General features: G+C 52.7%; 4 protein-coding genes across 5 annotated transcripts; all 4 read right to left on the bottom strand.

Moving 5' to 3' along the window:
• Window positions 1-3,212: 3,212 nt before the first annotated feature.
• KRT84 (keratin 84) lies at window positions 3,213-10,389 on the bottom strand. 2 transcript variants are annotated; one of them, XM_032420467.1, is made up of 10 exons: window positions 10,179-10,389; window positions 9,853-10,058; window positions 8,427-8,635; window positions 7,764-7,824; window positions 7,182-7,277; window positions 6,119-6,283; window positions 5,823-5,948; window positions 5,486-5,706; window positions 4,988-5,019; window positions 3,213-3,556 (listed from the first exon to the last, which is right to left on the bottom strand). In XM_032420467.1, the coding sequence occupies exons 1-10, from the start codon at window positions 10,387-10,389 to the stop codon at window positions 3,213-3,215; spliced, it is 1,671 nt and encodes a 556-aa protein (XP_032276358.1). The 2 variants fall into 2 exon arrangements, with proteins under 2 accessions (XP_032276358.1, XP_032276357.1); XM_032420466.1 differs by having other exon boundaries at window positions 9,853-10,389.
• A 9,952-nt stretch (window positions 10,390-20,341) lies between these two features.
• KRT82 (keratin 82) lies at window positions 20,342-30,482 on the bottom strand. Its single transcript, XM_032420468.1, has 8 exons — window positions 30,078-30,482; window positions 28,132-28,340; window positions 25,696-25,756; window positions 24,924-25,019; window positions 24,390-24,554; window positions 22,334-22,459; window positions 20,623-20,843; window positions 20,342-20,381 (listed from the first exon to the last, which is right to left on the bottom strand). Exons 1-8 carry the CDS (start codon window positions 30,480-30,482, stop codon window positions 20,342-20,344), a joined length of 1,323 nt encoding a protein of 440 aa, XP_032276359.1.
• Window positions 30,483-33,986: 3,504 nt separating this feature from the next.
• On the bottom strand, window positions 33,987-45,775 carry LOC116642303 (keratin, type II cytoskeletal 5-like). Its single transcript, XM_032420601.1, is given in 11 exon segments — window positions 33,987-34,189; window positions 35,441-35,475; window positions 36,077-36,297; window positions 36,760-36,885; window positions 37,646-37,810; window positions 39,819-39,914; window positions 40,713-40,773; window positions 43,272-43,480; window positions 45,296-45,354; window positions 45,357-45,732; window positions 45,734-45,775. Coding segments are annotated over 11 exon segments (1,593 nt in total).
• Window positions 45,776-47,925: 2,150 nt separating this feature from the next.
• LOC116642306 (keratin, type II cytoskeletal 75) lies at window positions 47,926-57,550 on the bottom strand. The gene is made up of 9 exons (XM_032420606.1): window positions 57,053-57,550; window positions 56,300-56,514; window positions 55,275-55,335; window positions 54,820-54,915; window positions 53,816-53,980; window positions 51,829-51,954; window positions 51,466-51,686; window positions 50,056-50,090; window positions 47,926-48,164 (listed from the first exon to the last, which is right to left on the bottom strand). Exons 1-9 carry the CDS (start codon window positions 57,548-57,550, stop codon window positions 47,926-47,928), a joined length of 1,656 nt encoding a protein of 551 aa, XP_032276497.1.
• Between the last annotated feature and the right edge of the window lie 11,276 nt (window positions 57,551-68,826).

The raw sequence follows: 68,826 nt of genomic DNA, 5'->3' as shown, positions 1-68,826 counted from the left end.
AGTGAAGAGTTTGTTTCTGGACATGTTTAGTTTGAGATGTCCATTAGCTACACAAATGGAGATGTCAATGATTTGTGTCTGTATATACCAGCCTGTAGTTAATGGAAGGTCTGGGCTGGAGATACAAACTCAGGAGTCATCGACATATGGATGACTTTTAAAGCCATAACACTGATTGGCTGAGATCACCTATGGGGTAAGACAGAGAGAAGAGAAGAAACTAGTGACTGGAGCCTGAGGAGTCTCAGTATTGGCTTGCTGTCTCACCCTAGAGGTTGGAAGCGATGCTGTCCAAGTGGCATGTGTTGGTTAAGGTCCAGTCAGGGGATAATAGAACACAGCAAGTGAACAGGGGAAGTTTAATATAGATAACACTGGGGATGGAGTCATGAAAGATTGACTAGTAAGAAGTCCAGAGAACTGTAAAGAGTACAGAATGACAGATATAAGGGACAGTCCTTACCTCCAGGGCCCCAAGGAAAAGCCATGACTGAGGTCCCAGTCTCACTGGACAAGGCACAGCACTGCTCACTGGATTCAGAGAAGTCACTGTGGTGCTGCACCAGTGGAACTTGCTGGAAATCTCCCATCCAGAGCTTACCAGAAATCCACCCTCTAGGGTGCTGGGGAAAGCTTTTCATGAAGAGGTGTTTGCTGGAGGCACTTGCTATGAGATTGCCCAAGAGGGGTGCTGGGAAGCTCCTGGCTGCTGGGTGCTACTGTGAGCATTGTGGGGGCCTGATATTATAGAAGCTGTCTGTGTTGCAGGAATCTGACGACCTAGAAACTGCTGAGAGAGCTCAGTGGAAGGAAAGTCCTACTCCTGTGATGTCTCTCCATTGTCCCTGGAAATGCCTACTGATGAGGCTTAATTAGCACCGTGCCAGCTAGCAAAGGAAAATATCCAGAGGATCAGATCTGTTTTCACAGGGGAGGCAATAAGGGTGAATTTGGAACTAAGGCAATAAATTGATAACCAGCACAGGGTAGATGTAAGTCTGGCTGAGGAGAGGCACCAAGGCCGGACGGGGGCTACCTTGATGTTGCCACCACCTGAGAGGTGTGTGTGACTTCACACATGGCAGATGAGGTGGCTAGTGTGGAGCTCCCGGAAGAAGGAGGGCAGGGGGCTGGTGAGTCCAGGGTCAGGCAGGCCTCAGGCTGTGCGCAGAGCAAACTGTAAGTTCTCAGGTTGCTGACTGAGCAAGGCAGAATCCATAAAGATGAAAGGTGTGCTTCTTGCTCTAGGAGGAGGACTCTCGAGGTGAGGCAGAGCAGCAAACAGTCCCTGTGTGAGATGTGTGCCCTGATGGAGCGGTACCCCGGGTGCTGGTCACGAGCACCCCTTGGCTGCCTCCTGCCCCCACCTGAGCTATCACTTTCAGGCTATGTTATATTCAGCCCCAGTGGGATCCCCAAACTGGGCACGCTCTCTGCAACCTCTTGGTTTTGGCACACCTTGTTTCCTCTGATTGGAGTACTTCTTCCTTCTTTGTATGGCTAATTCATCACCCATCACATCTCTGCTGTGACATGACATCCTCCAGGAAGCTTTTGATGATGCTTCAAGTCTAGGTCGGGCCTCTCCTTTGTGCATTGTAACATCAATTCCACTCTTAACACAGCACTGAGCATATCAAGACGTAATTGCTTGTCTACCTGTCCATTTGTCAGCCTGGGATGTAGGCTCTTGGACGGCAAGGACCAAGTCTTGTTCACTGCTGTTTTCCCAGCATCGTGCCTGGCAGGAAGTAAGCATTTCACAAGTGTCTGTTGGGTGAATGAATAAAAGATGAGAGGCCAGAGTAGGGTGCACGGAGGGATGGCATGGGGTGGAAATATATGGGCAGATCACTCAGGGCTTGTATGCCATGTTAGGAAGTTTGGGTTCTTCTGGAAGGCAATGGGGAGCCACTGAGGTCTATAAGTAGGGGAGAGCCATGATTAGTTTTCTATGTAAGGCCTTTCTAACAATATCATGGTGAGTGAGCTGGATGGAAACAAGTATGAGGGCAGAAGGATGAGTATCCTGCAGTGGTCCCAGAGGAAGTGGGGCTGGGGAAGGACCTGGGGAACAGGGGCAAGGGTCTGTGTTGGTCAGGAGGTGTAGGGCAACACCTGGAGAGGAGTGGGCTGCTGGGCACTTGTTCTCAGGGCCTTTGCTGCATTTATCCTCTCCCCCACTGAGCTGCAAGCTCCTGCAGGGAAGGGCCTGAGCCCTCTTTCCCCTCTGCTTCCCCTGTGCCCAGGATAGCAGCCTCTGCCCTTGGCAGGTCCCTGGGCAGGGGGGTGGTTTGGGCTGGTGGGCTGGTGGAGTCTAGGAGGCAATCTCTCCCATCGGCAGTGTGATCCAGAAGGAGAAGCCAGAGTCCTAGTGATGTTAGTTTGACAAGTTTATTGAAAACCCAGCAATGCAAAGAACAGTACCAAGAGGCACCCCACCCTACCCAGACCTCCCTGGAGCTTGCAGACATAAACCCCCTGCAGTGGACAAGGTCGGGTCTCCGTCACACCACCACGGGGGCAGGGTCCATGCAGCAGAGCAGAGCTCATGCTCCATCGGCACCCCCCAACCTCGTGCACCCACATGCACATTAAACCAACAACGCAGGAAGAGAAGCATTGAGGACATTTGCCACTCGGAGAAGAACCATCTCAGGGGACTTAGGGATCCCTTGGGCCACCAAGGACTATGGATCCTTTCAGGTGAGGAAGAGAAGGAAAGAACCTTCTCCTGCCAGGGAAAGGAAGAAGGAAGCAAAGGGCAGTGGGCTAAAGACGCCTGCAGTGTGGACGTCAGCTCTCCATTCTCCAAATTAATCCAAAGCTATGGATGGCAATGGTGCCCAAGCACCTTCTTTTTGGCTTTCGGCTGTTCTTTTTCTCCCTACTGCACTGATTTGTGTAACTGTAAGGAATGTGCCTTTCTTCAGGCTGTTCAACTGAATGGTGAAGAGTGATCCAAAGAGCGGAAATGTGGAGTCAGGGAGAAGCCAGTCTACTGGGGCTGCAGAGAGAGCATCTAGGTGATGAAAAAAAATCCCCCGAGGGCAGGGGCCAGGCAGATCAATCCCTGGGGAGAGCAGAGTTGCCTTCCTGGCAGTTGGGGTAGCTGGAGCCCCCTCTGGCCCAAAGTCCAGACGCCTGTGGGACAGAAGCAGGTGACATCGAGATGGTTCTTCCAGGGATGGTGGCTCACTGGCGCTGGCCTCTCAGTACTTGATCCGATGGGAGGTGGTGGTGGACACGAAGCGGACGCTGGAGCTGCGGCTGCTTCGGCCCCCACTGCAGCTGCTGAAGCCCCCCTCGGTGGGCAGCGAGCAGGGGGTGCTGGGAGCGCAAGCCTCACCCATGAGCACCGAGCTGCCTCGGGAGCCTGCGCTCAGCAGGTCCCTGCTGGCCTTGATGACCCGGGCCCCGCCCAGGCTGGAACCACAGGTGCCGCTGGACCGGATGCCACTGCTGCCCGAGAAGGTGACTCCACTGTGGGAGAGGGTGGAGCTCGCGACCAGGGGCTCAGGCCCGCATACTATACCGCCCCGGGAGCTGCTTACGGCTGCGGGAGGGAGAGGAAACTGTCAGCGACACAGGCTGCCCACGCCTGGGGGCCAACCTCCATGCTGTCTGCTGGTAGCAGGGAAGGAGGGGACAGGATGGTGGCACCGGGGGATGTGGTCCCTATTGCCTACCCAGACAACACCCACTTTTCCCTTCTCTTGCCTGGGTGACTCAAAGGCCGTGACTCCACTAAAGTTAAACATTCAGATTAAAATGGGAGAATTCAGCCAGTTCCCCAGGTCGCATATAGTCATAAGTCGACTGTCATTTATATATGGCTGAAGTCAGGTTGGGTGGTGAGCTGGATTATCCAGACAACTGGAGCAGTAGCTCCCATAAAGCCATGGGGCTTCTCTCTCCTGATTATATCATGCTCCCTGGGGGTTCCCACATTGTCCCTCCAACAGGAGTCCCTTGCCAGTTCTCTCTTGACCCACTGATGTCTCTGCTCTTTAGCCCTCTGGTATCCACTGGGCATACCTCCCTATCCCAGGATGCCAATCCCACTAAAGCTTGCTTAGACCAGCCCTGTCTGTAGAGGGGCCCCCCTCTCCTTCCCTCTCTTTTTACTGGAATCCTTCCCATCATCTGTGACCTCCACTCAAGCTTGACCTCTTGCAGAAAGCCACTCCCTGCTACCTCCCCCTCTCTGAGGGCAGGTCATCTGAGGATGAGTAGCTTTGACTACCTGACCCACCCAATGTAGCACTCAGTTCCACCATACATCTGTGTAGATTTGTACTTTTGGATCAGAAATCTGGGTTTGAGTTCTGGCTGTGCCACTGACTAGCTTTGGGACTTCTGGTAAACCACATATTTTCTCTAAGTGAGCATAAAGGGGAGTGCTAATGCTATTCCTCTCCACAGGGCTTTGAGGGACAGGTTGACAATGGATAGGGCTCATCTCAAGATGATTTTAATTCTAGAGAGCAGGGGCTGGGCTTGCCTTCTTTGTGCCTACCTTCCCCTGCCCTGCAGTGCCCACCATAATCCCCTGCATGCTTTGGGCACAAACAATATTTTGCCTGGCAGTAGCAGCAGGAAGACTTCTGCTCATCCTTGTCCCATCCCCAGCCATGGATGTGGGGGCGACTCCTTGGCACAGGTCTTTTCATTCCTTCTCTGGTCTTTGTCCCTGAAGGACAAGACCACTCAAAGGAAAAAGGCTGACTTTTCTTCTGGAACCCTTTCCCCCCTATTTGGCCCTGCAAACCTTTGTGATTGCTTTCTCTAGGGAATGAAGGCTCTGGGGAGATCTCAGACCTCAGCTAAGGGATGCTCCTAGTCCAGGGGCTAGATGGTCCTCGCTCCCCTGACTTTCATGGCCAGCCCAGCATGGGCTCCTAATCCCAACATGAGCCTGAGTTTGAAGGAAATTTGCAGAGCTGCAGGAGAGGAATATGAAGAGGAAAAAACTTAAGTTTCTTACATATGTTTACTGGTCCAACACCTTCGCAGATCCTGGGGAGAGAAAGAAATAAGTGAGTTCACAAGCAGTGTTGGTCCCTGAAAAGCTGCTTGCTATCAGAAAGGCTTTCTTGGCAGAGTGGACCGGTGGTTCTTACCCTTAGCTTACAAGCATCCCGGGAGCTTTGAAAAAACACATGTTCCTAGACTCTGCTCCAAAACGATTGAATCAAAATATTTGAGGAAATGTGGTTTTATTATTATTTTTAAACAGATAACCAATATGCAAAACATCCTATGATTCTGGTGCAGACTGTCTAGAAACTTGCATTTTGGAGGCAAAAAGCTGGAACCATCTTCTAATTCCCTGGCAAGGGCAACCTGACTAATATTTGCAGAGAAGATACTGCTACCTTTAAAGATCACTCAAACTGGCAATTCTTCACCTGGTCCCCTCTCCCATTTAGTCATTCTAGATGCCTAAGTCTGACCTCCCTCCGGCTGCACTGAGAGCTCTCACCGGATCTCCTCGCCTTCCAGCAGGCGCCTATAGGTGGCGATCTCAATGTCCAGGGCCAGCTTGACGTTCATCAGCTCCTGGTACTCGCATAGCTGCCGGGCCATGTCCTGCTTGGCCTGCTGCAGGGCGCCCTCCAGATCCGCCAGCTTGCACTTGGCATCGTTGAGGGCCGCCTCGCCCTGTTGCTCTGCCTGGGTCACTGCAGCCTCCATCTTAGCTCGCTGCAGGAAGGGGGCATGCAGGTGGCCTTTGGCAGGGACTAGGGGATCCCCGGGTGGGGTTAGAAACACAGCCCCCCTTCCTCCCTCTGGGGCTTTCTCTCCTCTCCTTTGCCCACCTGAGCCTTGACATGCTCAATCTCTGCCTTCAGTCTCTGGATCAGGCGGGTCAGCTCATTGATCTCATCCCGTGTGTTGCGCAGGTTGTCACAGTGTTGGCCAGCTGTCACCCGCATCTCCTCGTACTGTGCAGGGAGAGGGGGATGTTATGAGGGTCCAAAGTTTGAGTGCAGACCACAGCCCCAACTGAGTTGGGAAGCTTTCGACTTCCACTGGGTCCACTCTGTCGTACATGAGTCTTACTCTAGCTAGGGCTGCCTACACCCCTTCCTCAGCCCCCCACTCCCCTTCCCACCTTGGTCTGGTACCAGGCCTCAGCATCAGCCCGACTGCGCCTGGCGACCTCTTCATACTGGGCCTTGATTTCGTCGATGATTCCATCAATGTTCAGGTCCCGGCTGTTGTCCATCTTCACGATGACCGATGTCTCTGAGATGTGTGACTGCAGCAACTGGATTTCCTGTGTTGGAGGATGAGCAAGACAGTTGGGCTCAGAGTCCCATCAGGGGCCAGGGCTCTGCCATAGGGGCCCCAGGAGTGGCTTCAGGAGCAGAGAGCATTGCTCATTTGTTCAGAGCAAAGTGATGGAGCTGACCATCAAACGGAGGACAAAGAAAAAGACATGAACAGAGAACCATTTCAGTTTGAAATGTTATATACTCGAAGACACCTCTTTAACTCCTTATTCACCTAGGTGAATACATGGGGCCTAGGAACTTGGCAGAGGAGAGTGAGAGCCATGCTAGTGTTGAAACTTTTCTTTGGCTTGTCCACAAAGTGACTGTGCTGGTCATGGATCATTGAGAGTTGATAATATTCTAGAACATGGTGGTCTAGGAATTCCTATATCTCAAGTCCTTAATAGAACCAGGGGCTTGGAACAGGCCTGTAAGGGCTCCAGAGGGAGCTTTCTGATGCCTTTCTGCTCAGAGCCCGACATTAGCTCTGGCTGATTCTGTACCAGACCAAACAGACCACTTACCAAGCAAAAGATAACTAGTTCATTTAACCAATTAGGTCAAACACAGTTTTTCTTACATCTACCAGCAAATCAGTTTTTCAGAGTCTTCTGATTGGTAGAGAGGAAGGGATGCTCTTAGACCTCAGTCTTTGGGTTGGCCAACGAGGAGTTGGAGCGTAGATCTAAGGAGTTTATTCATAGACCTGCTGAGAAGCCTGCTTGCTTACCTTCTTTTCTCCACTTGTAGATAAATTGACATATAGAGGATAATAGACTGGAACAGGAGGAATATGTACGATACTAAATGTTAGAAATTATGCCAGTCCAGACAAAGCCCCCCAGGAGTCCAGGCTAAGCACAGATCTCTTTGTTTGGCTCAGAGGGGATGAATGCTTACCGCCATATATAGGGTTTTCAGAAAGTCAATTTCCTGAGTTAGGGTATTTGCATTGGCTTCTAGATCAGACTTATTTAAGAAAGCTGTATCCACATCCTGCATAAAAGAGAGAAGGAGAAAATGGTCATCACTTGTGTACTGTTTAAACTAGGCAGAGTCTGGAGATGGGTGGGAAGATCAGGCCAATCCCCACAGGGCCAGGCCAGGCTTTGGGATAGGTGGGAGAGCCTTTGGAATGCAGTTTAGTGACTTGTTCTTCTCCCTACTACCTGGGGGCTGCTGGACATTTTTGAATGCATATTTATAGGCAAGGAGCATATGGATAATCTAAGACTCTTAAAAGGCCATCTCTTCAGACCTCTGCTCTTGTGAAGACCCAATCCTAAATAATCTGAGGCCAAATCAGAACTCCAAAGGGGACCTGTTATGACCTTAGAGGTTCCACTCTGTGTGAGTGGCCCCAGACTCCACGGGGCTGCCTGGGCCGTTTCAGGTGGGGTACGGGGGGTGGGGCAGGTTTTGTCTTGGGAATATTTTCTTGTCTGGAGGAGAAGCTTGCTTGGACCTGTTGCTCTCCCTTACCTTCTTCAGAGCCACAAACTCATTCTCAGCGTTGGCCCGGAATCCCACCTCTTCTTCATACCTGGATGATAAGGATTGAGAGGGTGAGTTCTCATCTGAACTGACAGGCAATTACTCCCAACTCTCCAGTGAGCCTCTTAAGACACCTCTGCTACATCTAGGAGCACGAGTCCCTGTTGCCACCTACATATTCTCATCTACTTTGTCTCATCTTTAGGACGTTTTATGAGCCTGTGGCCCTCAGATTTTCCAAATCCCTTTTACTTTCTCAAATTAGATTTGGGGTCTGAAAATGTGGACCATTGCTATGCTCCTCGCTAGAAAAGACTTGGAATCATTGTGTTTGAACATAGAGAAAGTAGGACCCAATTCACTGCTGAACGTGAGCACTATTCTCAAAACCAGAGGGCTGTTTCTGGAGTCTACTGCCCATTCCCACAGACAAGACTAGGGACAAACCATGCCCAATCCCAAGACTCCTTTTTATTCAGGACCCACAGAGGGCCTCCTCCTCCTCCCTTACATATCGTTGCCCCTACTAGGCTGAGTATTGAAACCAGCATTCAACCCCGGTTTGTACAGCTGCTGTTATTTGAACATGGCAGCTGCTTTGGGAACCAAACGCTGCCTGTCCTTGGTCTATGCAGTCTAGATGCCACTTACTTCTTCTTGAAACCCTCAAGGACATCCTGCATGTGGTTTCTCTCAGCCTCAAACCGGGCCCGGTCGCTGTTTGCTATGTCCAGGTGCCTCCGCAGGTTGGTGATATAATTCTCGAAGAGGGGCTCCAGGTTGCTCCTGGCACATTTCTGCTCTTGGAGGAAGTTCCACTTGGTCTCTAGGAGCTTATTCTGCTGTTCCAGGAACCGCACCTAAATCCACAGGGGCAAAGAAATGGCACCTGAAGAGCTTGATAGAGTCACCTACATGTCGACAAGTTCTTCAGGTGGCCAGAGATGACTCTCAGCCCCATGTTGACATTGTCCTCTTGTCTGTTGACTTTCATTCCTCTTCTAACCCAGTAGAAACTGGAATAGTACGTCTGTGACCCCCTCCTCATGCTCAGTCAGGCTCAGCTGCAAACAGAAGCTATTGAACCAAAGCACTTCAGTACCATTTCCTCTCTACCCTCCAAGAAAAGTGCAGGCTGGTACACTGGGAAGTTGGAAAATTTGATTCTACTTGAGCTGGGATTTGCCTATATCTAAAAACAGATTGGCCATCCCTCACAGGGAATGAGGAGCAGAGTAAAGTATATTGGGGTGGGAGAAGGCATTAGGAGGTGGGAATTCTCAGGTCATAAGTCATATCCACCATCCCAGATGCTCCATCAGCTGAGAATTGTTGAGCTGGAGGAGAACTTGGATCATTTGCTCCACCCCCTCATTTCAGAGATGAGGAACCTGAAGCTCACAGAGGTGAGTTTCCATTCTCAGATATAGAGGACTCCCGCTCCATGGAGACATGGTTTGTGGGATGTCAGTTCCACATCACTGTTTCTCTCATCAGTCTGAAGATCATGACCTCCCATGGTGGTTTCCTACAATTTCCCTCAATCTAGACAACTCAGCTGAATCTGGGTACCCCACATGAGGAGTATACATTCTTTCTTTTGTGCAAAAATTACTCAGTTCCATTCTCTACTTTCTTGAGCCTGAGCAGATGTGGCTACCCAGCCTCAGAGACTATGACAATCTCAAAAAGAACATGAAGATCTCAAAGGTTAAAACCCTTTAAACAGGTAGCCAACATCTGCCCAAAGTCCTAATGTTTCTAGCCTGTTTGGGAGATATTTCTAAGTGACTAGGTGCTAGGTCTTAGTTTGTCCACATGCCCTCAGATTTGGCTGGGTGTTCCTCTTTCCTCCAGAAGACAAAGCCACTGTCTTAGTATATCCCACCATGCAGCATTTCCTCAGGTTTGTCCTTGTTTTGCAGCAGAATGACCCAGAAATTGTACTGCAGTGCCTGAAAGATGTGGGTCAAGGCTGATGCCTCAGGCCTGGGTTCTTTCTTCTTAAGGGAGAGGACACCCCAGTGCATTTTAGCTCTTACCATCCCAGACCCCGAGATTGAGCTGTCATAGGTACCTTGTCAATGAAGGAGGCAAATTTGTTGTTGAGGGTCTTGATTTGCTCCTTCTCATCCTTCTTCACCCTCTGGGTATTGGGATCAATCTCCAGGTTGAGGGGGGTCAGCAGGCTCTGGTTAACAGTCACTGCTGTGATAGATGGGGCTGCTGGAACTCCAGCTCCTCCAACTCTGTGACCAAAGCCATAGCCAAGGCCACTGCCAGCTCCAAATCCCAGACCAACACAACTTCTGGCCCCAAAGCCCAGACCAGCACCGCTCCCATCACCAAAGCCAAAGGCCATCCCCCTGCCAGCACCAAAGCCAACTCCACAGCGGATGGGACGAGGGCCTACAGCTGCTCTCCGGGGTGAGCACGATCCAAAAGTGATGACGCTCCGACTACCAAAGCTGCCAAGGCCCCCGAAGCTGGGCCCACTCCTGCAGGAGACAGAGCTGGCCCGGAAACGGTTCAGGTTCTGGGGGGTCACTGCAGAGCAAGAGCTGAAGTTGCCCATGTGGCACCCAGAGCTGACTCGGTAGGAACGGCAAGACATGATGGCTTCCTGAGTGAGGACACAGCGGGGATTGCAGAGTGGGGCGAGCTGGAGCTGGGAGTCCCTCTGAGGCTAGTGGATCCCTTTCCCCCTTTTATGTGTCTGGGGATCTGAGGATTGGCCCCATAAAAATGCAAAAAAGTCCATTTGGATGCATTTATGAGCTTGGGTAGTTAGCAGAAACTCTTCATGCCTGTAACCTTGTTAATAATGAGCTAATCTCAGACACACCTATTCTCCTCAGGATCAGGGCTATAACATCAAACCTATAAACATTAAAAACACATAAACACATAAACATTATGGTCCTATTTTTTTCCCACAAGTCCACCACAATTGCCATTATGGGGACATAAATTTGCTTTGGTCATAAATCCAATAGACTTTTTCACTGCACGTGTGTGGCTAACCACCAGAAATTTAGGATGGTAACACCTCCAGCAAGAGGCTCAAAAGAGGTGCATCCATACAGATATAACCCCCTAAATAGGTGGGGGTGTAAGGGGGGGTATGCAGAAGAGACAGGGTCTGCACAGCTCTGAGTAAGAAATAATGTGGTGAGAATATGGTTTATTGCATCTCTGTAGATGGATTAAGTAGTCCAAAACCCTTTTGTACTGTCTTATCAGTCTTCCATGCTCTGGTTTGGCTGCTTACATAAGAGTTGAATCTTCAGTAAAGCTCATTTGGGTTAGTATAGAAGCATGTCTGATTTGAGACACTCAGAAGAGATTAATTCATGAATTCATTACTTCTTTCCACAATTATCAGTTGCCTACTCCGTCTCAGACAGTGTGCTTCGTGCTGATGGTACAAAGATAAAAGACAGTCTCTATGCTGGGGGAAGATTTATCTTATCCACTGGTCAATATTTTTGTGGCGTAATTTGAGGCCAAAGCATGCCAATGGTTTGATCATGTACCTGTGTGGAAAGTTAACCACATGATTTTGAACCCCTAAAACACACATTAGGGGGGCGCCTGGGTGGCTCAGTCGTTAAGCGTCTGCCTTCAGCTCAGGTCATGATCCCGGTGTCCTGGGATCGAGCCCCGCGTCGGGCTCCCCGCTCCGCGGGAAGCCTGCTTCTCCCTCTCCCGCTCCCCCTGCTTGTGTTCCCTCTCTCGCTGTCTCTCTCTGTCAAATAAATAAATAAAATCTTAAAAAAAAAAAATAAAACACACATTAGGGCTGATCTATAGGCTGTGTGCAGGTTTCCTGTGTTACTGATGAATCTTTGGTTAGGATAGAGAGACACAAAGCAATGAGCATCTGGTCTATGGTTATACCACCCTGAATGCATCTATCTTGGAAGCTAAGCAGGGTTGGGCCTGGTTAGTACTTGGATGGGAGACAAAGCAATAAGCATCTGGATAGAGAAGGAAAAGTTCTAAGCAACTGGATATTATCATTGTTATCAATATTGCAGATATTTCAGGACCCAGAGACAAGTGTTTTCTATTCTAGCATGTGACATGGTTCATCCTATTTGTCCCGTGCCTGGTGGAACTTGTACTTGACTGGATGCTTGGGATCCTGTGGGATGCTTGGAAGGGGGTGTGTGCTTTTGACCTGAGCTATCCAGCTCGGGTTTTTACTATTTTCTTCCTTTCCAATCTCTACAGCATTTATTTTCTTTTGTCTTATGCATTAGCTAGGACTTCCAGGATGATGTTAAAAACAGCGGTGAGAGAGGACTTCTTGACCTTATTTTTTAATTTTAGTGGGAAAACTTCAAGTTTCTCACCATTAAGTAGGATGTTAGTTGTAGGTTCTTTGTTGATGTTCGTTATCAAACTGAGAATGTTCCTAGTTTACTACTATTTTCCATAGACCCAGTTATCAAATGTTATGACTAAAGAGAAAAGCAGGAAAGTAATAGAGAATCCTTCTTGGGAAGATCGCTGGTGATCTCCACGTTGCTAACTGCAGTGGTCTGTCCTCAGCCCTCACTTAGCTTCTCAGCAGTATTTGACATAGTCAATCATTCCCCTTTCCTTGAAACGCTTTCTTCTTTTGGTTTCCAGATGCCATGCTCTCCTGATTTTCTTGCCATATTACTGGCAGCTTCTTTCAGTTTTCTTAGCCAGTTTCTCCTCATATCCCCAACTTCTACACACTGCAGCATCCTTGGGCCCAGTCTTTGTACCTGTTCACATCTTTACCTATACTCATTCCCTTGGTGACATCATACAGTCTCATGTCTTTAAATACCATCTATCCACACTGATGACTGTCAAGGCATATCGCTCTGGTGAACATCTCTTCTGTTCTCCACATGTATATTTCATTTTTTTATTTCTTATTTATTTATTTATTTTAAATAAAGATTTTTTTTATTTGACAGAGAGAGACACAGCGAGAGAGGGAACACAAGCAGGAGGAGTGGGAGAAGCAGGCTTCCCACTGAGCAGGAAGCCCGATGTGGGGCTCGATCCCAGGACCCTGTGATCATGACCTGAGCCGAAGGCAGACGCTTAACGACTGAGCCACCCAGGTGCCCCTCCCCTCAGTCTTTTCTTAACAGCGCAAAGTGATCCTTTAACAACATGTTAGATCATGTCATTTCTAGGCTCTTATGGTTTCCCATCCCACTCAGAGTAAATGGCATACAGGACCCTGCACGGTCTGCTCTCTGTGCACTGACCTCATTTCCCTCTATCCATCCTAACAGGCTCCAGCCACCCTGACCTCCCGATTGTCTGTCAAACAGGCAGGAAAAGTCCTGCCTCAGACAATTACCCACCTGCTCTTTTCTCTGCCGGAAACTCCTTTTCCTCAAATAGCTGTATGGTCGGGTCTCTCAACCCTCCTAGTTCTTTACTAATAGGTCGCCCCCTATTTAAACCTCCCTCCCCCATGTCCTCTCTATCCCTCCTCCCCTAGTAGTTGTCACCATCAGAGGTCCTCTCCTGCATGGATTTGCTTGCTTATCTTCTATCTTCCCTGGCTGGGATATAAGCTCCAGGAGGCAGACACTTGGTGCGCTTTGTTCTCTGTGCCGCCAGTGCTTGGTGGAGCGGGGCATGTGGAGGGAATGCTACTTAGTTCCGTAGAATGCATGAATACACCCCAAAGATTCAAAGCAGGAGGAAAAGGGGGGAGAAAGGAGCAGGAAGTGAAAAGAAGAGGAATTCGAGCGTTTGGTTTTGGAGATACGTCAGGAAGAGGAGATTCCAGGATCCAAAACTCAAGTGCTCACCAGGGAGCCAGCGCAGTTTACCCTCCAGCTCTGGCCTCTTGCGCTGTGAGTCTGGCTGCTTGGAGGAAAGGGCCAGGCAAGGGGATCCAGGAGATTGGGAAGGCGGCTGGCGGACCCTTAGGGAGGTGAAAGGGGGAGGAGAGGCATTGAGAACACCAACGAGGGTGCCAGGCGAACAACAGAGACTTGACATTACCCTTGGAGTCAGACAGACCTGGGTTCTGTCCCAGTTTTGCCACCTGCCAGCAGAGTGACCTTGGACGGTGGTGCACCAGGGGCAGAATGGGGACAGGGCTCTGCTCCGGGTGCTTGTCTGTTGAGAACTTAAAAACGATAATATGACCAGCTGAAAGTCAGTCTGCTTTTTATTATCACTATGCACCGGCCATTCTGAACAGTGGGAGACAGCAAGCACGCCCCCTCCGTGAGTTACCGGTCACCTGGGGACGTCCCTTAACCTGTCTAAGCCTCAGTTTCCTTATCTGTAAGATGGACTGACACTGCCTTCTCCTTCATGGTATCATAGGGATAAGTGTGAAAGTGTCTGGGGTGACGCTGTGGCAGGTGGTGTGGCTACGGCCATCCATTCCCCCCTTGCTCTGCTCCCTCCCTCCCTCCTGCCCTCCCTCCTTCCCTCCCTCCCTCTCTCTGCCCCACCCTTCTCTTTTGCACAAGCCTCCCTTCCCTTCTAGGTGGGCACCCCGCTCCTGTTCAGCACCCGCCTCCTCCCACGCCCCAGCCGTGCTTTCATCACCCACTGCCGCTCTGGGACTGTCCTGAGTCCCTGCTTCCCGCGGGCCTGACTGACCAGGTGGGGCAGGTGGGACCAGTCAAGCATAACTCCTGTTCTGGGATGAACTCTCACCATCAGCAGTTTCTAGTTCTGAGGCATCATTTTGCCAGACGATGCATAACACAACCCTCAGCCAGTTTTCCTGGGGGTGGCCCGTAGGGAGCGGGGAGGGGTTGCCCTGGAAACCCTGGGCTGGCTGGAGCTTTTGCTGCCCTGACAGTTTCTTCTTCCTGCAGTGGGTCAGGCTGGATGGAAGCCGGACCTCTGGGGGCTGGGCTTCCTGAGATGCTATCTGTGCGGTGCGAGGAGGCAGAACTGCTGACGGGGAAGGGTGGGGAGAGGCCCCGTCCTGGCTGGCTAAGCAGGGTCTGGGAACCCTGGGCACACCCAGGCTGTGTGTGTGTGTGTGTGCGTGCGTGTGTGTGTGGGAGGGGAGGAGGGAGACAGGGAAATCCCAGGTGCTGAGAGGCTTTGCTAAAAGCCGCCTTCTTCACAATGTTTCCGTTTTGCCTGGAGACAAGTTTGTGCTGGAAAGAGACACTCACTGGGAGGTGTTCGTGCTGAGACCTGCCTCTGTGGGAAGGGAAGCCCAGCAGAAGGAGGGGGACAGTGGGAAGAGGCTGAGCCCACCCCTGCCTAGGCCCTTCACCCCTCTGCCCTCTCGGACTAAGGACTCTTAGATGGAAGCTAAACACCTCCCCAGGAGGGATAAAGCATCCCCCCTTGTTCGGGGATCCCCACTCTTCCAGGCAGGATGAGTGTTTTTCAGGTGTAATCCAGGTTCCTCACCTGGCCCACGCAGCTATCACCTGCCCAGAGTGAAAATGATGCTCCTCGAAGGTGCACAGGTCAGGTTGCTTCCACCCCCCTCCTGCGTCCTGATGTGTGCCTGGCGTTGCGTTAAGATGCTGGCATGGCTGGGGCCCAGCTATCTCCCTTCCATCAGACATGGTGATCCTGTTCCCCTTCCTCTGGTCATAGTTCTGCTTCTGAAGCCAGTGTCCCCAGTCCAAGCCCGGGCTGGAGAGTGGCAGTGGCGGGTGCACCTGGGGCCACCGAGGGGCTGGGATGAGGAAGGGGTCCTGGCAAGACAAGGGCCTCTGAGAGGCAGAGGCAGAGGGCCCCTGAGGGAGGGCGGAGTGGGGCCAGGAAGGGCCTTGTGGGGAGAAGAGAGGCCCCAGGTGAGAAGAGGGGCAAGGAAATGGGAGATATTCTGGGGAGACAGAGAAACGAGGAGCTCCATTCTGGGTGCTTCCATCCTCCCCAGGCCCCTTGGGGCTGTTCCCCTCCTGTCCTCACAGGGGTGCCCTGGAGGGGGCCAGGATTTGGACTCCTGAGGCCCAGTGGAATGCAGTGAAGCTCTGACTTCCCTGCTGGGGGCAGGGGGCCCAGGCCGATCCTCTCTGGATCTTAGCACCCTGCACAGGCCTGGACCCCTCAGCAGCTCAGGAGAGGTTTGCCTAGGTGAATGGAATGTGCCACCGGGCCACCACCAGGAGGCACTTTTGTCCCATCTGCCTTGAATCAGCTCCTAGTCCGGAGGAAGGGAGAATGCGGGCGCTGCTGCACAGCACTGAAGCCCCCCACCCCACAGCCGGACGTTCCAGAGGGGGCTCACCCAGGCCCCCGAGCTCATGTCCAGGACTAAGCTTGGGTAGTGGACTGTTCAGACAGCCTCCTCTCTCCCTGGGCCCGTGCACTCTGAATAGGAAGTCTAAAGGGATGGTCTCCATGCCTGAGCCCACCTCCCGGTGAGGGTGGGCAATCTCTCCTCCCTCTCCTCCTTTGATCCAGTGGCATGTTTCCTGGATCTCGGGTAGCCATCTGTGGGCTAGAGATGGGCGGTCTATTGGAATCTCTGTTTCTGCTGACTCCAGGCCAGAGCATCCTTGTAGTTTTCAGAGCTTTGCATACTGATCAGCAAGGAGCTTAGCTGGCTCTAGGGCCAGGTCCAGAGTGACAGGGCTGCCGGGGGGAACTGAGGCTTGGAGGCCTTGCTCTTCTGCCCTCTCCTTCCCTCTGTGTGGTTGTGCGGTCATGGGCTCCAGACTCTCAGCGGCACAGGCACGGTGTGCTCGGGCTCACGGTTGCTGGTCCCTCAGCCTGGAACCCCCACCAGGCTCCCTTCCCCTGAGTCCTGCTGCCCTTCAGGGTCCAGCTGGCCTGGCCCTCCTCCTGGGGACCTTCCCAAAGCCCGGGACTAGGTGGGACCCTCAGTTATGACCCCCTTCACAGCAATTCTCACGTCTGTAATTTCCCATTGCAGATCTCTGTGCCCTGCTAGGCTGTAAGCCCTGTGAGGCATGGATTAGGGCCAGGGCCCCATTTTAAACAAACAAACAAACAGCTTGGTTGAGATATAATTCACATGCCATATAATTTGCTCATTTATTTTTTATTTTTATTTTTAAAAAGTTTTATTTATTTATTTTAGAAAGAGAGCGAGCGCAAGCAGAAGGAGCAGCAGAGGAGGAAAGCATCTCAAGCAGACTCCCCTCTGAGCATGGAGCCCGACTCGGGGCTCCGTCCACAACCCTGAGATCAGGGCCTGAGCTGAAACCAAAAGTCAGATGCTTAACCGACTGAGCCACTCATGTGTCCCTATAATTTGCTCATTTAAAATGTACAGTTCAGTGGTTTTAGTATATGCTCAGACATATGCAACCATCACCATAGTCAAATTTAGAACGTTTTCACCACTTCAAAAGGAAACTTTTAGCTATAATCCCCCACCCCATCTTCTCTCTCCAGCCCTAAGCAACCACTAATTTGCTTTCTGCCTCTATGGATTACCCTATTCTGGATTTTCATGGGAATGGAATCATAGCATATGTGATCTTTGTGTCTGGCGTCTTTCACTTACCATGGTGTTTTCAAGGATCACCCATGTGGTAATGTGTGAGTACTTCATTCCTTTTCATGACTGAATAATATTCCATTGTGTTGCTATACTACATTTTGATTATCCATTCACCCACTGATGGACGTTTGGATGGTTTCCGCCTTCTAGCTGTTGTGAGTAATGCTGCTATGAGCATTCACATACAGGTTTTTGTGTGGACACATGTTTTCATTTCTCCTGGGTGAATATCTAGGAGTGGAATGTCTGGGTCCTATGGCAGCTCTCTGTTTAACGTTTTGAGGAACCGGCAGAATGTTTTCCAAAGTGCCCACACCATTTTACAGTCCTTACTGTGGGCTCTAAGTCCTGTGTCTGTTCTGTCTGCTGAGTAAGTCAACCTTGATTGGAACTGTCTTGTTCATCACTGTCACCAGCCCCTGGGTGGCCTGACCCAAAGCAGGTGCTTGATAAATATATATTGAATGAATGAAAAAGTGGATGAAAGCCTCCTTTTGAATATACTGTCCTCGACTTCCTCCCAGACTCTATCCTTACAATCTTCTCTGTGAACCTCTCTCTGACCCCCTTTCTAGACATAATCATTAGTTGCCTTTTCCTGTTGCTCCCATATTCTCTGCCTCTCATTATCTATGACTCCTCTGGGAGGCCAAGAGCCCCTCTGGGGTCAAGAGAGGGTATTAGTCACCTCCGTATCACCAGCTTCTAATGCAGGGATTGGTACAGGATAGATGCTCTGCATGGGACCATGGGGGGAGGGGAGCTACACCCTAACACTCAGGAGCCACAAGGGGGAGTTTGTGGTGGGGGGATTGTTACAGGGGATCAGTGAGGCAACAGGAAGGTTTTGGGGGCCCCACAGAGGGTAGAACTGCTACTACCAAGTCTCATCTCCAGGTCTTGGGGCTCCCTAGGAGGGAGAGGGGACTAGAAGTTTCTCCTCCCTGGCTGGACTGGTGCCCATCTGCACAGCTTTCCCCAGGCCTGCACCTGACCTGCCCTGAGACTGGTCCGGGATGGGGAGGCTGCTAAGTATCAACATAATTCGGGCCCCCACAGGCTTTCTCTAGGACACGGGCAGGGGACCATGTGGTGAGGAGGCCTACGTGTATAAGGCCATGGTTTTTAACATGGCAAGTGACTTGCAGTCTATTGGGGTGTGATATGCAGGTTTTAAATGCAATTTGTATGGATCCACATTTATTCCACAGGCTGTTTGCAAATCATGCATATGTAGCTTTTCCATGAGTATGATAACCTTCATTTCCACTCCCAAGCCCTCCCAGCTCCCAGCTCCCAAAGGCTGCTCAATGGTTCCCCTCCAGCCTTCTTGTACCCCACAAAGCCAAGTGAATAATCTGGATTCCTGCAGCCTGGGAACAGTCAGTTTATTGGGAACAGACAAGCCCAGAGGCTTATGACAGAGATGGAGGCTCCCTGGGTGGGTGGGTTCCTGCAGGATGCAGCGCTAGGGGCCTCTGGGGAGATGGGGTCAGCGCAACACATTCTGTGCAGCCCCTGAGCCAAAGCCTCCCAGTTGCTGGGCAGCCCCACATCACTATAGCCAGGAAAACATGTTCATATCAGATGGGAAGCAAGAGGACCTAGAAGGAGAGGGCGCAGGACCAGGGGCAGGGCTGGGTGGGGCAGCGAGGGCTATGTACGGGAGGGTGGGGGAGGGTCTTGTTTCCATCGAGCAAATGGTGTCCGCTCGTGATTGTCTCTCCGTCCAGGAAGCATTCCACGTCCCCTTGCCTTTGTTTTGGCATTTGCCCGCCATCAGCTGCCAATGCAGGTCAGGAAAAAGATGTATTTTCATAGTGCGAGTCCAGCACCCCTGAGCAGGTGAATCTACTGCCCAAAGACCACCTCTCGATTCTACGTGCCAACCGAGAGGACCATGAACAGGTCTCGAGTGATCCTGAAATGGTGGCACTTGGTTTTGGAGTTCAGAATGGGATTTGATCATTGCAATAGTGCATGTGTTAGCTGGGTGTTAAAAGAAGTTCACTTAGGTGCATGAGAGACAGACAAAAGGGAGGTGGGGAACTTCCAGGGGTTGGGAGTGGGAGACTGGCTTTGTGGGCAACCTTTCAGGGGATAATCCATAAAGCAGAACTTTGATGTGTTCACCCCGAGGGCCTAGCTCAGGGTCTGCACATGGCTAAGTGAAAGGTGACTCTTGGAGATGCCTGAGGGGCGCGCCTCTCAGTGAAAACCCAAGGGAAACGTGTGGTCAATACAGGAAGGTGGGGTTTGGGAATATCCTTGTCTTCAGCCCTGGTCGGGGGACAACATCCAGGCGGGGGGCTGGCGCCCTGTCCCTGGGCTTCCAGCCTCGGGGGCCAGGCTAACATTTGTAGGAAGAGCTGCTCCCAGCCCCTAGCTTCATGCTGGAACCCCGCCCGCTCACACAGCCCAGCAGCCCCTGGGGCTCGCAGGGGATGTAGACTTCACCGGTGCCCACGACACTGCAGCCCCCGCTGGTCTTGAGGACCCCGGTGCCCCCTGGGCAGTAGTCGGTCCTCAGCATGGGTGTGCTGACCACACACGGCTCGTAGAGGACTGCGCCTTTGGAGCTGCTCACGGCTGTGGGAACAGGGAGGGATGCTCAGGGTCCTGCAGCGTGTGGCTCGAAGGGCATGGCCCTGAAACCTCTCAACCAGGCCGTGCCCCCACCTGCTGCCACTCACCAACAACGACACTCCCATTCCAGCCACCCGCTTCCCACACCAGCCACAGAAAGTGCTTAGAAGCTCTCCTCTTTCTCCAGGGCCTTGGCTTCTGCTTCATGCTCTCAGTTTCTACTTGTCTGAACCTGCTTCAAAACTGCTTTCTTCAGAGAGGCACCCCCTTGTCATGATGGTTCCCGGCAGCTTCCAGGCCCCAAAGCACTGAGGCCCAGCTGCATCTCTGCTCCTAATATAATTCTGACTCCCAAAGTTAAGTACAGCCCCTCCATCTGACCAGGAGCTCCTGGCAGACAGAGTTCTTCCCTGGGGTGGGGAGGGCATGCTGATGTCTGGGCCCGGGGCGGTGTGGTCTGTCCTTGTTGGCTTGATCAGTCCCTAGGACCCCAGAGCCCCAGGGGAGTGCGCATCTACTCACAGATATTCACGGGCCCAATGCCTTCACACAGCCTGGAGGGAGAGGAAAGAAGACACAGGTAACTGCATGGAGAACAAGGTGGATGAACGTGGGGCACCCCTCCTCCTGCCCATGCCACCGCCACTACTGAGCACTACGTTCAGGGGGAGGGCCTGCGGATTCTGGGCCGTTTGGGACTTTCCCTGACTGCAGGACAGGCAATCCCACCCGCAGCCGCAGCAGCGACCAGAGGGAGGAGGGAGAATGTGCCCTTGGTGCGCAGCCCGGACTCACCTGTGCTCCTCGCCCTCCAGCAGCCGCCTGTAGGTGGCGATCTCGATGTCCAGGCCCAGCCTGGAGTTCATCACCTCCTGGTACTCCTTGAGCAGGCAGGCCATGTCCTGCTTGGCCTTCTGCAGGGCCTCCTCCAGCCCCGCCAGCTTGCACTTGGCATCACTGAGGGCCGCCTCGCCCTGCTGCTCCGACTGGGTCACTGCGGCCTCCAGCTTGCAGCGCTGGGGGAGAGGGCACAGCAAGGCATTACTGGGGGCCCCGGGAGCCCTAGGCTGACTCTCAGAAGAACAGGGAGAACATGGTCATTGGGAGATAATAAAAAATACATATATTGGTCTCTGCCCCCAGTTCCTGGCACAGAACTCCTAAATCCTTGTAATTTCCCAAGTGATAAAGAGCATTAGGAGCACCTTCTGATTTAATATTTGGTCTTTGACCCTGGGTTCTGACACAGAGTTCTCTAATCCTTTGGGATTCCTGGATGCTGGCAACGTCTTTTGTTCTAATGAGGTGACTCTGGGTGAGTCCTCGATGGCTCCTGGATGGGGACTGGTCACCAGAAAAACCAAGCCATGACTAGAAACGGGATTTTCAGCCCCACCCACCCATTACTGGAGAGAGGGGAGGGGCTGGAAATGGAGTTAATAATTGATCATGCCTAGGAGGGGAGACCTCTATAAAATCCCCTAAGTATGGGGTTCACATGGCTTCCAGGTTGGTGAACATGCAGAGGTGCTGGGACATTCATGTGCCCAGAGTGTGGCATAGAAGCTCCGTGTCCTTCCTGCCTACCCTGCCCTATGCGTCTCTTCTATCTGGGTGTTCATCCATGTTCTTTATCATAGCCTTTTATAACAAACTGCTAAAGAGTAAGTAAATTGTTTCCTGAGTTCTTTGAGCCACTCTAGCAAATTAATCGAACCTGAAGAGGGGATCATGGGAACCTCCGATGTACAGCTGATGGGTCAGAAGCGCAGGTGACAACTTGGACTCGTGGTCAGCATCTGAAGTGGGGGCAGCGGGGTGGGACTCTTACCCTGTGGGATCTGACGCTCTCTCCAGCTAGATAGTGTCAGAGTTGAGTTGAACTGTAGGACACCAGCTGGGGTGGCATAATTGGCTGGGTGAATAGCTTTGTGAGTGTGGGTTAGGAGGAGGAAGGAGATTTCCTTCACAGTCATGGGGACATGCCAGATTCAAAGCTGCTGTGCCTCTCAGCCTAGGATTGTGACATCTGGTTCCTTCTGAAATGTCGGACCACTTCTGTCTATAACACCTCAAGGAGATCTGAGCAATTTCTTTGGGGCTAATAGATTTGAAGGGTCTGGCTGGTCTTCACCAGCCTAGGAGGACAAAGTGGGTCTGCATTTATGGACTCCTGGGAGTCATCTGGAATTTCAGGATCACAGGACTGGAGTCTTTGGGTTAGAAGTGGCCATGGCAGCCATCTTTTCTGTGCCCCCGACGAGGGGAGCACCCTTGCTATTTCATCTGGGACTGAAAGTTGCCTAGAGTTTCTCGGGACCTTGCTGTTTCCCTAGGCTGCTGCTGCTGTTGGTCAGCTTTCGTAGAAAGGGCTTGTTCCCTCATAAGCGAGGGGCACAAGTTCGTGCCCACTTCCAGGTGCTCCCAGGGAGAACGGACGTGCCCCCAGGACCAGCAGTGAGCCAGCCTGGGATGGGACCTCACGACCATGGCTTTCTGGCCTCACCTGGGCTTTCACATTCTCAATTTCTTGCTGAAGCCGCTGGATCAGCTTTTTCATTTCCAGGATCTCATTCTTGCGGTTGCGGAGGTTGTCACCATGGCTCCCGGCTGTCAGCCGCAGCTCCTCATACTGCCGGGAGAGGGACAGGCGGGTCAGAGCCCTGGGCACCCACACCCACACGGCGGCGCCTTGCAGCCCCCTGTTCTCACCATCCGGAGTCTCTCCTCCAGGGATTTCCCAGCTCAAGGCTCTCTGGATTCTTATGCTTGTTCTGCTCCCCATCCCCTTTCTATTTCTGGTCAATTTTGGGGTCCTTTTCTGGGCTGCTTCTTATTTCCTTCCCCAGCCCTGAATGTTCAGGCTTATTAAATGCTCCTCTAAGCTCTCCTTTTCTCTGTTTAGCTGTTCTGTGGCTTGTCTTTTTCTCCCTAGCCCAGAGCCCCAGGGTCTTCTGAGGGCTCCTTCCCCTTTAGAGTTCCCTCTGGACCTTAGAAGGGGTTTCTGTGCTCAGCCTGGGATGCCTGACAGATCTGGGAGTGAGGACAGACCACATTTGCCTCACCAGGGTGGGTATCTTCCTATATTCTCCTTCAAAACAATAGAAAACAAAATGCAGTGTTACTTCCTACTTTGACTTAACATTTTCTTAAACTTTTGCTGCTCCAAATTCAATTTCTGAATATGTTTTATAGATTTACATCTATAGATTAAAAACAATTGGCCAACTTTTCTGCATATAATGGATGGGAGCATTTTGCATAGAGAAGGCAAAACAAGTGATAAGCAAATCACTCTCTTTGGCTGTTTTGTCATTTGGCTGTTGTGACAAAGCCTGCAGCTGCCTTAGCAATATGTGCTCTCCTCATCTTCCAACAGAATTCTGCTTTTATTTGGGGTGGCAGTGAGCCCAGATAAGAGAATATTTCTTGGCTTTTTCATTAATGAGATCTATTGGTAACGCTTCCAGGAAAGCTGTTTAAAGTGGGGGATGACCCAGTTGGCGTGTTTCTTTTTCCTTGTGTTCTTCCTGCCTGGAATGAGCATGTGAGATTAGTGATATGGCAGCCTTCTTGGGACGTGAGGCAACCGTGAGGATTACAGCAATGTTAAGGATAGCAGAATAGAAAGCGAGCAGGAGCTTGTGTCCCTGACGGCAACAGAGAACTCCCGTGTCATCTGTGGGCAGTCTATTTCTGTAACCTCTTTGAGGACAGGGATGGTGTGACTCTTAGTATCCTCACAGTGCCACACACCTCAGTAAGGCCATCCTTCCCTGGCCACCCTATTTAAAACCTCATTCCCACAACACTCCCTGCACTTCATGCTGATTGATTTTCTTCAAAGCGCATGCCACCATCTAACGTACACCCACCTACTGATTCACTTTGTGTATTGTCAGCCCCTCCACCCCCCCGCCCCGTCCTCTAGAATGAAAGTGACACATAGGCAGGGTTTGCTGTCTATTCAGTCCCCTGCTGGAATCCAGCATCTAGAACAGTGCCTGGCATATGATGGTTGCTCAATAAACACTTGTTGGATGAAGAAATGACCGAGCGAATGAATGCTTCGTGTCTTTCGCCGACAGGGTAGACGAGACGGAGATGATAATATTTGCGAAATCAAATTGCCCTTGGGAGTATCAATCTCCCTCCCAGCAAGCCCCTAATTCCCTCTGTCTGGGGCCGCTTTAATGACCGCTCCTGCCCTACCATCAGTACCCACTGCACCATTAGCCTCCCTCGCGCCCTGAAGCCCAGGGCCCTCTTTGCAGTCATTGCCAATTAGTGCTTCTCGAGTACTGCCTAGGGGAACACTTCCAGTGTCGGTGCGTGGGTAAAGCTGGGACGCCCCGGCACCCTGATGACAGGCCTGGGCTGCCCATGGGGTCCCCTCCCACATCCTCTGCAGGGACCGGCCCCGGAGCCTGGCAGAAACAACAGGACCCAGGGTTTACGGGATTCCCTGTGGTTGTGGTGTGAAGCGGCCCTCATTATCTTCTCACTCACTCCCTAGGGGAGGGGGGGTCTGGGGTCCCAGCCCGGCCCTGCCTGGGCCTCACCCGGCTCTGGTACCAGGCCTCGGCTTCGGCTTTGCTGCGGCTGGCGATGTCATCATACTGGGCCTTGATCTCGGCAATGATGCCTTCCACGTCCAGGTCCCGGCTGTTGTCCATCTTCACAATGACGGAGGTCTCGGAGATCTGAGACTGGAGCAGGCAGATCTCCTGGGTGGGGGGCAGGTGGGAATGCGTGAGCATTTAGAGGATAAAGGTGGAGCGGGGGAGGGGGAAAGCAGCTCTGACCTTCCCAGAGCAGATTTGCACAGGACTTTGCAGAGCTGTCCTGAGCCTTCCATCACCAACCTGTTCTTCATCCCCCCTCTAGTCACGCAGACCCAAGAGCCAAGGTCTGGGCCCTCTGACTTCTGGGGGTCTCACTGCCTGAGAACCAGCTGCCCGTGCTGATTTCTTCCAGTGCTCACTTTTGAGGCAGCTTGCCCCGGACTGTACCCGCTGGCCGGAGCTCTCCCACTCCATCATGCCCACGGCACTGGCCCCTGACCGAGCCCCTGTGGGCAGTGGGGCTGCAGGTACCTCCTCATACAGGCCTTTTAGAAAGTCGATCTCCTGGACCAGAGCCTCTGCGTTGGTCTCCAGGTCAGCCTTCATCAGGAAGGCCGTGTCCACATCCTGCGGCCAGAGCAGGGACAACGATAACTGGGGCCAGGGGAACGTGTAAGAGCCACCCTCTCCTCCCACTGGGCCACCTCCCAGGCAAGCCAGTGGCTGGTGTGGGAACCCCATGTAGGCGCATGCGGAAGTGAAAAGGCGACAAAGCCAAGGATGGAGGGAGGAGCCCCAGGCCCAGGACCCCATGCCTGGGCCTGGCACCCTGATAGGGAAGGATCTGACAGAGTGGGTTTTGAAGGAGCCTTGAATACACTTCTCAGAGCCCTCTGTGTGGTGCATGGGCCATAGAACACCTCGGTGTCTATCTGAGAAACCATCGCTATTGTTTTCAGCTTTTGTGGTTGGAGTCAGAGGTTTTGTTTGATTTTTGATTGGGCATTACCTCTATCTCCAACTTCTCGGGCAGGTGTAGACACAACCCTAACCGGGTTGGGCCCACATGAGTTGGGAGGTGGAGGCCAGGTTGATCACTGCCCTTCTGCAAGAAGTGGGGAACGGCTGGCTTTCCTCTGTCCCAGGGTCGGTAGGGTCGGCCCTGGGCTCTGAGGAGGGGAGAGGCCCTGCTGGGGGGTGGGTGGGCTGCGGACACGTTTGGATTCGGTCAGGGGCTGAGTGTGGTGAGGCCACCTGGGCCAGCTCAGGGGGCCTTCTCTCTCCCTGTGCCGCCCTCCCTCACCTTCTTCAAGGCGACAAACTCATTCTCAGCACAGGGCCGCAGGGAGAGCTCCTCTTCATACCTGGTGGATGGGCAGGAAAAAATATTTTAGTCTGGCTTGGGGATTCAGAAGTAGCCTTGGTATACAGCCTGAGGGAGGGAGCCTGGGGGGCAAATCTGCCTCTCACTGACTTAATGCCCTAAGGAGTCGCCAGGCCTGGCCCCCGTCGTCACTGGACACCTCCAGCCCCTCCAGCCACCCAGGACAGATGGTTGTCATCCTAGCCTCTCGTTAGCCACTGTGCATGCTGACCTCCCTCCCCACTCCCTAGTAGCCTGTTCCTGTGATTAATCATCTTCTGGGAAGTCCTTCTTAAGGCCACTTTCATTCTATCTTGCTGTGAAGGAAGCCCACATCATCTAGTTGTTTCTTCTGGGAAGGTGGTGAAGAGTTGGCTGCCTTCTCTGAGTTGTTCTCAGATTTGGCTGCAGACACTGAAACCCCAGCCTGCCCTGTGCCCTGCCCGTCAGTGGAGGTCTGAGCCTGGCCTCTACTTGCAGAGGTAGCAATTACCCACTTTACCAGAGCCGTAGAGACAGCCTGGCCACCTCTAGGCTCCGAGGGAGCTCCTCACCCACTCCCTGTCTCCCTGGGCAATGGAATCAGGGCCAGGGCATTCAGTCTGGCTGGGATGACTCAGTCTGATAAGTGATATTGATCCATTAACATCCTCACTGTGCTTCCTGACGCCCATCCTTCCTTATTCCAGCAGACCTCGGCCTCAGCATGGGCCCTGGGAGCTGGAGCCTTCTACCTGGGCGTGAATCCCAGCTCGGGCAGGTGCTAGTCATGTGACTTTGGGGAAGGGACTTGGGTGAGGGACTTCTCTGTGCCTCAGCTTCATCATGTACAGAATGAGAATGACCCTAGTCCAGCCTCACGGAGCTGCAGTGAGCTAATGCATGCACTGGTTAGTGTCTGCCAAGCGCTGGGCTGCCCTGGCACGGGGTGCAGGCTGCATAAGCGTTGGTTGTTACTATCAAACCAGCATTTGGTGTCATCCTTCTTCCCCCCGCTTTCCCCGTCCAAAGTCTCCATCGTGAGCTGCAAACCACGTCTCCTGCCCACCTTGTATGTTACCCGCCAAGAAAGGCATTGCTCCGGCTGAGTGGGCTGGCCTCGCCACATCTCGCCTGTCACGGTCTGCTTCAGTGGTCTTCTCTCACTTGGCACACTCTGGCCCTTCTTGTCACCTGCTCCTGTCCCTTTCCCTTTTCTGGGATCTACTCTGGACTCCCTTTTTGTAAGGCCCAACTAGAATGAAACTTCATGGCCCCGAGCAAATGGCACCTCCTTCAGGAAGCTTTCCTGGGCCCCGTCTGCGCCCTCACTGTCTGAGCATTCTTCTCTGCTTCTGCCTTGTACCCCATCGTGACAGTTTGTGCGCATGGAGGTCTGTGCTGGACCAGGGGATCTTGAGGGCAGGAGCCAGCTCAGCACAGTGTTTGGCACCAGGAAGGCATAGGACTGACACCTGCAGCACGAGTGGCCCCCACGTGGCTGCATTCCACTGACGCACATCCCTTAGGAACTGTGGCTCTGAGCCTGCTTGGACAGCTTCTTGTCATGGAGATGTGTCTCTCTCAACCCTCCCCCACCAACATGTGCTCCCATGGACCCTGGACCCAGAGACACCCACCTAGGACCCATGAGGCCATTTATCCAGGCCTCAAGCCTCTTGCAGGCACGGGACCCAGCAGCCTGCAACCTCCTAGTTAGCATCTGTTTCTCAGCTACCTTCTCCTTGGAGGCAGGCCGGGAGCTGCCCTCAGGGAGGGCAAGTCTAGCAGGACACCTGACCTTAACCACAAGAGCTGGGGACGTAGAGCCCTGGTGGTGAGCGGAGGGGTGATGGCTTCCAGCTGTGGACTCGAGGTCCAGGAGCTGAGTATCAGGGAGTGAGGGAAAACGTGGGCCAGGTTAGCTTGGATGTGGTCTCAGGAGGTGCCGAGAGGGGCTTATCAGGAGGAAGGGGCAGTGGGAGTAAAAGCTTGGAGGGAAGAGGGTTTGGGGGCCTGTTTGCGGAATAAGACGTGGTTCTGGATCTGAACGGGGATCGATAGAAGATACAGCAGACCAAGTGGTAGAGCGGAGCCCTGGAGGGCAGGAAATGGCAGGAGAAAGAACTAGTACTACAGGGAGCTGAGGAGGGCCTTATTGAGGGAGGGTGGCGGAAAGGGAGGTGAAGACAAATACACAAGTTCAGACCTTCTACCGCGTGCTCGACTGAGTGTCAGTTTCCTGGGTGTTCTGCCTGTGTTATCCCTCTGCACTCTTGCTCTACCTAATCCATGAAGTTGGACACTTCCCACTGTAGAGATGGGGAAACCGAAGCCCAGGCTGTTGATGGAGCTTGCCTCAGGTTCCCTGGTGGGGTGAACGTGGGACACACTCACTTTTTCTTGTAGCTTTCCAGCGCGTCCTGGAGGCTGCAGAGCTCAGACTCCAGCCTGGCCCGGTCCCCTGCCACGCAGTCCAGCTGCCGCCGAAGGGCGGAGATGTAGGCCTCGAAGATGGGCTCTATGTTGTTCTGGCAGCACCTCTGCTGCTGCATGAAGTTCCACTTGGTCTCCAGCAGCTTGTTCTTCTGCTCCAGGAAGCGCACCTGCGGCCAAGAACAGGACGTCACAGAGAGCAAGGGAGCCTGGGGACCGTGGCTGGGAGACGGTAAGAGGTGACGGGGTGGGTGGGCAATGGGATCAGCGTGTGCTCTTACTCCCAACACACTGCTGCCAATGGGCTAATATTTTTAGATGAGGCTCTCGGCGTAGCCTGGCACCTGAGGATGTCTCCGTGAATCCCCTGCCCAGGGGAGCTTTTATAAGACCTTCACCTTCCACCCAGGGGTCGCACGTTGTTATGGGAGGAGTACTGTCCCAATAGGCCTGGGACAGGGCCACCTTCCAGCCCTGCCTGCCGAGCCTTGCAACCTCGGCCAACACATCCTGTCCCTTTAAGCCTCGCTCGGCTTCCTAAGGTTCCTGCTTCGTGTTGTGTCTGGGAAGCACTTCAGGAATCTTCATGCTAATGCAAACTGCTCACAGGATGCCTGGGAGTTCAGGCTTTCTTTGGTCACAGCCCAGGGGCACTCAGGGGATGTCAGATCAAAGGCTTGGTCCTAGGACTCTAAGCTCTCTCCCCCGACTCTGAGGCACCCTGCGTGGTTGCGTCCAAAACATGTCCCTGTCACGGGAACATGGAGAGCTACCCGCCAGCTTTTCCCTTTTGGTGGCTTAGAAACCGAGATGAGGAGACCTGAGTGAGCTGATCACGGCAACCCCCTTAGCCATTGGCGGAGGGAACACAGTGTCCAATCCTTGAAAGCAATCTGCAGAGGGAGAAATGTTGCCCTACTTCTGGTCGACGGCCGCATCACTGGGGCGGGGAGGAGGGGGGGAGCTCCCAGCCTCAGGAAGGTGGTGTGATGTTGCTGAAGGTCAGAGCCCAGAACTTAATGAGCTTTAAAGATAAAACTGTAAGTGAAACAGTTCCCATTTACTGAACTAAGTTTCTTTTTGGAGCACTTTTACCTATCTTACCTCCTTTGACTGCCCACCACCAAGTCCCCCTTCCCCACGGGGCAGCAGGGGCCCCGAGGCTGAGAAGTGAGAGGTTTGCACAGGGCCTCAGGACAACAGTCAGGAGTGGAGCCAACACCAGGGCCCAGGCCTCCTGACTTCTGACCCAGGATTCTTTGCCCTACAGCTGGGGGCTCAGCAGAAACACTGGCTCAGCCCCTGATCCCAGGAGCCTCCCTGGGGTGTGGGGACAGGTGCAGAGGCAGCTGCTCGGAGTTCCGATTGGCCAGGTCAGTGCCTTTCAAAGGCCGCACACCACCCCTCCCTGTAGCCTTTGGGAGCTGTGGCTTTGGGGACAGCAACCGTGTGCTCCCAGTTCTGACTGCTCCATCTTCTCCTCACACCAGGCCTACTCTGGTGGCAAATCTGGGGTCACGGGGCCCATCCCTGCCTCCAGGCCCAAGGCTCTCACCCCAGCTCAGGCACTCAGAAGGCGGCTCTATTGTCACAGCCTCCTCTGCCTCGTTGGTTTTTCTTTTCAGTACCTATCATTGCTTTGGAAGTTCCTCTTGTAGTCTGACCTCAGGCAGCCCTGGTGATTTTCTCAGGTAACATTCAGAGAGAGATGACAGGAGAGTAAAAAAGAGAACTAGCAGGCAGAAAGGTCTGGTGCTGAGCCTGATTGAAGCAGCTTTCAACGATTAGGGATCATACAGTACAGGAGAGGCGGTCCATCCACCACGCCTTCTCTGTTGCCTCCCTGCCCCAGAGGCAAAGCGCTCTCTGAGTCCCATAGCCCCCCGAGCAGGGCGCCTCCCTGTTACCTTGTTGATGAAGGATGCAAAGCGGTTATTCAGGCACTTGATCTGCTCCTTCTCGTCCCTCTTCACCCTCTGCACGGCCTGGTCGATCTCCAGCTCGAGCGGGACCAGCAGGCTCTCATTGATGGTGACGGGGGCGATGCAGGCCGAGGGCCCACAGGGGACCCCCGCTCGGTATCCGAAGCCAGGCAGGCCACACCTGGAGGCCACCCGAGGCCTCCCGAAGCCCACATTGCACAGGCTCCGGGAGCCCAGGCAGCCCAGGGCGCGGAGCGCCCCCCCGCCCCCGGACCGGCATGGCCCCTTGCTCACTGCATAGTGGGTGACCATCCGGGGGAGGACAGCTGAGCAGGAGCTGAAGTTCTGACCGCCATATCTGGAGCCTGGCTGGAAGGAGCGGCAGGACATCGTGGGGGAGAGGCAGAGAGGAAGCTGGAGGGGAGAGCGCGAGGCCCGAGTTCTCAAGCCAGCCCAGCTTCCCTGCTTTTATCTCGTCGGGGGTGGTGGGCCAGACAGAGTCAAACCCCAAATCACCACTAACAGGTTTATAAGCTTGGGATATTGGCAGTTGCTAAGTACCGAGGTGGATAATTAGGGTAGCGAAGAGCAAAGGGAAGGAGCAATGGGTAGTGTTGCTGTCCTCTTTCCTAGTTTATGGGGGCGATGAAAGGGGCCAACCAGACAGACGTTTGGCATATTGGGTGGCTCAGCTTCAAGGAAAGGGGGATTTAGGACTTTATGCCATTTTGTGGTGGGGAGAGGCATGAATTATACACCCCTGTTGCCCAAGACTAGAGGCCAAATTAACTATGCTTGGGGATGCTCTATTTCCCCAAGGCTGCTTTTCTGCTTTTCTGCCCATGTGCCAGATCCAAGTGCCCTCCATAGGCTCTTGGGTGTTCCTAGAAGCTCCCTGGGAGGGAGGCTTTTGAGGTGGGAGAAGCCTCCACAAGCAGGTTGGGCCCGGCCCCTCCTCAGGCCAGGAGGGTGTTGGCTCTGGCTCAGAACCACTAAGGCTCCTGACACGGATTCTTGTCTCTGGGGCCCGTTTAGTCCAAAAAAAGCCTGCAGGGGGCTCAAGAGGAGATGCTTTGTGCTGGAGGAAGGGAGAGGAAGAGATGCTTTCCCCAAGACCCTTTGGACCCTCAAAGATGCATTGATGTCAGCCATTAGGTTGACACTATTGTGTCACTAGCCGTTTGCCTTTTGTCCCTACTCCCCGAGTAGACAGAGCCTGCCGTAATCTGAGGACATTTCCGGGGACCGTTGTTGCCCTCAGGAATTGCTCAGATGGATGAGGGATACCGGCTCCCTTCCCAGCACCCAGGTCACAGCTCTTTGGAGATGCTTGAAATACCCACCGTCCCTAATTCCCTTCCCTCTCCCTTTCCATCAGTTCTATCCATGAGACCTCTGCAGTTGCTGACTGTCTTTCCCTGCCATACTGGCTTTTTTCCCAGGTCACAATTAAGCCAATGATAATAATAATAATAATAATAATAATAATAATAATAATAACATTTATTGGGCGTTTACTGAGTGCTGGGACCACGTCAAGCTCTACACCCACGATCTCATTTAATTGCATGACGGCACCATGATGTAGTTTCTGCTTTCCAGATGAAGAACGTAAGGAGCAGAGTGATTAATTAAGTACCCCGAACCACGCAGCGCATCTGTGGTAGGCTGGGATTCGATCCTATTCTTTCTGTCGTCACCGTGCTCTGCCGCTCTGATGGAGAGAAGCTTGGTTGAGAATGGGGGTCTCCTGCCGATATGCACTATGTCTTCTGTGATCCACCTGAAGATTAGGAGCCTGGAGCTCCACACTTTCGGTCTAACTGTTCTGTTTCACTGTCCCCTTCTTCTTAGTCTTGACTTTGGGTCCTAGAATGCTGGGGAGGGAAATTGGGGCTTGGGCGGGTCAGGGCTGTCACAGGAGGCCATGGGCAATGGTGGGAGGCAGAGGGGAGGTGGGGTGGGTCTTGTTGCATGATGGCAGGAGAGGGGGATTCCCATTCCGTCTTGGGTTAAGCATCACAGAAGTGGGCCTAGGAGACGGTGTTAGAGGGGGTGGTGACAGTAAGAAGCCAGACCGCAGAGTACCCCTCACCACTCCAAGGCCAGAGCATGGTGCAATGACATGTTGGGTCCCCGGGAGCTTGGGACCAGAGCTGGGGGTCAGCGAGTAGGATGGTTGGCTGGATCTGTTGTGGGCGGAAGGCACCTGCTTCCAGAGAACACCGGTTCCAAGGCCGCCCTCTGAATGTGAGAGAAGACACGGACTCTACTAAGACCTAGAGAGCTCAGTGACACTTTATTGAAGTGATATCAGGAAATAGGCAGGCATGTGGAGCAGGCAGTTCAGGAGGGTTTGAGACGATCAGAGCAGGGTGACCTTTTTTCTGACTTCATATCTCTCCTGTCTTCATGTCCACAACTGGCAGCCAGGCCCTGCTGGCCTTTGGAATGCATTTTGGTCTTGAATGCATGGCAGGTCTGTACCTACACGGCTCCCCTCTTCCACCACTCCTCTACCTCTGCTCCCTTCCCAGGCCGAACAAGCATCCTCTGAGAGTGAGGAAAGATGCTGGAGGAAGGACTGCCTGTCTCCCGAGTCTGCCTTCTTAGGCTTTCCCTGTGGGGCAGGGGGTTTGGTGGACTGTCTTAAGAGTGTCAGTTCTAGCCAGGCCTGGGGCACAGACAAAGCCGCACTGCAGACATGTCAGAGACAGGGAGATAGAAAAAGAAAGATCAGGAGAGAGGGAGCAGGGGATATATTGCCAAACGGATGAGTGGGAGAGGAAGAAAAGAGAGAAGTGAAGGAGCAAAGGGGGAGGGGTGGAGAGAGGAGACACACAGGGTGGTGGCAGCGGAGGAGAACAAGGAGGGAGGGGGGAAAGAGCAAGGTAAGAAGGAAAGAGAACTTTCCAGAAAAGAGACATGGCTACCACAGAGCAAGGAGAAAGACTCCTGAGCCTGGAGGATTGTTCTGCGGGAGGATTCTCCCAGGGCCATTCTAACAGTCTGACTGGGCTCCTTTTCCTGGTGCCTCTGCCGCCCTCCAGCAGCTCTTCCCACGCCTGGCCTGAGCCTGCCTCCCTCCCACTCAGCAGCAGGGCGGTTCTGTGTGGGACGCTAAATCTAATATTGGCTTAAATGAGGCAGATTTGAAAGGAATTCGGCTATGAACTATCATGGAATGTAGCCCCAGGCCATGGAGAACTTTTGTGTTCTTGATAAAATCATTCTATTCTAGTATGAATAAGCGACTTGGTCATATTTTGAAGGGTGTTGATTTCTTATTCCAATATTCTGTTGGTGGGAGTTCTCAGGGGAAGTGGCTGGGGGCCTGGCAGGGGGCAAGACGGAAGGAAGTGAGGACACAACATGCCCGTTGGGTTGGCAGCCTTCCCTGGTCGGAGGGGGCCTGCAGGAAAGGGTCCTGTTTGCGGCGAGAGAGCCCACGCATGGGAACTCTGGCCTAGACTACACGCAACTTCTTTGGGGGCACCAAGGTCAATTCTAAGCTCCCCCCTCTCCCATAAAGGACGGTGGGTGCTGTGGATCTGGCTCCGGTGGGAAGAGGAAGACCCTACTGCACCCCTGCTCTGGAAGCTGCTGATGGGCTAAGTCCTAGCCCAGGTCTTGGCGCAGAGCAGTTGAGTGGGCGTTAGTTGGAGTGGATGCCTGGGGACCCTGGAGGGCTCTGGGATAAGGAGCAAGGGGGGGTACCTCTGTGGGGACACGTCTGGAGGCCGAGGGATGGACAAGGTGAACTTAGAACCCACAGGCCATTCCCCACGCCTCCTACTGTTGATTTTGCGCATGGGGCATCAGCAAAGCGGCAGGCCTTAGGGCTGGGGACCGGGCGGAGCCTGAGGGGGGCGGCAGCCCAGGCGGGCGGGCCCTTTAGCTCCTGTAACTCTTCTTGGTGGACGCCGTCTTGGAGATGACGCGCATGCTGGAGCTGCTGCCGCCCATGCTGCGGCTGCTGGTAGAACTGAAGCCGCCCCCGGAGCCGTAGCCCAGGCTGCCGCTGTAGCTGCCGCCTCCGGCCAGGCAGAGGCCGCCGGCCGAGCTGTAGCCTGTGCCCCCGCTGGAGGAGACCACGGCTGTGGAGAGAAGGCACAGGGCACCGCTAGCAGGCTCCTCCGGGTCCCCGGGAGCCCCCCTCCCTGGCTCTAGGCCCAGGAGGGCTCCCTCCCTCAGGGCTTCCTCAGGGAACAGGAATCTCCTGGGGCCAGGGGCCAGGGTCAGAGAGGGTGGGCATGGATCCGCCGCCCCAGCGTGAGCGTCTATATAGTCCATCGCGCTCTTCAAAGCTCTTTCACAGCTGTGACCATGTTGATCTCACCAGACCTGAGAGGACACCATTACTAGGACCACCTCCACTTCCCAGAGGGAAAATGGAGGTGCAGAGACATCAAGGGCCAAGCCCGGGGTCACACCTGCCGTGTCCGTTCCTCAGCTGCACAGGGTTCTCATACCGGACGGGGCATGAGGTCTCGTGTCCTGGGTAGGAGCGTAGGCTCCCATGCTGGAAGAGGCCCGAAGGCCATCCGGGTGAACCTCCCCCAGTTGCAATCACCTCTGACACGTCACCGAAAGGCAATGGTTTATAGTAGCCGCCCAAACACGTTCAGTGAGGGGGAGCTCACTACCGTGGGACGCAGCTCCCCACAGCCTGTCAAACGTTTGAAGATGCCTCGTTGACCTCCCCTCTCTGTCCAGTTCTCCAGCTGAAGCATTCTTGTTCCTTTTATCAACTGGTTTCAAGCTCTCCCCCATCCTGGGTTTCTGGCCTTCCTCATGTGCTCTGAGCCACCAGGGGACTAAGGAGACTCTCCTTCTCATGCCCAGGAGTCGCCGCTCCCTGAACGTCCCTCACCCTGCGGGGTCATTCCTGCTCTCCCCTCTGTGAGCTGAGGCCAAGCCATGCTCGACTTGTTCCATTAATTTGCTTCAATTCTAGATATGATTCTTTCCTTTTAACCAGTTTACTAGCCTCTTGTTAGTTGTGTGAGTTTGAATCCTGCCAGAACTAGCTAAGGAATCGCATTCAGGCTGCAGACCCATCACTCTGCGTGTTGTCCTGTCCTGTGACTGGGGTCCTCTGGGGGCCAGAGTGGAGTCTTTCCTGTGGACAAGGGACCCCACCGGGACTGGCCCTGGGTGGTGAGGTCTCACCACAAGTCTCTCTTGAGTCCACAGAAAGGAAAGGCCAAAGAAGAGGGGGTCTCCACAGAGCCCTTAGGAGGGTCTTAATGACATCCCTGGCCATATCTATCACCAACTCCTTGTTAGTGATGCTAGTGCTTCTGTTTTGATGCCCACTTTTCTATTTTCCCAAGACATTTACTCACAGATGTTCACGGATCCGACGCCTTCCCCAGTGAGTCTGTTGCGGGGGTGGAGAGAAAGAGACATTTCATTTGCTGAGAAGTTGAAGAGCCCTGGGCTCTTGTATTTGCAGCCATCAGCACAGAGCGCTTACGGCGTGCCAGGCCTGTGCTTAGCAAGCCTTTTGTTCATCTAGCTACTATGAATCTGCGGGGGGGAATCTAGAAGAGAGACCAAATCAAAATACATAGAGAAACGGGGAGAGGGATGTGTGTTCACTAGGTGGAGAGGGACATTCAGACTGTAGGCATCTCTGGGCAAACATGGAGCCCCTGAGGCCCATCCCCAGTGTGGCCTGGGGGCTGGGCAGGAATGGCCCTGCTTATGGCCTTCCAGATAGTCATGGGTCACCTCTGCCTGACATTGTCACCCTGACCCTCTGCCCCAGGTCTAGCAGCAACAATGGGAGAGGCTGAGACTGCAGGGTGCCTCTGGGGAGCTGCTGCATCTTAACCTTGTTTCCGGCTTTGGAATTTCTATCTGGGGCCTGACATTCGGGGGCTCTTGGTGTCTGTGGCGTGGGTGCTCTAGTGGGATCTGTTTGAGCCATGGTGGGAGCCATGGTACTTGAGCAGCCATGGTCGGGGAAGGCCCCCTACCTGCACTCCTCGCCCTCCAGCAGCTTGCGGTAGGTGGCGATCTCGATGTCCAGGGCCAGCTTGACGTTCATGAGCTCCTGGTACTTGCGCAGCTGCCAGGCCATGTCCCGCTTGGCCTTCTGCAGAGCGTCCTCCAGCTCGGCCAGCTTGTGCTTGGCGTCCTTGAGGGCCAGCTCCCCGCGCTGCTCGGCATCCACAATGGCGTTCTGGAGCGTGGCGCTCTGCCGGGGGTAAAAAGGAGTTTGTGAGGTCGCCCACAGAGAATGCAGTAAGATGTGTGTTTAAGGTTAAAAATATGGGAGAATTTCCTGAAATGCATTTCAAGCAAAGGAGGTTGGAGCTTATTATCTTTAAAAATAAGATTAATTGCTGTCCTTCTTGGATAATTTAGCCATAACGGAGAAAATGATTTTGGGAGAGTCCTTTCCGATGCCGCACTTCTCTGCATAGTTTTGCCTTGTATGCCCCCGGAGGACAGACCCTTCCCTTGAGGAGCAGCTGTTGGGCAGATCTCAGAAAGAAGGTCCCCACCCCCCTGGTGGGGCGGGAGACTGCACAGTTACATTCCTGGACGGTCACTCATCGGGGGAGGCTTCTCTCTGCAGGGGCCGAGTTGGGACCAAGCCCAGGTCTGCCGGTGGGCAGGGGCATCTATGGGATGTCTGCTGGGAGCTCAGCCTTACCTGCTTCTTCAGGTTATCAATCTCGGAGCGCAGTCTCTGCATCATGCGGTTCAGCTCGGAGATCTCCATCTTGGTGGTGTGGAGGTCATCCCCATGCCGGCCGGCAGACCGCTGCAGCTCCTCGTACTGGGGGAAGGGGATGGTCAGGCCAGAGGCGAGATGGCCGTGGCTTCCCAGGGCCCAACAGGCTTCCAGGGTGCTGCTTGGAAGTGCCTCCCTTTGTCCCCACTGCTGCTTTCCATCAGATTCCATCTGCACTGTCTCTTGGCTCTGCCCCTCGCTCTCCATGCCTGCAGGCCCCACCCCACAGCTGGACCCATCCTGTGTCTGGTCTCTCATCCTTCCCCCTCCACATCAGGAATCTTATCCTCACAAGCTCAGCAGCACACAGGGTGCCTGTCAGTCTCTGATTTTTAAGCTTTTTCATATTTGTGGCTCCCCCGCTCAGAGTGTTTGCTCTCTAACCTGGAAAATCTCATTGTGTGGCCCATGTCGAGACTTTGCTCCCAGCCCCTTGGCCACCACCAGCTGCACCTCCCTTCCCTGGATCCAGGAGGCTGAGACTTGCTCTTGTTCCTCCCTTCCCTCTCTGGCTCCTGCTGGCTGGTGCTGTCCAGCTGTCCCTTGTTGGCTTCTATCGGGCATTGGAGATGTGTCCATCCTCCCCCTCACAGAGGATTGACCACCTCCTGCCTTCATCTGGTTGCTCCCCCAGGTCCTGATGGTGCTGCCCGAGGGGTGCTCCCGATAGAGGGTAAGCCCCAGGCTGAATTCATCCCTTTGACCCATCAGACTGGGACACCTGACAGAATAAGCTCTTACCTAATTTGCCTTTGAAATCCCAGTGCTCTAAGATTGTTTCCTGGACTTGACCTTGACGCCTCACCTTGGTCTGGTACCGGGACTCGGCCTCAGCCCAGCTGCGGTTGGCGATGTCCTCGTACTGGGCCTTGACCTCAGAGATGATGCTGTCCAGGTCCGGCTTGCGGTTGTTGTCCATGGACAGCACCACGGACGTGTCGGAGATCTGGGCCTGAAGCTGAGCCAGCTCCTGTGAGGGGGCCCAAACGGAAGAGCTGAAGCAGGGTGTGTGTGTGTGTGTGTGTGTGTGTGTGTGTGTGTGTGTGTTGGGAGACAGTGTCCAGGCCTGAGAAACAGACCATGGCACCGAGGACCTCACTTGCACTGTTGGGGTGCAGCACCTTGATAGACCCGAAGGGCTGGGAAGGACATTAGGGAGGTCACTGAGTTTACACTCGGGCTTGACCGTCACCTCATCTGCGCACAGGGAGAAGCCACACGGGGAACTCCAGCTGGCCTCCTCCAGAAGTTACTCCCACTGTCAAGGGAGCGCACCTTGTGGGGACCTGTCAGTGCCGGGCTGGCTCATGTTCTGAGAAAACACAGCCTTTCACACCAAATAAAGAAATCCTCTTGTGACCGAAAACTGAGTCAGAAGGAGCCAGAAAGCTCTGCTCGGTCTCAGTCCTGTTGCCCAACGTGGCTCCTCCCTGCTCCTCAGGGATGGGAAATGGAAATCAGCTCGAGACCGCAGAAAGGGCACCGGAACAAAGCATTCGAGTCTAGAATCTGCCAAGAGGGTTAGATCACTTCTCTGAGTCTCAGAGGGGCTGGTCCTAGCACTGTTTCACACGCTTTCTGCCAGGATTAAATCAATTCATGTCTACATAACACGGTTTTTGAAACAGTAAACCACAATTAATTTGTTAATGATCACTTTCCAGAATCATCTAAGGTGGCGGTTCCCAAGATGGGATCCTGAGACCAGCAGTAGCAGCATCACCTGGGAACTTGCTTGAAATGCAACATTTTGGCTCCTACCCTAGATTCACTGAGTCAGAACTGGTGTTTTGACAAGCGGTCTAGAAGATTCTGGTGCACTTTCAAATTTGAGAATCCCTGGTCCACAGCACAAATCTAGTAAAAAATATTCCTCTCCTTTGTTTATTAATAATTGGTTCATGCATTTGCTGCTTCAAGCAATTATTATTTTGTTGTTGTTTTGCGATATGTTTTTCCCACATAGTTTTCCTGGTAGCTGACCTAACTTGGGGGGGGGGGGGGGTTTGGTCTCAGTCCACATGCTTGCAATTGTCAGCATCGCAGTGAACAAGCAGAGAAAAATGCTGTCTTTTTTGCCCTATGTGGGCAGCAGTGTGGTCACTGCCCCTGTCCAAAGCCATGGAACCCATGCTCCTGCTCCTGGAACATGACCCACTTCTGTTGGGCACCAAACATACGCAGTGCACGGGCATATCACCTGTCCTTACCAGGCCTACCTGGGGGCACATAGTGCACCCCGCACCCCATCTCGACCACTCTACCTCACTCACTCGCCTCCAGCCACCTTGACCTCCTCCTGGCATTCCTGGATCCTCAGTTCTTCCCGTTTCTCATCAGGTATCACCCACCTCCTGCCTGCCACCGTTCCTTGTTTCTCTCCATCCGCCCTACTATGCCTGAAATGGTGTAGTTATTCAATCCTCCCTGTGTCACCTGTCTTCTCCACTGTAATAGAAGCTCCAAGAACCTAGGGGCTTTGTTGTGTCTGCTCAGCACTGCCCTGGCAGCCCCGAAGACAGTGTCTGGCATACGGAAGTGCACGATGATACCTGTCTTTAGGAGAGCCAGGTATTTGTGCTGGGTGCTTCTAGAAGCACCTGAGGGCTCACTAATTGCTGCTTGGTTTGTGAAATTGCATCATTCTGCAGCCTCTCTAGGAAGAGTAGCTGGTAAATTTGAGCTGGGCTGGGTGAGCCAGGATGCTCAGCTACGTCTCGGGAAAGCATGTGCAATTCATCAACAGGCAGTTTTTTTGTCTGACCACCAGCACATGCGTGGTCCAAGTGGTCGAGGTTGAATTTCTTGCCTGACCCCCCAGCTGCTCTAGGGAGCCTCGTTTTGTTCCTCGGTAAGGAAAACAGCATCTGCTCCATGAATTCCAACCTGGGGACGGGGTGGGGAGCAGAGAAGAGACGAGGGAAGGAGCCGGCAGCCTGTGTACCCAGCCCAGGCCCCCAGCCCCTAACACTGCTTACCGCATCGTAGAAAGCTCTCAGGAAGTTGATTTCATCCATTAAGGCATCCACCTTGGCCTCCAGTTCCACCTTGTTCATGTAGGCAGCATCCACGTCCTGGGCACAGAACATGCTGTCACTCTGAGGCCCATCCTTGGTGGGGCAGCCAGCCCCTCTGGCTGGGAGTTAGGCTGGAGAACGTCAGCGCCCAGGGCTGAGGGCATTTCTTTGTTCCAGGCTCTGGAGTGGAACTTGCAGGATGGCGAAGACTATGTGGGGACCAGGGCTCTCAGGGAATGCTCACCCGCTCCCCAGCTGGTGCCACATGGACAGATCTTAGGTCACCTGCATGTGGTGAGGTCAACCCCATCCTGGGCCTGTGGGCCTCGGCTGCCTCTGGGCTCTCCCAGACTCTCCCTAGGCCCTCCTCCTCACACTCTCAGCCCCTTTCTACATTGCACACACCTCTATTCCGATTCCGTTCTCCCTTTGCCAGCTGGTCTCCCCTCCCTCTGCCTGCCCCTGCTGAGCAGGAAGGCCCACCACTCCATGGAGCCGATCCCTGTCCTGCCACTGTCCTCCTGAGCCTGACTTGATGTCCTGGAGCCTTAGCTCAGCACAGGGCCCATTTTGCTTGTTTCTCCCTGCAGGGACTCCACATGGGGAGGGGCTGGTGTCGTGATTTATAGCGGGGATTCTGGAGTCCCGGATCCTGACTCACTTCTGATTTTCTGGGTAACGTTGGGTCACTTACTTAACCTGCCTGAACCTGAGTTTTCTCACTTGTAAAGTAAAACCTGCTTTAAAGATTAGCTACATGAATTAAAAGTTGCGAGGCCGCTGGTTTCAGGGTGTTACTGCCAGAAGGGACGCCTTGGGCCTGGGAGCCAGGAGGGAGCAGCTCTGTCCCCTCACTTTCTTGAGCACCACAAACTCATTCTCCACCACTGTGCGCCTGTTGATTTCTTCTTCATACCTGCGGGAAAGATCAAGAAGGGGGTTGTCAAGGTGATCATTTTGTAATATGTAAAAATATGGAATCAGTATGTTGTACGCTTGAAACGAGTATCATATTGTATGCCGATCATAAAACAATACAGAAAAGTGGATGGGTGTTAGGAGCAGGGTTCTGGGAGTGAGGTCTAACAGGCGGGCTGTAGGTGGGTAGGGGGTGTGGGTCTCCAGAACAGCCATGGAGAGTGAGCTACTGGAGCATAGCTCTCCCACTACACACGTGTCCCCACCCCAAGTCAATCACACAACCACTTCTGTCCAAATACAACTCAAGCCCCAAACAACAGTAAAGCAGAACCACCCCTCATTCCTCCTGAGGTTGTCTTTCTTGAGGCTTTGCTCTGTAGAGTGCTGACGTTTCCATAAAGGGGTCAGCAGGCTTCCCTTTTTACCCCCTGGTATTGCCCTAAGCCAAACAGAAGGGAGGAACGGAGGAGTAGTCTGGCCCAAGGCAGACAGCCCCAGGCCTTGGCTGGCTCCTGCACCCTGTGGCACCCTCACGTTGCCTTGCTTAGCTGGACTGAACCACGGAGAGGGAGCAGTCCTCAAGCTAATAGGGGCCCTCTCTCCCCGACCCGCCCAAGCTTCCCATTTTTCAATTTGCCCATAGACAGCAGCCCCTCTCCCCTCCTGCCCCCCACCCCAGGGGCACGTGGAGGTACCCTCTTGCTCACTGAGCTCTGGGAAGGAAGCTTCCCCTCTGCTCTAAGTAACCCATTTCCTTCCCAGCCCTCCTAAGCGTCAGTGAGCCCCACCCTCTTAGCAGCTCTGGGCAGCTGGGGTTTGGGCTTTGTCTCTTCCATCTCCCAGCTGAGTAACCTGGGGCAGGTCACTTAACCTCTCAGAGGCTCTCTCTCATCTCTGAATGGCTTGTCGTTATTTTTTTAAAACCACAAGTACTCCCCCACACTAAGTGTATGTGGGATCGCCTCGCTTTTACGTTGCTTCCACTGTCCAGTAGGATCTGAGAAAAGCTCTTTCCTGCCACTGAATGTTCAGCGCTATGCCTTCTCCAGAGTGGATGTCGTTTTCCTTATTGCTTCCTCATGCTGCCTTTTAATGAAATCTGAACATCTTCTCTTCACCTAACTCCATGCAACTGTCCTCACCTTCTGTGTTTTCCAGCTCACAGTCCCTGCCCCTGTATGGGCCTCTTAGGGGCCCTGTCACAGGAACATCACTGTCCATTAACCAGGAGACACTCTTCAACAAATCCCCCATAGTCCTCCCCTGTGCCTCTTTCTTTCTCCACCTTGAGCTTTAGTCTCCTCCTCCAGGAAGCCTTCTTGGACTGAAACACTGTTACTTCATGTTGCATACATGTTATAAATTATCCATCTGCACTTGTTTCTCTTGCCTGTGTCTGCATCACTACACACCTAATCATCCTTATAATAAAAATAGCTAACATTTATTAACAACTTACTATATGCCGGGCACTGGACACCCTACCAAGTATTTCACATGCAAGTTTTGATATGATATTCCCAACCCCTACGAGGTGGGCACTATTAATATCCCCTTTAACAGACAAAGGAACTAGGGTTCAGAGAGTCAGAGGTCATTCAGTTAGTAAGTAGTTGAGCCAAGATTCTAAATCCACTGACTTTAGATCCTATAGTGCTGTCCAAGAGAACTTCCTATGATGATGGAAATGCTCTATCTGCAGCCACTCTGGGGACCCATTATCCACATGTGGCAACTGAGCACTTGAAGTGTGGCTGGTGTGACTGAGGAGCTAAAATTTAAGTTTTATTTAACTGTAATTAATTTAAATTTGAACAGCCACAGGTGGGTGGTGGCTACCATTTAAACTCAACTCAGACCTGAATTCTCATTACATTATACAACTATAACCGAAACTCCTCATCAAGTCACTTATTTTGTTTGGACCAAGAGCATTAGAAATAAATTAAAACAATAAAAATAAGAAGCTGCTTGAATCCATAGGCACGAGCATGCCGTCATGTTTAGTGGGCTGTGTGTGTGTGTGTGTGTGTGTGTGTGTGGTTCCATGGAGAAGGCAGCAAATCTGTCTCCTTTTGCTTTGTTCCCGGCCTTGGCCAGGGCTGGGGTGTGTGCGCACGTCGTGTAAGTTAGCAATGGGGCTGAGTTGAACAAATGTGAGAGCGAGGGTCTATGGGTTTCATTCTTAACTCATGAGTTGCCACCTGCACAACACTGGCTAAGTCAGTGCCTGTCTCCGAGCCTGCTGTCCCCATCTGCAGAGTTCATACGGTGGTCGTGCAAACCCCGCTCTTTGTGCCCGCGCCGGTCATCACCATCTCCAGCCCCAACCCTCCCCAAAGCCTCAACATTCTTGGCCACAGGGTCCCAGTTCTTTTTCTGATTCTGCCTCGCTGCCCTGAGGGTGCGTCCTACTGCCTCACTGGACTGGACTCTTGCAGAGAGCGGGGCCTCCCCAGGACCCTCGGGGCATCCGGCTGAGCGTCTGCTCACTTGTTCTTGAAGTCTTCCACCACGTCCTGCATGTTCTTCAACTCCGTCTCCAGCTGCGTCCGCTCGCCACCCAGCCAGTCCAGCTGCCGCCTCAGGCTGCTGATGTAGGCTTCAAACATGGGCTCGATGTTGGCCCTGGTGGTTTTATGCTCCTGCAGGAGGCTCCATTTGGTCTCCAGGACCTTGTTCTGCTGCTCCAGGAACCGCACCTGCCCCGGCCAGAGGGGAGAGACTGTGAGGGCTGCCCCGTAGCAGCCTCCCGGAGAGCTCTGCGACATAGGGCCCCCCAACAGTGCACGGAGGCCCTCCAGGAGCTTGGAGTCCAGGTGGCAGGCTCCTCCTCATCCTCACGCTGGAAGGATCCTGCAACGTAGCTAGCCACCCAAATGTGGGTGCAATGGGCCTGGGAGACAGGCGGTGGCTTGGTGTGGAGGTGGGAGAAGTAAGGAGGACCAGGACCAGAGGGGTCGGAAACCGTCTGCATCCACCAGACCACACTGATGTGCGGTAGCTGAAGGAAATCACTCCACCATCACCTTACTGGGCGGGATTTCGATTCCCATTAAATGGGCAGGAAGTTCCTGGCAGAAAATTTAGTCTGTCCATTTTCTTTCCTATGTGATTTCTCTAGATCTAGAATCTGAACTCAGTTGCCCATGCAGTCCAGGAACGCCGAAATGGGTCACTCTAAAGTCACGTTGGGGGACCTGGGCACAATGCCAGCCATGTCGCCGGCCAGCTGTGTGGCTTGGGCAAGCCGCTTCTGCTCTCTCAGGTCCCCTGTGGCCTTGTGCTACTAGTCTGGTTTGCTTGAATTGCACTCATCTACCTGCTCCTCCGTCTGGGAGGCAGCCTTGGGAATATGTGAAACTTTTCTCCTTACACAAAGTCCTTCCTTTGGGAGTCCGTGGAGTGACACACAGCCTCAGAATGAAGGAACAAAGGAGCCTCCAAAATCTTGGAGATGGCAGTGTGCCTCCAGAGGGCCTTTAACGAATGCCCCTCTTGCCCTTCCCACCTTTCTTCTCTGTTGTCAGAAGGAGGGCAATCCTGACCCCAAGTCCCTCCCTATCACATCCCCTTTTCCCCACATCCCCCTCCAGAGGAACCAAGCAAAGGAGGGCCTGCCTGTTCCCCCCAGAGCCAGTCTGCTGGAAACCTCACATCTGTTGGTGCAAATACAAGGCCAAGTGGGGTGACACGGGTGATTAAATGGAAGAACCCCTGGCTCAACAGTCCCCGGGGTTAGATTGGTGCATTGGAAGATTTGGGACCCTAGGATGAGGCATTCCATAGCCTGTTAGACCTGCAGAGTCACCTTAGAGTCTGTCTGTCCAACCCAACCGAGGCCCAAGAAGTTAGGGGATGTTCTCCTAGCACTAGAGTCTGGGTTGGAAGAGTCCAGCACTCTTCCATCCAGGTCCCATATATGGAGCCTGAACAAGCCAGGTTCCTTGAACTGGTTCTTCCCAGACAAAGCAACCAGCTCAGGTGTGAACCACTGGTAGAACAAAATAGAATAGCTTCTTTCCCCGGACCTGGGGAAATCCTTAGGAGTACAGGCCTTCCTGCAGGGCGCACTCAGGGCTGATGTCACAGCTCAGCTCTCGCCAGAAGAAAAGTGGGAAAGCCGGCCCCTCACCAACCACTCAGCTTCCCCACCATAACCAAGTCACCAGGGAGGTCACCACAGGAGGACTTGTCCCTGTTAACTGTAGGGAAAGGTGACCCCAGCATGATCCCTTTTTGCTGTCTAACTTTAAGCCCAGTACACATTCCCTATCCACCAAAAGAGCAATGGCCTTTCAGTAGGTCAGACAGCTCTGGAGTGTGGAGATGAACATTTTTCTGCTCCCACCTCAACAAGGTGGGAAACTGCTTCCTTCTTCGCTGGGTCAGCAGTCTTCCCAGCCCCCAGGATCGCAGGTCCTAGGCAAGTCCCACTTGACCTCAGAAAAGCACAGAAAGCAGAGATACCCCGGGTTCCTGCTGCTTTCCTGGTGGGGACTCCACTTGCCTCTCACCTTGTCAATGAAGGAGGCAAACTTGTTGTTGAGGGTCTTGATCTGCTCCTTTTCCTCTTTCGCACCCGCTGGAGGGAGGGATCAATCTCCAGGTGGAGGGGGGTCAGGAGGCTTTGGTTGACAGTGACCTCCTGCATGCCCCCAGAGCCAGACATCATCCCGCCTCCAAATCCGTACCCCCTGAAGGCTCCCCCGGCTCTGTAGCCCATGCCTCCGAGACCCAGCCCATAGCTGGCGCCCCCACCCCCGGCCCGGCTGCAGCGATAGCCTCCACTGATGGAGATTCTCTTGCTACCCCCAAAGCTGTGGAGGCTCCTGGTCCCGAAGCTACCCCCAAAGCTGCCCCCAAAGCTCTTCCCGCCCTGGGACACAGAGACAGAGCTGAAGCTAGGCTGGCAGCCTGGGAGGAGGCTGGCCGAAGAAGCACTGAAGTGCCTGAGTGCCTCCTGACTTGATGGTGACAGAAGATCGTTGGGTCATGGTGGGAGCCGGTGCCAGTTAAAGGAGGGGCGCAAGTGTCAAAGGGATGAGGAGCCTTCCAAGTCTAGCTGTCCCAGACTCTCCTTGACTTTTATCCCTTCCAAGAACTGGGCTTGGCAGGAGAAGATGAAAGACCACTCTGTTGAGTTCATCTCAATGGCATGTCTGGCCAGCGCCCGTCTTTCTGCCCCCTAATCATCACAGGGAACACCCTACCCAGGGCAGGACCAGGCCTGGGGATTTGGGCCCGGGGCAGGCCTGGGTCCTGAGCCCCCCGCCCGCCCAGGTTCTCAGGCTCACAAGGCAGGCACTCCCACTGTTTCTCAACTGTTCCTCTCTTTGGATTCCCAGGTCTTGGACTCTGAACCCAAGCACTGGATCATGCCCTTCCTGTCGCTGGGAAAAGAAGAGAAACCCCGTTTACTGAGGACTCAGTCTGTGCCAGACCATGTGGCAGGTCAGCTGCAAGCATTATGTCATTCGATTCTCATAATAACTTTGTGAGGGTGAGGATGAGAGTAATAGTTGCCAACGTTTATTGAGCAGCTACAATAAGCATGGCTGCTTTACACCGGTCTTCACATTTAGTCTTCACGCAACACCACGGGGTAGCTATTACTATTCTTGTTTTGCTCATGAAGCTATTGAGGCATAGAGTCGTTGTGAGACTTGGCCGCGGTCACATGGCTAGTGAGTACTGGGCTGATGTTAGGGCGCAGTGGTCTGACCACAGGATCTTTGCACCTGACGTTGGTTGGAGGAAAGGTGGCTTATCTGAGGGAGGCAGACTCAGGATTTCTCTCCAAATTTCTATCCCCTCTACTCCTCTCATCCCTGGGGACCAGGAACATTTAAAGATTACCCTCGGTGTCATTTCTCTCCTTCCTGCCCTCCCTCCCAACCCTTCCTGACTTTAGCCCCTGGTTTTACACTCATCTTCTCTCGGTTCATGGCCTCTCCCCTCCTGCCACCTAGCTTCCTGCACAGCATCCTGGTTTGTTGTGGTTCAGATTCCTGGTTCTTGGCTCCCACCAGTTCCGAGCATGGTCCTGAGCCCTGAGCGCACTTCCTCAAAGTCCACATGGGTGGTCCCCACTCCGGGTGATGCCAGGCTCAGACCTTATGGGGAGGGGTTCCAGAGACTGTAAACTCAGGAATGTGGGAGCTTCCTGGATGCCTCACTGCCACCTGCAATTATGGGTCTCAGTGGCTCTGCTTGGTGAAAGCATTGCCCCCAGGGCTGACTTTTAACTCCTCTCCTGGCCTGTTATTTCTCTGTTCAGGTCTGCAAGTTTGAAGCTGTCAGGGAACAATCAGCCCCTTTGCTGGAGGAGGGTTGGGCCGCCCACCCTACGTCAGTGTCTTCAGAAAACAGTTAGGGTTTGGGAGGGGATGGTATCGCCCTGAATGACATAGAGAGTCGGGAGGACAGACAGAGCTGCCCAGGGGCTTGGGCTTCTCAAAGAACACATCCCAACAAGAGGCAGGATGAAGTGGGCAGAAACACCAGGATGGAGTCTGGCTGGCAGTCTGCCCCCCTTCATCCCTCCCATCTCCCCAGCCCAGCATTCTTCATTCTGGAAGCAGGGAAGATCTGATGTACTCTGGGCACTCTTTGTGGCTCGGAGAAGAGGAGGATCATTCTGTGCTGCATCACCATGCCAAACAGAGGGCTGGACACCAAACACATTACACATGCATTTAATAGACGCATCCCAGGGAGGGAAGAGAGAGAGCCCACACTCCCAGCAGGCAGCTTATGAGCACCGTGAGATGGGGGGGCTGCCAACCTGGCATTGAGACGGCCTGGAAAACATCCACTTCCCATCTCTGCATCCGGAAGGTGGGGAGGAAGAAGGAAGAGCTGAAGGGAGGGTCTCCGCAAGATAAGCCCAATGTGAATCTTGAAAGAGGGTGGGCATCGGCACAGAGAGGGTGGGGGGGCACTCTGGGGACTGTCAGGAGGGCGGAGGCTGGCTTAAGCTGGGGAATGGGGTTTAGCCAGGACGCCAGGCTTCCTTCCCGGCAGCACAGGTGGGCCAGGGGAGAAGAAGGAGAAGGACCCAGGTATCCTGTCTGCGAGTGTAGACAGGCCAGGTCAGCAAGCGGGCAGGCTTCAGGGCAGAGGTCGGGGAGCGGGCTGGCTGCACTTAATGCTTGTAGCTCTTCCGGCTGGAGGATGTGGTGGAGACAAACTTGACACCAGAGCCACTGCCCCCGAGGCCCCGGCTGCTACTGGCGCTGAAGCTGGAGCTGCCCAGGCCCGCACCCAGGCTGTGCCCAGTGCTGGTGGTGAAGGAGTAGCCGCTGCCCCCGCCGAGACCAAGGCTTCCGCCTCCAATGCTGCTGCCACCGCCGTAGCCACTGGAAACGGTGGAGGTGACCACAGCTGCCGGAAGACAGGACACAGGGTCAGAACCCAGGGCACCTGCAGTGTCAGGGCCTGTGCCCCGAAGTCCGTGGGGTGGGGATGGGTTGTCTGGTCAGGCAGCTGTTTGCATCCTTCCAGCTTCCCCACCTACTCAGTGACAGCTCTAGCCTATGCTCAGAGCCTGGTTTTCCCTGGGCCGTAATGCCGGGCATGCTCTCCGTCTGGAATGGCTTCCTGCCTCCTCTCTGCCACTGGGCGCCTCGCTTTTCCTTCCAGAACTTAATGGAGATTTCTGGCCTCCAGGAAGCGATTCTGGTCCACGTGCCTTTCCCTTTGATCCCATCACACTCCCTGCCACTCTGTCCCCATCTCCCTCTGTGGACCTGGCTCTGGTGTCTCTCTTTCTTCTGGGGGGGGGGGGGCACGTATGCACTTCCCTCGGTGTCCCCAGCCTCTGCACCCTGAGTGGGGCTGGAGTAATCTTGCTAGACCAAGTGACAGATGACCTATTGGCCAGCCAACTCTGCTCCCATTCTCCCCCTCTGCACCTGCTCTTTTCCTAACTTTTATAACCACCCATCACCTTCAACATCCAGTACCCTACACTGGGATCTTCAGAAGGGAAACTGAAATAAAAATGGACTGTTACAGAATGAATTGTGTCCTCCAAAAAAATATGTTGAAGTCCTCACCTCTAATACCTGCGAATGCAACCTTATTTGGCAATGGGATCTTGTAGATGGAATCCAGTTAAGATAAAATCATTAGGGAGGGCCCTACCCAATAGGACTCATGTCCTTATAAGAAGAGGAAAGGCATCCACATGAAGACAGACACATAGGGAAAGGGCCATGTGATCACAGAGCCAGAGATTGGCAGGATGCAGGGCAGGGAGCACCAAGAGCTCTCCAGAAGTGTGAGACAGTTCATTTCTCTGGTTTGAAGCCCCCCAGTTTGTGGTACTGCAATGTGGCAGCCCTAGATAACAAACACGGACTTTCAGGCGCTTTCAAGAGAAAGGGAACTTCACAGGTTATGGCAGCCGTCCCCAAAACTAGCTTTGAGGGTCTTGTGGGCCGCTAGACAAGGATATCAGCGAAGGAGGACAGCTGGGTAGTTCAGAGGGCTCTGCCTTCTAGAATCATCGGTTAGTATAATCATCGGTTTTGTGAATCTCGCATCAAGAAAACCAAACTCACTTGTAGGATGCAAGCTGTAAAAGTTATCCCTGTCGGCCTCACGACGCCAGCAGTGAGCTCTGAGAGTGACTTCTGCCCTTAGCAGCACGGGGCTGCGCCAGCTTGCTAACGCCTCTCCTGTTCCCGAGCAGCTACGCCCACCTGCCCCTGTGCTCTCTCTGCCTTGAAAAACCCGGGTAACCTTCTGCTGTTACACTCTGCAGAGTAAAACAGAGCGGCAGGGCTTCTCCCCACGCTGTTCAGGAAGGGGTGGCCTTCCTGGCCATGTCCTTGGGCCCAGCGTGGAGACTCCCTCCAAAGACTGAGGGCACACCAGGGTTTTATAAATCCTGTCCGCAGTGAATGCTCATGTCTGAACTAGACTCGCACCCCTGAGAGAAAGATGTGGGATCCCGGGGGGGTGGGCGGAAACTGTGGGTCTTCTAAACCCATGCAGAAGGGTCACAGCAAACTCCTCTCAGCCCCTCTGTGGTGCTCTGTCCCTTGCAAAGAGGTAAGAATTGGGACATTAAAGACTCTCTCCTAAAAAAAAAAAAAGACTCCTACTGTGGCTCTCCTTTTAACGAATTCGAGACCTCAAACCTCAAAATGAACCCTATCCGTGAGGTCCCCTCCGGTGCCTCATGCATGCCCTCCGCCCTCCCGCACAATGCCACCTCCCCTGCCCCAACCACATGCACACCAACTGACACAGAGGATGTCATACTCACAGATGTTAACTGGAGAAACGCCCTCTCCGCTCAGCCTGATCGGGGGGAGGGGGCAGAAGGAACGTTATTATTATGTCCAGCAGCTCGTGGGCATTTGAAATCACATTTTTGCAATTAAGCACATTAAAAAACCCTTTATTATTTTTATTGCAGCAGTAGTGGAGGTTGAAATTATTTAAATACTAGTAGTATTAAAAATAATAATCTAATGAATGACATAATGCGGAGTTTGAGGTTCCTAGGAGGAAAACCTGTAATCTCAGAAATACATTTTTTTGGTTCAAACTAGGTAGACTCCTGGAGAAAATTAAAGCTAATCGTACACTAGGGTCAGTTGAGAAGGGAGGGCTCCTTTAAGGAACAAGAAGATTTCTCTTTCAACAATGGACTGTTGTCATGCATGGGGCAGTGCTGGGGTGATTAGAGGTGTGGAGAGGAGTCTGAGTCATAAACATAACAATAACAATAATCAACCTGTTATTGTAGCAAGAGGAGTAATTTTGCTTTCGCATGCTAGGACAGAACTGGCCTTCATTCATAAACACGGACTTAGAACGTGAAAAAGGACTACGTACCTGTTACCTACATTAGGCCACTTAATTCTCTCCATGACCCCGTTAAGTAGGTTTGATGGATGGGGAAACTGAAGCTCAGAGAGGTTAATTAACTTGCCCATGATCACAAAGCAAGATTTGAAGCCAGACTCCTTTGGCTCCAAAGCCTGTATCTTTGGCCACTAAACTGAACGATCGCTGGCATTTTTCAAACACTTGTGTATCGTGCATTGTTCTAAGAACTTCATGTGTATTCCCTTATTTTAACCCTCTTAATAACATATGGGATAGAAAGCATGGTATGTATCTTCATTTCACAGGCGAGGAACAGAAAGGTAAAGTAATTTGCCCTGGGTCACATAGCTGATAATCGGCATAACACAAAGCTCCTACTGAGCTTTGGGGATCAGATGATTTGGCCTCTTTATTCCATCACTGAAGAATTTGAGGACCAGAGAAAGGATACTGACTTTCCTGAGGTTGCGTAGTTAGTTAGTGGTAGGCCTGTCTGCCCAGATCCTGGGACAGTTTATTCTCAGCCCAGAGCCTTTCATACCATATATCCAGACCTGCCACATAACCCAATTGCTGATAGAATTTGATTACTTAGGACCTGATCAGATCCTAGATTTCTATGGGGTACGAAAAGCAGTTGTACTTCAAATAAGGGCATTTGATAATGATTTACTGGCCCCCCCAAAAATTGCACCTGTTGTTTTTGTTTTTTTCCCTCATAGCCCAGTTCTATTTTTGCTCCCTTTTCCAGGAGAGGAGGGGGCCGCAGCAACCTGAGACCTTAGGAATGCTTGCTTAGCTGCAATGGATAATTGCGTCTGTCCCCCCAGTCTGTCCCCACCTGCACTCCTCGCCCTCCAGCAGCTTGCGGTAGGTGGCTATCTCCACATCCAGGGCCAGCTTGACATTCATGAGCTCCTGGTACTCGCGAAGCAGCCGGGCCATGTCCTGCTTGGCCTTCTGCAGGGCCTCCTCCAGGTCCACTAGCTTGGCCCGTGCATCCTTGAGGGCCAGCTCTCCACGCTGTTCTGCGTCAGCGATGGCCGTTTGCAGGCTGGAACACTATAAAAAAAAGAGGAGGCCACGAGCCTTACTGACAGCCCCTGGAGGTGCGGCGTGTCTTGGGCAGGAGTCCTGGAAGCATGGTGGAATGACCCGGGAGAAATGAGTGTGCAAGGAGCTCTCGGCCCTGCCAAAACTCTACCTGCTTCTTGACGCTGTCGATCTCGGCTCTCAGCCTCTGGATCACCCGGTTCATCTCAGAGATCTCTTGCTTGGTGTTTCGGAGATCATCCCCGTGCCGGCCGGCTGTGACCTGCAGCTCCTCGTACTGATGGAATTAGAGCAGTCAGTCCCCTCATCAAACGCCTGGGCTGCGTACTCTGCGTGTGCACAGCCTGGCCCACACATTCACTGATGATTCACACACTCCCTCGCTCATTCATTTGGGTGGTATTTCTTAGGCACATCTACTTGCCAGGCACATGCTAGGCTCTGGGAGTATCACAGAGAGCATCATCAGACCCCTGCTTACAGTTTATTGGGGAAGATAGATGTTAATGAAATATTATTGAATTTATAGTTCCAAACTGGGATGAGTGCCCCTTAGGAAATGAATGGGTAGAGTAACAAAGGAATCTGACCAGATATGGAGTTGTGGGGTGGGGGTCGGGGAAGCCCTTCCAGAGATAGAGGTGCTCGAGCTGCATGCTGAAGGATGTGAAGGAGTGACCTAAGTGATAGGCTGGGTGGGGAGAGAACATTCCAGACAGGGGAGACAGCCTGTGTGAAGACCCTGGGGCAGAGAGGAGCATGGTGAGCTCTAGGAGTGACAACGTGACTTGGTCAGTGTCCTTTGGGGATCCCGGTCATGGGGCATACATCCAGACCCACGTGACCATGAATTTTGGTAGCCCTCCAGACCTCAGTGTTGGGGGAGCAGGGGAGAGGTGCAGAGAATCGGTGTTAGATAGAGCCAGGCTGGAGGGGTCACAGTTCTGAAGACTTTGTAACAAAATCCCCCATCTGAGGGAGCTCTCTGCCCAGTGGTGCATATCCAGGATGTACTCATTTAGGAGAAACAAACACCCCTGTCTCCTGCCCACACCTTTCCCAGGGAGAAGAGCCCCTGACCAAGTGAAGATCTGGCTGGCTTTGAAAGTGCTGAGTGGCCCAGCTCCTCCATTTCTAGATACACATGGTTTAAGGGAACAAGAGGCCCTGCCTACAAAATGAATGGTTCACTGTAAATTTCAACCACTGTAAATTTCAACTTAGGTGCATCTCACCTCCACTTACCATCTGCCTCTGCCTCTGCAGGGGGCGTGCCTCTGCATTGTGCACCCCTGGCCCCTGACATCCTCTTCCTTCCTACCATGTTGCAGTGGTAGGGACCAAGGCAGTGCACACAGCAGGGCGAAGGATGGAAGCCACATGTAGGTGAGCAGCTGGCCCTGAGACGGGTCTGCCCTGGGTAGGGAGCTGATCTCATGGATTGGACTATCCAGTCTACTACACCCTCCAATGCCAAACCTTCTTCTGGCCATCTGTGACTTTGGACAGTAGCTCTCCATTGTCATCCCAACCCCCCTCTTCTTGATATAGAGTCTTTTGCTTGGCAAAGTGCTCATTTCTGCCTTCCAGCCCCCACAGGACTGCTTGTTCAGCCTTAAATACCTCCCCCATCCTTGGCAATCTATTGTCCCTGGATGCTTCCAAATGGAAGGAAGACCCACCTGTTCTTGGAAGCTTTTTATTAACACGGTCTTTTCCCTTCCACGACCCCTCCATTTACTTCCTGGTCTCTCAGACCAAAAATAAACAGTTTATTTATTTACAAATCTGTAACCCTGCTTGACACATAGGTGTTGAATAAATAAGCCATCTAGAAATAGCTGTATGACTAGTCCTCCGTTGTTACGGAGTCTCACCCAGGCCCAACCAGATCATAAGTGATATGGGGACGAGGGCTGTCCTGAGCACCCAACATTGCTTGATCACATGTTAGTGTGTATGGTTGGGTTTCTACACCCATTTCAAGTTGATTTTTCATAGCACCAGACACTTTGGCCATGTTGAAAGAGACAGAAATGCTCACATATTCCTGATGCTTGTGGCTAAGAGTTAAATGATTATTCGGGGCTTCAGATAACACTGGTCTTGGAACCTATCATAGAGGTGTCCACGCTCACCTTGGTCTGGTACCAGGACTCGGCCTCGGCCCGGCTGTGGTTGGCGATGTCCTCATACTGGGCCTTGACCTCGGCGATGATGCTGTCCAGGTCCAGGCTGCGGTTGTTGTCCATGGACAACACCACGGACGTGTCGCTGACATGGCTCTGCATCTGGGACAGCTCCTGTGGAACCAGAAAACTCAGTGTCACCAAGGCATAAAAAGAAAGGTTCTTGAAATCACGCGACTGACTACCTGTCTAGGTCATCCCTAGCAGGGACTCTTCCAGCCCTTCTCTGGGCACTCGAAGCCATTTAGGGACTCTCATGCTGAGCCCTGAGAAATTTCTGGGTCACAGATCAGTGCGATGGGTGTGTGTCTCCCAGTATAGCTTCTCAAGATCTCCACCTGTGTGTTTTCCCTGAGTATGAAGAGTGGGTCAATGTTCTCTGGTCCAAATTATATTGAGTTGACTATGACATATGTTGATTCATATGCCAGCATAAAAGGTTCCTTCAGGATACAGTGAGTTTGGGGACCCTGCTTCTCCCTGTACAGTGTGACTTCATCACTCTCTACTTCTCTCTCCCCTTCAAAGACCCAGGTCTCTGCCTTCACAGTGGCAGTGCCCAGAATGAGGCATCTTCAGAGGGCAAGGAGCACCCTGACCAACGAGCTGAGGGGCAACTTGCCTTTTCTGAGCTTTTCTGGAAGGGGAGAGGGAGAGGTGTGTCTCGTTTCCTTGGGAATGCTACCCAAGGCCCTGGGATTCGAGAATCAGCACTGCATGCTTGCTGTGCTGTGGGGCGGCGGGGCGGGGGGAGAGCCTCAGAGCAGGAGTAGGGTTTACTGTGGCAAGATTTCAAGGAGTTCTCCCAGGTGCCCGTGACCACCCAAGCCCCAACTTTGAGCCTCTGGGGCAAGATGCTGGATGGAGGCCCCATGTAGATGACATTCTCTGCAGCATCCTTTTCTTTCCAGGCTCCAGACCTAGGAGGGACAAAAACATTTGCAGGCTCTTACGGCCTCAAAGAGCATCCGGAAGAAGTTGATCTCATCAGTCAGAGAGTTGACCTTGGCCTCCAGTTCCACCTTGTTCATGTAGGCCGAATCCACATCCTAGAACAACAGCACAGGATGCTCCTCTGAGACCCCAGCCCCAAGCAGTGAGTCCAGAAGAAGTTGGACAGACTGACTCCTCCCTAGCCCTTCCAGGTTAGATTTCAGCAAACTCTGAGTCTGGGGCTTGGGGTTGGGGTGGGTGATTACAGAGAACTGGGGGCTTGAGTCCCCTGAGCTAACAGAAACCCTAGCAGGGTCAGGGGTCCATAAATACAGAGGGAGCATTTTGGCAGATTTGAGCTCTCCAGATACTCTCAAGGGTTATGTGCCATTTCTTGGGAGTCCCAAGGGTCGAGTCACTGCATACTCCAAGATTCAGTTTCGAATCTTCTCCTTTGAGAGACATTTCCACCCACCTTCTTCAGGGCCACAAACTCATTCTCGGCAGTGGTGCGCTTGTTAATTTCGTCCTCGTACCTGTAAGCACAGAGGAGAGGGGGTGTGCTGTTGAGCAAGCGTGCAGCTGAACTCTTCCCTGGCTGAGGAGCGTTTCTGGTGTAGCAAGAGTTAAGAGACCTCAAATCCTTTCTAGCTCTTCCACTGACCTGTGCGTGACTTGGGGTGATTCACTTAACCTCTATTTCTCCCTCTATAAAAGGGGAATCATTTCTTCTGCCAGAAGTTTTTTTTCTTCTTCTTCTTCTTCCTCTTCCTCTTGTAAGACTAGAAGGTGAGCATGGAACTTATGGGAATAGCAATATGTACTTATGACTCCATCTTATTAGAGATGCACAATTGCAATCTTTCACAAACGTTGCGGCCTCAAGTGGCTGCTGGAACTGTGGGGCCAATTTTGCTTGTTCAGGAAGGAAATGGTTCCTAGTAGATTTTGATGTATTTTCACTGAAACTCAGAGCAGCTGTGTGTATGATCAGCATGCTTTTAGTAAATAAGAGCAGCTCTAACTCAGAAACCAAGGGTAAAGCAGCTATGGGATTGGGGGGAGGGGACTATCCCTTTTTGTTGGATACCTCACCTACTGCAGCCTGGATGATGGCCAAATTTTGCCTCCCCGAGGAGGATTGCCTCGCTTACACTGGGAATGTACCAGCTCAATAATAGGGCCCGTGCCAGCAGAGTAAAAGAATATCCTGGCTGTGAAATGGTATTATGCTTTCCAGAGTAGCCATGTTATTTTAGATGATGCAGACATCCCTTTGCGGTCATGTGGACAGATTAGACTAGGCTACTTGTTAATAGTGATGCGTGAGATGAGAGTCCCTTTGTTACCCTACACCATGCTATCTTCAGATCATGGGATGATGACTTCAAGTTCCAAACCTCCCTGCTGCCACTGGTATTTGCTGCTTTGCACTTCGCTGATCCTTATAAAAAGGAGTCCTGGGACGATTGTGTGACCAGAAGCCCGTCTTCCCCTTACCTAACTTTGAAATCTTCCACGACGTCCTGCATGTTCCTCAACTCAGCGTCCAGCCTGCCCCTCTCTGTGGTGACGCTGTCCAGCTGCCGGCGGAGGTCATTGATATAGGTGTCAAAGAAAGGCTCCAGGTTCTGCCTCACCGTCTTGGAGCCCTGCTCCTGAAGGAGCTCCCACTTGGTCTCTAAGACCTTGTTCTGCTGCTCCAGGAACCTCACCTGGTGGGAGGGAGAACGAAATCTTGAGATATTGGGGGGCAGAGACAGACACTCCAACTAATAAGGGAGAGAAGAAAAATCCACCTTTCACCTGATAACCATCTGTCAGCTATATAATTGACAACCCAAATCAGAATGAGAAAGCCCTCGACGCTACGTCACCGTTCTCTGAGGCTTCCCTAGAACTGGTGTGGTGGGCTTGGAGGTCTCTAGGGGGAGACTCTACTCTTGGGTTGAGTGTCTTGACAACACCTGCTCTGGGTGAGGCTAGTTTGCTCAGTGGAAACTCCTCCTGTGGGGAACAACTTCATTCTTCCCTCTGTGTTGGCTGAACCAACCGCGTGTCTCGCAGGGAGGATGAGGGAAATTTCCACAAGGTCCTGTGGGGCCATCTGGCCCCACTTGCGAGGTACTTGTTGAGTGGATGCGTTTTTCCACAGGGAGGCTGTTGCATCACTGCTCCCTGTCCATGCAGGGGGCCTCTCCAAGAGTTCCTGCCACCCGACCCCAATGGCGCACATGCAGCCCCCCGGCTCACCTTGTCGATGAATGAGGCAAACTTGTTGTTGAGGGTCTTGATCTGCTCCCGCTCCTCTTTCCGCACTCGCTGGATGGTGGGGTCGATTTGCAGGTTGAGGGGAGTCAGGAGACTCTGGTTGACAGTGACCTCTTGGATGCCTCCAGGGGGGCACACGGGGAAGCCCGAGGCCCCGTAGCCTCCTCCGCCTGTGCCCCCATAGCCAAATCCACTGCTGACCCCGAACCCGCTGCTGGCCCTGCCACCAAAGCCACTTCGGAAGCTGCCGCCGCACCCCCCGATGGAGACCCGCCTGGTGCCCCCCAGGTTGTAGAGGCTGCGGCTCCCGAAGCCCGCCCCAGCGCTGCTCATCCTGCCCAGCCCCGCACCGCCTCCTGTGGAGCGGGCCACGGAGACGGAGCTGAAGCGGGAGCGGCCGGCCGCTGGGGTGGTGGCCGAGGCCGTGCTGAAGCTCCTGCGGCTGCCGGTCTGGAAAGTGATGCTGGACTGCCTGGACATGGTGGCTGAGCGAGGCTGGCGAGGAGAGCTCCTGACGCGGGCGCGTGCGCCGGGGGATGGAGAAGACGGGGCACCTGGGGAGCCCTGGGCCGCCTTGGCTTTTATGGGCCTGCGGGAGGGGCGGGGCGCGGCCGAGGGAGGCCTCTGATGGCATCCCCCAGGCATTCGCCAGCCCTGAGCTCATGCTCAGCGCCCCTCCGAGACAGTGTCAAGGCCACTGGTTGGTTCCCTGGCATCCCTCCCCCACGTGGAAACTCCTTTCCAGTCGCAACTTGATCAGCAGACGAATGAGAAGCACGCTAATTGCTTTCAGTCATGTCCTAATCATGCATCTCCTAATGGGCTCTAAAAACACTGCCTTGTTTCTAAACCGCTTTCTTAGGCCTGGGACCCACTCCCTCCTGTGCAAACATCGTGTGTCAAAACAAGTGCCCGCGATTCCCTGTTTCCCAGGCCTTCCTCTTCCCCGGCTGTGCTTCCTGCTCCTGAGCTTTTTCTCAGCAAGTGCCCGCTGTGTCCCCTGCCCCACGCTGTCCTTCCAGGTCCTAAAAATCCCGCTCCACATTCATCTTTCTCAGGACACCACCCAGTTTTGATTGCCCCTTTGTTTTCCTCAAAGCTTCCTTCTCTATCGTGTAGGTCACACCTGATTTCCTGGAACAGGAGGGCGTGCGCACACACACGCGCATACGCACACGTACGTCCTGTCTGCTCCGCTATGGGACTCTCGGGACCAGCCCCTCTGTCTGCTGTGGAGGGAAGTTATGAGTGCGGGAGGATGGGTTTGAGTCCCAGCCCCGCCACTTACTAGTCGTGAGACCCTGCACCAGTCACGAACCTTCCCCCAGACTCAGTTTGGGTGTCTGTAAAGTGGGGTTTGTGATGAGGATTCATGGGAAAACAACTGTTGCAATGCCTAGGACACGTGAATGCTGACGAAACATTTGTCGAGTCTCCGCTCCCTCTGGTGCCATCAAGCACATATGAGTGAAGAGCCCGCCGTGTGTCCTTCCCATGGCAAGGCCGGTGGGGATTTGAAAGGAGCAACATACACGTTCTTTTTCTTTAATAACAGGCTTGTGGTCCTAGTAGGAAGACAGAATTGAAGTTCATTAATTTATACAAAGGTGGTGTACCATAAACTGCCTCCCAGCTCTGTCTGAGGTTGCCTTATTCCAAAAGCTTCCCAGACTGGCCACTCTGGCTGAAGGCCGGGGATCCCTGGCTTTCAGTCTTCATCGGGAGAATGGAGGGCGCCCAAGACATTTGTCTTGTTTTCCCTGTTAGTCTTGTGGACTGAGCCCTACATCCCCGTCAGTGGACACTGATAGGAAGCCTGCAGGCTCCTGGTCTCCCCTTTTTCTGCATCTCATCCCCCTGCCTCTACCCTGGGGACAGCCAGAGAAATTGTTAGATTTTCTTTGCTCTTGCTGACCGCGTGTTCCTTGCAGTGGTTTCGAAAGCTAGTAGAGCGAGAGAGGAACGGAAATGTATTCAGTTTCCGGAAACTGAGTCCTTGAATGGTAACTTTAGCAGACCAGTGGTGCCCAGCTATGGAGAAGCAGGGCCAGATTCCATGGTCTTCCGTTCAGAGACACACGTGGAACGATGGGCTAGCCGACGTTCACCGGCCTGGATGACAGCTTGGCACTTGTTTGCGGAGCTATTTCCTCCTTGAGGCTGAGGCGGGCAGGGGCGGGGGGAGCTCTCCTCCGTTGAGAGATTGTTCGAGAGTCTCAGTTTCCACAGGGAACCTATGAATCATAGCTTGTGTTGATACAGGGTGAGAAGAGCAGCGTTCTCTCACCGGGCTGCCGGGGCGCGCAGGTCCGAGCCGGGTGGTGCACGCGTCTGGGGCGGAAAGAATAATTGTCTTTGTTTTCTGTATGCATCGCATGATAATCTTTCTCCCAGAGAAGAGACATTTGTTTCCTGACCTGTGCTGAGTAAACCCTTCAGAGCTTTCCACGGAACAGAGACCGGTGGAGAGGCTTAGGGAGCGCCATAGCCCGTGGGAATGGGGGCCGCTTCCACTTTCTCCCCTCACCCTTCCTGTGCAGGAGCTGACCCCAGTCCCCCTTCCTGCCCGGGTCCTTCCTTTCTTTCCCATGCCCTCTCCAGGGATCCCTATTCCCAGGCATTACCTCTCATCCCATTTCCATTTGCCTCGTGTCTGGGGCTGCCCACTTCTTTCCCTCCCTCCTCTCTCTAATTTTTCCACCCGGACTGTTGTTTCCGGATCTAGACTGTCTCACTCACTGACTTTGGTGACATAGATGGAAATGGGTAAGTCTTTCACTTCTCTTCTTCTTTCACTCCCTCTTCGGTGGCCTTTGACCTTCATCGTGACCTTTTCCCCAGTGAACGATGTCCACATGAATGCCGAGGACACCTTAGCCTCCCTGACAGCCTGTGTCACCGTCCCCTTTAAAACCTCAAAACTTGAGACTATTAATACCTTCTTCTTTCCTTTCTGTTTTGATGTTCACCTCCTTTATAATTCTGCTTAAAACTCACCCCCAAGGAGGCTTCTCAGATTAACTGCACGCCGGTACTGACCGCTTTCTGCTTGTTTCCTGAGACCACCTGTGCAGGCTTGCAGGTCACTGTGTTTTTCCACCGCTTTGGTTTCCTGGTGGTCTGGGAGCTAGCTTACCCCTGAGGGTTAAGGGTGTTTTTCTCCCCCCGCCCCAACTTGCCTCCTAGCACCGTACATGGAACTGTGGCAGAAGTTCACCCAAGTTAGGTTGTCTAGTTTAGAGAAGAACTACATACTCTTCTCTGTTCTCCACTTCTCCTGAGTTCCTACAACTCGTTGTTCCTGGGTCTGTCCGGAGGAATTTTCTTGAGGTTTCGGGGAGTGGTGGATCAAGAGCCATAGTAAGCACTCTGCTGCCTCAGGCTGTTCCCTGTCCTGCTCAGGGCAGGCTCTCCCATCCCCAGAAGGAGACTGAGGTCCTTGGTGGTGGTAGATTTTGAGGAGACCAGGCTGGGGTGGCAGTCAGGGCTGTGGAGATCAGGGGAGGAAGAGAGGAAGGCACGCAGGCACGCCTCCCGAGGCCGAGGGAGTTGGGGTGGGATAGGGTGGGGTGGGGGCACACCAAGAAGCTTTGGCTTCTAACCAGGCCAAGGCCAGAGAAGGAAGGGCAGGCTGGATGGGGACAGAGGGTATTAGGTAACTCCTTAGAGCAGACTGTCTTGAGGCACAGAGCCAAGTCCCTGCGTACAATCTCAGAGGCCCCAGGCCCCAAACCTCCCGCCCGCAATCCCTCCATACACTGGGATGGACCTCTCCTTTAGTTAGTAACTGTTTATTAGCACCTACTGGGTGCCAGATGTTCAGTCTTCTAGGCACGGGAGTTACAGCGGGGAACTAAGCGGACACAAAGCCTTCTCCCTGGAGTATGCGCTGGAAGAGAAGGGGAGCTGAGGCTGTCTGGGGGGACAGTCACACATGGCTCTGCCAGTTTACAACTCCCAGGGGCTGAGCGGAGAGAGAGAATTCTGTGGTGGTGCCGGAGACATCGCAACCAGAGCCCCTTTCCCGCCTGGGCTATTGGTGCATGCCAGGGCAGCCGGCTTCCTTCATGTCTGGGACCTCTAAGAGGCGCCACCCGGCCTGCCCACGGCCCCCTTCCCCCTGCATTCTGTGGCAATAACTGCTGTCCGGAAGGCACTAGATGTGCCAGTCACTCCCAAGGGACCACCAAGATTCACGACTCGGGACATCTCCTTGCTCACAGCCAGACCTCGCCTGATGTGCTCCCTTCTACAGCCAACATAGCCAGGCCTTTCCCTGGGGCCCAGACCCGATGGGCAGGTGCGTGCCTTGCGCACGTGCGCGGGCAGCCCTCAAGTCCCCTTCAGCCACTTTTAGCAACAAAATGGGGTGCTCTTTTCATTCAAGCTTGTGTTTAAGTGAAGGTGGAACAGCCCCTTCTCTCCACAATCCAGTTCTTCAGACACACCCAACGGACGTGCGCGTACAAAGCATGAACACACGGACACACGTGTCTTAAGAACATTCACCAAACAGCAGTCTCGAGGCAACGTCGTGGCCACTGGGTGTGTCTGGGGAGAGAAGTGACGTGAAGGAGTAGAGTCGGGCCTTCGGAGCCCAAAGGAGCCTTAGCGATGAGGGGACCCAGGACAAGAACTGTCTGAAGGTGATGCACCTGTCTGGTAGCCGAGCTTGAATCCTGGTTCCCTGTGCTATTGCCCACATTTGCATTTCACAGCCCCCAGTGAGAAAGCACAGTTGGGGCCCCTCCGGAAGGGAGGGGGTGGTGCGAAGCCAGCGTCTCAAGGGCCCCCCTGCGGGCCCCCACAGAAAGCAGGTGCAGGGATTTAGACGAGAAAGCCTTGGCCTGCCACCTCTGACCGCTTCAGTGGTTTCATTTGCTCCCCGGATCAGGGTGCTTCACCAAGTGTCTCTGGCTGGTACTGAGGGGGAGCTACCAAACAGGGTCACTGCTGGGAGAGGAAAGTGGGGGACGACCGGAATGCCCCTGTGGCTCCTCCTGGGCGTCTGTGAACAGAAGGTGCAATACCTAGGAACCCTGGCCAGGTGGCATGGCCAGGTGGGCACAGGCGGGGGGCGCTGGGTGATACCGCTGCATCGCGGGAGGCTGTTGACCCCATCCGCTGGCTCCTTGCAGGGCTCGGGGGTGCTGTCGAGGTCTGGGGTGTGTGTCACCAGCTGGGAACTAACAGCTGGAAGCCACGCAGGGCTCGGCACCGCCTCAGTGTCTCCTAAGCTTGGACATCACGGAAGCCCTTCCCTCCTTCTGGCCTTCCAGCGTCATCTCTCACTCCCGGTTACGTCTGAAGGCACTGCTGGCTGGAGCCTTCAGCCAACAGACGTCTGCTCATTTGTCCGTTTATTCTTTCATCGAATATTTGTGGGGACCTACAATGTGCTAGATGCTGGGCCATGACAGGGGAGGTGGTGCTGTCATCCCCACTGCCTCAAGGAAAGGAACCACTACGATAGGGTGTCACCGTATGAATATGAGCAGGCATAGCGTGTGCACGGGGAGCACTGGGACGCCTGGCAGGGACACCTCCTCCTCCGAGGCCAGGCCATGATCTGGGGTCTAGGCCCCTGGCCCTTGCCGTTCACTTCAGCTCCAGAAAATACACCTTCAAGAGGTTCCTTATTTCTGGATGAGGAGAGCAAGGCCCGGAGTCCCACAAGAAGTTGAGAGTAAAGCTGGAACCAGGGCTGGGGTCTCCTGTCCCCTTGCACAGGGTCTGTGCCCGTGCCCGTGCCACAATGGTCCCCAGGGCGCTGGGTATACATCGGCATGACTCCCCGCCGCGGGCCTGCTGGGCTGTGAGGAAGAGAAGATGGATGCATGTGGCGCAGTGAGAGTTGTATAAGAGGCCTTAGGACAGAATTGAAAATCTGCAGTTCAGACAGTGCGTGTCATGATCGATCACAGGATGGACCTTGAGGGCTTCAGGGGAGCCTTACTCTCCCTGTGGGCTCCAGAGGCCACGTTTCTGGCTCACACATGAGGACGCAGCCTGAGCATACAAGGAGAGGCTGGGGGCGCTGGCTCGGTTTAACATTTCTCACGAATAAATCACAGAGTGAATCCATCCCTGGATACTCAAGATGGGATTGCATTTATCTGCTGAACGCACACCCACCTTGTCTGTAAAGCTGTGTATTACTGTCTGAGACAGCTCTGATGCATCATTTACCGGGGAGTTTCCATGCGCAGGGGCTTCTGGATGTGGGGCTGTGTTTTCCACCATCCCCTGGAGGGCTGGGCCCATGGGGCATCCAGCTGTGGCCTAGGAGTCCCTGCCTCATGATGGGTGTCACGCTGGGCCACCTGACACCCAGCTGCCCGGTGGGCACCACATGAACACGCACTAATGCTGATGACAGTGACAATGATGATCATGTCGGGAAACTGAGAGCCATTAAGCTGGGAGTGATTGAGTCAAGGTAACCTGGAGAGGGGGTACCTATGCTCTGCATTAAGAGGGGTAAACAGTCAAAAGCCCAGAGACAGAGGGTAAAAAAAATGACAAAAAAATTAATGACTCACTATTACAAAAAAAAAAAATCATCTCTTAGAGGAAACCACTCAGCAGAGGACTCTTTGAATTAGCTGGCTTTCTTTGTGTGCACTCAAAGGGCAATGGATAGATATGCAGCTTTGCAGGGGCTTCGAGGGTGCAAAACCAAGCGTCTTTTCGGAATCAGTTGGGATGAAGCAGTTCTGAACGGGCCAGCACCGCGTGGGTGGTGCAGGTTACATCTGAGCAGCTGGGCGACTACTGTCACCTCCCTTCCTGGAAAAGGGCTGAAAGGGGGTGTGACCCCACAGGCAGGTGTCTCAGCGGCCTCTGCGTGATTTCCTCTGGTGGGTATTCTGGATATGCTCCCATCGGGCCAATGAGAGACGCTAACTCCTTTTAAAGGAATGCATCAAAATGTTTTTCCTTTCCCCCTCCCCCTGAGGGCTGGTTTATTAAGCAAGAGTTGGCCAACTTGGAGTGAGCCCAGAGACTAATGAATATGATGAGGGAATTGGGAAATAGGAGGTTTGGGGAGTGGGGAAGGGCATTATGGTAGACCAGCCCGTTTCTTGGTTGTTGTGGGAGCCACCAGTGGATACACTTAAATCTCAGCAAGAAGAATTCAAGTCAGAATCCAAGGGCTCCTGAACTTTAATGGTCAACAGGGAAATCTTCTCTCCAGAGAAGTGGTAAGACTTCTACAGATTCTTTCTGGAATGATATGGAGGATGTGATTCTGCAATAAATGGAATTCTTTCCTATTTGTTTTGTTTTGTTTGTTTGTTTGTTTTTCTGGAGCATTTAATGTTTCTGTGAGATAAGCACTTATATTCTGCACCCTGATAAGGTTGTTTAGGCATCATAGTATTTAAGGATTTAGTTTTATACTATGGTTTTCCTACATCTTTACAAATTTCCCCTTGAAGGAACTGACATCCACTTAGTCTCTTCAAAGTGGATCTGCCATGGCTCACATACCTTCGTACTTTGCACACATTGTCCTCGTCTTCAGGTGTGTGTGTGTGTGTGTGTGTGTGTTCTGGCTCTGAGGTAAGAGGGATTTTTTTCAAGGGTAGGCACATGATTCAGTTGAATCCAACATGAACTTAATAGTGTACCTACGTTTCTTTAAATTATTTGCAGTGTCTACAACCCGGCTATGCCACAGGTAATCTTAAACTGTATTGCTGGGTAGCTTTGCTGGGTTGCTAAGTCACGTAGGACATGTATAAGGTTTGGGAGACATTTTGTGAGGCGAAGGTAACACAGGCCAGAGACAGTCACATTCCACTCATCACTCCCTCATCACTGAAGAATGAATGAGAAGTCAGAGTAGGGGACATAAGGCTTCATAGACTAGCAAGGGCTCTCAGGGAAAGGCAAGACAAAATAAAGCTTGGACCGAGTCCAGAGCTGGGGGAGGAGAGAGTAGTAAGCTCGCCAGCTTGGGAAAAAGCAGTCATTCCTCTTCCTTCCTGCGTAGGCTGGGATTCTCAAGCTCAAGGGCAGCGCTGCTTGGGGTTTGCCCTCAGTGTGTGAGTACGTCACCAGCTGATGTCATCACCTGGCAGATGCGGGCAGATGCCCCAACTAGGTGAGGGGCCCACTCCGGTGTCTGCTAGCAGCACCACAGGGTAGTGGCGCCTCCACCAGAGGGCAGGCAAAGCCAGGAAGGGCTGGAGTGGTAGGAGAAGGCCAGGTCAGTCCCTCCTGTCCTGCACCTCACCCCATGGCTAGAGGGGGAGCTGATGGAGCCAGAGTCCTGGGCGAGACCACAGGTACCTCCTTAACACTGGGGGAGCGGCAGCTTCTGAAAGGAGGGAGGTCAGTCCTTGGATGCTGGTTCTGCCTCTTACTCATTTAACCTCACCATTATAACTGGGAGAAAGTGTGGTGACATGAGTGGGTCCAGAAATGAATAATTCTCAGGCACTGCCTTCTAGTCATTAGAAAATAGGACAAGACCATCAACAGATGAATGGATAAAGAAGATGTGGTATATATATACAATGGAATATTATGCAGCCATCAAAAGGAATAAGATCTTGCCATTTGCAATGACGTGGATGGAACTGGAGTGTATTATGCTGAGTGAAATAAGTCAAACAGAGAAAGACATGTATCATATGACCTCACTGATATGAGGAATTCTTAATCTCAGGAAACAACCTGAGGGTTGCTGGAGTGGGGGGGGGGGTGGGGGGAATGGGGTGACTGGATGATGGACACTGGGGAGGGTATGTGTTCTGGTAAGCGCTGTGAATTGTGCAAGACTGTTGAATCTCAGATCTGTACCTCTGAAACAAATAATGCAATATATGTTAAGAAAGAAAAAAAGAAGAAGAAGAATGTAGCAGGAGGGGAAGAATGAAGGGGGGGAAATCGGAGGGGGAGAAGAACCATGAGAGACGATGGACTCTGAAAAACAAACTGAGGGTTCTAGAGGGGAGGGGGTTGGGAGGATGGGTTAGCCTGGTGATGGGTATTGAGGAGGGCACGTTCTGCATGGAGCACTGGGTGTTATGCACAAACAATGAATCATGGAACACTATATCTAAAACTAATGATGTAATGTATGGGGATTAACATAACAATAAAAAAATTTAAAAAAAAAATAGGACAAGAGAAGGGGTTCTCATTCATCACAAAACTCTGAGATGCCTAGGGACACTTGACAGCAACAAAATGCACAAGAATGACCAGAAAAGATTGAAAACAAACAAAGAGCAGGAATTCCTGTATCAGAAACCAACACGGAATAGGAAGCGTTAGTGATTACACGGTGTGAGTGCACAGTGAGATCAAGGGAGCAGAAGAGAACATGTATGAATTCAGCATGGAATGAAAGTGGTATTTTTTACTTTTAAATAAAGTATAACTTATTTTTTACTTTATTTAAAAAGTGTGTGGGGGGGGGATGAGGATGTTTATCTTTACATAGCAGAAAGGTACAAAAAAGGAAAATAGCAATTACCCAAATTCCCACTCTTTAGACTCAATCACTATGATTATTTTGACTTATTTACTTTCACCCTTCTTTCCATGTTGGTGTCTTTTAATAAATCACATATAGAATGAATAAACACAATGTCCTTTAAAAGCAATTCGTGGCTCAAGGTCCTGCTAAGATGGCCAACTGGCTGGACCTGGTTTGTCTCCTTCCCTCGGGATCAATCCGGAGATATTTTAGAAACACGCGGAAGGCCTGGATACTAAGAACTACCAATGACAACCACAAAACCTGCGAGGAAGCCCAGGGGGCTTCGAGGCTGTTTGAGCTGATTATAGGGGCAGGGGCAGGAGTAGTGCAGCCTGGAGCTGAAGCCTGAGCTAGCAGGGAGGGGGCAGTTTGGAGGGAAGGGTCTAAAGTTTGGCCCTTGCCTACTGTCTGCCCCTTTACAACAGAAACCCACAGCATCAGCCTGACCCCCAGTGCCCTTGTCTGCAGGTCAATATGAGGGCAGATTTACCTACTTCGTAAGTAGGGTTGCCCGCCTTAGCAAATAAAAATACAAGATGTACAGTTCACTTTGAGTTTCAGATAAATGACACATGATTTTTTCGTGTAAGTATTTCTGTGTAATATTTGGGATATACTAAATTTTTAATGTTGTTTATGTGAAATTCAAATTTAACTGTATGTCCTCTATTTTGGCTGGGTGGCCCAATTCATAGGTGACTGGGATAGTAATGCCTGCCCTGAGTATCAGGCCTGCTGGTAAGTAGTTGGCCTCCATAGAACTGGGGACTGATCTGGACTTTACTCAAGAATGCGAGGGAGGCCTGTACGGTAACCGGCTGTCATGGAGCTTCTTGCATGGGGAAGGAGAACCAGAGTCTGAGCCTGGCTCTTTGGGAAGTTTCCTGTCAGCTCTTGGGATTTTGTGCAGCATGGCAGTTCCTAAGCTCCTCTTCCACCATGCCCTTGACCTCAAACTCTAAAGCTGCATAATAGAAGGGTAGGGAGGTCACTAATATTCAAAAGTCTCCCCCAGTTCCAAAGCTTCTGCCTAGCAACCTAACCTGTTCAGCAGCCAGCCCATTGCCCACCTGTGGAAAACCATGCAATAAGGCTAGACTGCAGCTTGATTCATGACCCAGAGGGGAGGCTCTCTTCTGTGGCTTCAAATTAGCAAAATATTATTATAACAGAATTGGTTGTTATTGTTCTTGTGAAATTTTTCCTTCTGCCTTATTCTTTTGCATACAGATAATTCATGGTATGGAATGTCTCGTTAGCCATATTCTAGAATAAACTTGTGTAAACATAGCCTAAAAGATAGAAAGCCCATTTCTGTGTGAAAGTCAAAATTATAACCCTGACACCGATATCTGGGAAGATTTGAATGAGCCTCCGCCGTCTGTTTTTGCTTGCCAAAACTTGCATGAAGTTTACACTGAAAATGGCTTTTGGGTGTCCTATCACAAAAGGAGAGTGTTCCCCAGCCAGAACCGCCCCCGTGCTAATCTGGGAGCCATCTGTCAACATGGACCATCTTTCAGTCTCATCTTTTGCCAACAGCACTTCAAAACAAAGTCTCCAACCAACACTGCTTGGAGGTTTTATTAGCTCATTCTATTAACTTTTTTGACTGCCTCACTTTGTTTCAAGGAAATCGTGACCTAATTTAAAGACAGTCAAATTCCCTGTGTTTAGGTGTACGGTTCTATGGATTAGAACCAGCATGTGTCAAGTTCTTGAGTGGGACCCTAATGTCTTTGGGTGCAAAGGAAACCTATTTCAACTCATTTACTCCTCTGCTCCCAGGCTTTCAGTACATCCACCCCAGATCTGGGGATATTCCTTTTCTGTAGCAATTGGTTCAACTGATGCATCTCAGAAGTTGCTTAAAAACAACAACTTTGCAGCAAACATTTGTTATCATAAAGCGAAATCAAGCATTTTCCCTTCCTACCAGTTGGCCTTTGTTCTGCTGGATCAGTGCAGTGTTTTCCTGGCGTGGCTGGGGCTTGGGTGGAGGAGACCAGGCTGAGGACCAAGCCACTGAGTGACTGAATTCGAAAAACAAAACCCCTCAATTATCAGATTATGCTAATCCAGTTTCCAGGATCCTCACTTCCCTTTCTTTCCTGAAGCTTTTTAGAAGACTCCATTTTGAGGAAGAGCCCTGAGTGGTTGAATAGTTGTTGGTAGTCATACCACGCACAGGATAACTAAGTATCACATAATGTTGACTGACAGAGTTGGGTATGAAGCAGGGTAAGTTGTCAGCAGGGCT

The sequence above is a fragment of the Phoca vitulina genome, unplaced genomic scaffold (genome assembly GCF_004348235.1).
Source record: "Phoca vitulina isolate PV1807 unplaced genomic scaffold, GSC_HSeal_1.0 scaffold23, whole genome shotgun sequence".
Lineage (NCBI taxonomy): Eukaryota > Metazoa > Chordata > Mammalia > Carnivora > Phocidae > Phoca > Phoca vitulina.
This window is presented reverse-complemented; position numbering and strand designations above follow the sequence as displayed.

Excerpts from the sequence above, each read along its gene's own strand:
- KRT84 (XM_032420466.1), bottom strand. The coding sequence starts at position 10,389 with ATGTCTTGCCGTTCCTACCGAGTCAGCTCTGGGTGCCACATGGGCAAC. Across the intron at positions 5,949-6,118 it reads AGGCCTGGTACCAGACCAAG|TACGAGGAGATGCGGGTGAC; the intron begins GTGGGAAGGGGA and ends CTCCCTGCACAG. Across the intron at positions 5,707-5,822 it reads TTGAGCATGTCAAGGCTCAG|CGAGCTAAGATGGAGGCTGC; the intron begins GTGGGCAAAGGA and ends CCCTTCCTGCAG.
- KRT82 (XM_032420468.1), bottom strand. The coding sequence starts at position 30,482 with ATGTCCTGCCGCTCCTTCCAGCCAGGCTCCAGATATGGCGGTCAGAAC. Across the intron at positions 20,844-22,333 it reads TTGAGAATGTGAAAGCCCAG|CGCTGCAAGCTGGAGGCCGC; the intron begins GTGAGGCCAGAA and ends CCTCTCCCCCAG. Across the intron at positions 20,382-20,622 it reads CTGGAGGGCGAGGAGCACAG|GCTGTGTGAAGGCATTGGGC; the intron begins GTGAGTCCGGGC and ends CTCTCCCTCCAG.
- LOC116642306 (XM_032420606.1), bottom strand. The coding sequence starts at position 57,550 with ATGTCCAGGCAGTCCAGCATCACTTTCCAGACCGGCAGCCGCAGGAGC. Across the intron at positions 53,981-54,819 it reads TCCGGATGCTCTTTGAGGCC|GAGCTGTCCCAGATGCAGAG; the intron begins GTAAGAGCCTGC and ends CTGGTTCCACAG. Across the intron at positions 48,165-50,055 it reads CGTTTCTCCAGTTAACATCT|CTGTGGTCACCTCCACCGTT; the intron begins GTGAGTATGACA and ends GTCTTCCGGCAG.